Source organism: Triticum urartu, chromosome 2A (genome assembly GCF_056163025.1).
Source record: "Triticum urartu cultivar PI428250 chromosome 2A, HENAU_Tu73, whole genome shotgun sequence".
In the NCBI taxonomy this organism is placed as follows: Eukaryota; Viridiplantae; Streptophyta; class Magnoliopsida; order Poales; family Poaceae; genus Triticum; species Triticum urartu.
In genome coordinates, this window is record NC_141874.1 from 728,084,699 (window position 1) to 728,156,787 (window position 72,089).

General features: G+C 45.4%; 2 protein-coding genes, 2 long non-coding RNA genes and 2 pseudogenes across 5 annotated transcripts; 2 read left to right on the plus strand and 4 right to left on the minus strand.

Moving 5' to 3' along the window:
* Positions 1–4,338: 4,338 nt before the first annotated feature.
* Positions 4,339–8,160, minus strand: LOC147987262 (uncharacterized). Its single transcript, XM_087542333.1, has 15 exons — positions 7,393–8,160; positions 7,161–7,304; positions 6,861–7,076; positions 6,561–6,807; positions 6,314–6,496; positions 6,152–6,244; positions 5,935–6,066; positions 5,711–5,860; positions 5,475–5,628; positions 5,387–5,392; positions 5,197–5,323; positions 5,017–5,115; positions 4,721–4,941; positions 4,534–4,609; positions 4,339–4,446 (listed from the first exon to the last, which is right to left on the minus strand). Exons 1-15 carry the CDS (start codon positions 8,158–8,160, stop codon positions 4,339–4,341), a joined length of 2,724 nt encoding a protein of 907 aa, XP_087398459.1.
* A 390-nt stretch (positions 8,161–8,550) lies between these two features.
* Positions 8,551–9,286, minus strand: LOC147987263 (uncharacterized). The gene is made up of 3 exons (XR_015615278.1): positions 9,148–9,286; positions 9,001–9,066; positions 8,551–8,910 (listed from the first exon to the last, which is right to left on the minus strand). It is a non-coding gene; the product is annotated as an uncharacterized LOC147987263 (long non-coding RNA).
* Positions 9,287–10,624: 1,338 nt separating this feature from the next.
* Positions 10,625–13,363, minus strand: LOC125534371 (protein FAR1-RELATED SEQUENCE 5-like). Its single transcript, XM_048697623.2, has 5 exons — positions 13,296–13,363; positions 12,509–13,199; positions 11,948–12,405; positions 11,516–11,803; positions 10,625–11,421 (listed from the first exon to the last, which is right to left on the minus strand). The coding sequence occupies exons 1-5, from the start codon at positions 13,320–13,322 to the stop codon at positions 10,765–10,767; spliced, it is 2,121 nt and encodes a 706-aa protein (XP_048553580.2). The 5' UTR covers positions 13,323–13,363; the 3' UTR covers positions 10,625–10,764.
* Positions 13,364–46,468: 33,105 nt separating this feature from the next.
* On the plus strand, positions 46,469–46,607 carry LOC125541906 (small nucleolar RNA Z247; annotated as a pseudogene).
* On the plus strand, positions 46,544–51,557 carry LOC147987264 (uncharacterized; annotated as a pseudogene).
* Positions 51,558–53,984: 2,427 nt separating this feature from the next.
* LOC147987265 (uncharacterized) lies at positions 53,985–54,711 on the minus strand. Of its 2 annotated transcripts, none has more exons than XR_015615280.1 (2): positions 54,490–54,711; positions 53,985–54,385 (listed from the first exon to the last, which is right to left on the minus strand). It is a non-coding gene; the product is annotated as an uncharacterized LOC147987265 (long non-coding RNA). The 2 variants fall into 2 exon arrangements; XR_015615279.1 differs by having other exon boundaries at positions 53,985–54,394.
* Between the last annotated feature and the right edge of the window lie 17,378 nt (positions 54,712–72,089).

Genomic DNA, 72,089 nt, shown 5'->3' on the forward strand with positions numbered 1-72,089 from the left:
GATGTTGAGTACATTTACTTGATGAATCACGAGTCTGAATTATTGAAAGGTTCAAGTAATTTCAGTGTGAAGTTGAAAGATCGTCGTGACAAGAGGATAAAAGATCTATGATATGATCATAGAGATGAATATCTGAATTACGAGTTTGGCACAAAATTAAGACATTGTGGAAATCGTTTCACAACTAATACAGCCTGGAACACCATAGTGTGATGGTGTGTCCGAACATCATAACTGCACCCTATTGGATATGATGCATACCATGATGTCTCTTATCGAATTACCACGATAGTTTATGGGTTAGGCATTAGAGACAACCGCATTCACTTTAAATAGGGCACCACGTAATTCCGATGAGATGACACCGTATGAACTATGGTTTAGAGAAACCTAAGCTGTCATTTCTTAAAAGTTTGGGGCTGCGACGCTTATGTGGAAAAGTTTCAGGCTGATAAGCTCGAACCCAAAGCGGATAAATGCATCTTCATAGGACACCCAAAACAGTTGGGTATACCTCCTGTCTCAGATCCGAAAGCAATAAGGGATTGTTTCTAGAATCGGGTCCTTTCTCGAGGAAAAGTTTCTCTCGAAAGAATTGAGTGGGAGGATGGTGGAGACTTGATGAGGTTATTGAACCGTCTCTTCAACTAGTGTATAGCAGGGCACAAAGAGTTGTTCCTGTGGCACCTACACCAATTGAAGTGGAAGCTTATGATGGTGATCATGAAACTTCAGATCAAGTCACTATCAAACCTCGCAGGATGACAAGGATGCGTACTACTTTAGAGTGGTACATAATCCTGTCTTAGAAGTCATGTTGCTAGACAACAATGAACCTACGAGCTATGGAGAAGCGATGGTGGGCCTGGATTCCGATAAATGGCTCGAGGCCATAAAATCCGAGAGAGGATCCATGTATGAAAACAAAGTGTAGACTTTGGCAGAACGGCTCGATGGTCGTAAGGCTATTGAGTACAGATGGATTTTAAAAGGAAGACGGACAATGATGGTAAATATCACCATTAAGAAAGCTGGACTTGTCGTTTTCCGACAAGTTCAAGGAGTTGACTACGATGAGACTTTCTCACTCGTAGCGATGCTAAGAGTCTGTTGGAATTATATTAGCGATTACTGCATTATTTATGAAATCTTGCAGATAGGATGTCAAAACATTGTTTCCTCGACGATTTTCTTGAGGAAAGGTTGTTTGTGATACAACCGGAAGGTTTTGTCAATCCCGAAAGATGCTAATAAGTATGCAAAGCTCCAGCAATCCTTCTGAGGACTGGAGTAAGCATCTCGGAGTTGGAATGTACGCTTTGATGAGATGATCAAATATTTTGGGTTTATATAAAGTTTGTGAGAAACTTGTATTTCCAAAGAAGTGAGTGGGAGCACTATAGAATTTCTGATGAGTATATGTTGTTGACACATTGTTGATCAGAAATGATGTAGAATTTCTGGAAAGCATATAGGGTTATTGGGAAAGTGTTTTTCAATGGAAAGCCTGGATTAAGCTACTTGAACATTGAGCATCAAGATCTATAAGGATAGATCAAAACGCATAATGGTACTTTCAAATGAGCACATACCTTGACATGATCTTGAAGGTGTTCAAGATGGATCAGTCAAAGAAGGAGTTCTTGCCTGAGTTATAAGGTATGAAGTTAAGACTTAAAGCTCGACCACAGCAGAATAGAGAGAATAGACGAAGGTCGTCCCCTATGCTTAAGACGTAGGCTCTACAATATGCTATGCTGTGTACCGCACCTAAAGTGTGCCTTGCCATGAGTCAGTCAAGGGGTACAAGAGTGATCCATGAATGGATCACAGGACAGCGGTCAAAGTTATCCTTAGTAACTAGTGGACTAAGGAAGTTTCTCGGTTATGGAGGTGGTAAAAAGAGTTCGTCATAAAGGGTTACGTCGATGCAAGCTTAACACCTATCCGGATAGCTCTAAGTAGAGATACCGGATACGTATAATGGAGCAACAATTTAGAATAAGCTCCAAGTAGAACAGTTATTTGGATTAGCTCCAAATAGAACGTGGTAGCTGCATCTAGGAGATGACATAAAGATTTGTAAAGCACACACGGATCTGAAAGGTTCAGACCCGTTGACTAAAACCTCTCTCACAAGCAACATGATCAAACCCAGAACTCATTGAGTGTTAATCACATAGTGATGTGAACTAGATTATTGACTCTAGTAAACTCTTTGGATGTTGGTTACATGGCGATGTGACCTGTGAGTGTTAATCACATGGCGATGTGAACTAGATTATTGACTCTAGTGCAAGTGGGAGACTGTTGGAAATATGCCCTAGAGGCAATAATAAATTAGTTATTATTATATTTCCTTGTTCATGATAATCGTTTATTATCCATGCTATAATTGTATTGATAGGAAACTCAGATACATGTGTGGATACATAGACAACACCATGTCCCTAGTAAGCCTCTAGTTGACTAGCTCGTTGATCAATAGATGGTTACGGTTTCCTAACCATGGACATTGAATGTCGTTGATAACGGGATCACATCATTAGGAGAATGATGTGATGGACAAGACCCAATCCTAAGTCTAGCACAAAGATCGTGTAGTTCGTATGCTAAAGCTTTTCTAATGTCAAGTATCATTTCCTTAGACCATGAGATTGTGCAACTCCCGGATACCGTAGGAATGCTTTGGGTGTATCAAACGTCACAACGTAACTGGGTGACTATAAAGGTGCACTACAGGTATCTCCGAAAGTGTCTGTTGGGTTGGCACGAATCGAGACTAGGATTTGTCACTCCGTGTAAGCGGAGAGGTATCTCTGGGCCCACTCGGTAGGACATCATCATATGCGCAATGTGACCAAGGAGTTGATCACGGGATGATGTGTTACGGAACGAGTAAAGAGACTTGCCGGTAACGAGATTGAACTAGGTATTGGATACCGACGATCGAATCTCGGGCAAGTAACATACCGATAGACAAAGGGAATTGTATACGGGATTGATTAAGTCCTTGACATCGTGGTTCATCCGATGAGATCATCGTGGAACATGTGGGAGCCAACATGGGTATCCAGATCCCGCTGTTGGTTATTGACCGGAGAGTCGTCTCGGTCATGTCTGCATGTCTCCCGAACCCGTAGGGTCTACACACTTAAGGTTCGGTGACGCTAGGGTTGTAGAGATATTAGTATGCGGTAACCCGAAAGTTGTTCGGAGTCCCGGATGAGATCCCGGACGTTACGAGGAGTTCCAGAATGGTCCGGAGGTAAAGAATTATATATAGGAAGTGCTATTTCGGCCATCGAGATAAGTTTCGGGGTCACCGGTATTGTACCGGGACCACCGGAAGGGTCCCGGGGGTCCACCGGGTGGGGCCACCTGCCCCGGGGGGCCACATGGGCTGTAGGGGGTGTGCCTTGGCCTATATGGGCCAAGGGAACCAGCCCCAAGAGGCCCATGCGCCAAGAGAAGAGAAAAAAGGGGAGAGTCCTAAAGGGGGAAGGCACCTCCGAGGTGCCTTGGGGAGGATGGACTCCTCCCCCCCCCTTGGCCGCACCCTTCCTTGGAGGAAGGGGCAAGGGCTGCGCCTCCCCCTCTCCCTTGGCCCTATATATAGTGGGGAAAAGGAGGAGCAAACAAATCTAAGGCCTGGCGCCTCCCTCTCCCTCCCGTGACACATCTTCCTCCTCCCGCAGCGCTTAGCGAAGCCCTGTTGGAATCCCGCTACTTCCACCACGCCGTCGTGCTGTTGGATCTCCATCAACCTCTCCCTCCTCCTTGCTGGATCAAGGCGTGGGAGACGTCTCCGCTCCGTACGTGTGTTGAACGCGGAGGTGCCGTCCGTTCGGCACTAGGATCATCGGTGATTTGAATCACGACGAGTACGACTCCATCAACCCCGTTCTCTTGAACGCTTCCGCGCGCGATCTACAAGGTTATGTAGATCCACTCCTCCCTCGTTGCTAGATGACTCCATAGATTGATCTTGGTGACACATAGGAAAATTTTGAATTTCTGCTACGTTCCCCAACAAACAGCACCCTCCACCATGGCCTCTTCTTATAGAGCACGCATGCAGCAACAGCTAGTTCAAAATTCAAAAGGAAAAGAGACATTGAGCAAAAGGAGCCATCACATCAAACACACGATGGATGGTAGTACATTAATAGCATACATCAGCTCACAAGTAGCAGCTATGTTGAAACTAAACAAGCACCATCAGTCATAATGTTTTGACCAAAAGACAGCCACTTTGCTTGTCCACGGCATCGCAAAATGATTCGCCCCTACGATAACAACGTCCTAAACCGACCACACACCTCTACTGCGCCCAATCTAATCTTCATCAGTGAGCTGCTCCATGATCCCTGGGTGTGGTGCAGTGTTCCCCTTTGCCGCCATCGTCTCGTACAGCATCCTCTTCCTCCTAGTCGCCAGACCAACCTATTGCAAATACAACAACAGCTAGTCATTTTCTGCTGGATATAGAGAATTTTTTGACTTCCTGAGAATTAATAGAAGCTCTCTTACCTCTGGCACGTCGTGCTCCAGACGAGTCCCATTGAAGTTATCTGCATAGTAAGCTATGTAGCCAGGAGACTCACCACTGCAATCACAAGCATATACATCAGATAAAGATTATTGGTCTGCAAACATACTATCGCACAATGAACAATCAACGCACCTGCCACATGCAACATGCATGTTTCTGTTGTACCTCACTGTCCACCCAGACAGGTTCATCTGCCATCCATCATCCAACAAGGCACCCCCATGCTTCATGCCATTAAGCATAAGCAAGATTGTCTTCCCGTGCTTAGCTCTATATGCATTTGAACTCATATGTGTGAGAACTGGGTCCAGCACGTTCAGTCTCTTCATAAGCATGTCAAACACGTACAAGCACCAGTCTCTCATCATTGACACATGCATCATTATCTGCATGAGCATGGGAAAGTTCAGTTTTGGGCAACAACAGTCATAGCGCTTTGACAACACATTTAGGAAACGTACCAGGCGACATAATTTCAACTGAAAGCCAATGCTTCCCGTAGAAAGAAAGCTCCGCAACAAGGCAGCCCCCTCCGGGTCCATGATGTTCTCAAAGTGCAACTACACCAAAGAAACAAGTTTTGTCAGCATCGGATACATCAGAACTGCTTATACGAAGTTTAGTGTTTCATATTCACTTACAGGCACGTCAGGAGATGCAAACCCCCTCCATACTGGTAATCCAACCATGTCCACCATCTTGATCTCTCTCTCATTGAAGCCACGTACCCAAGCCTCCATCCCATTGTAGTGCATCTCCCCTGTCAGACTGTATTAGTACTTGATCTTGTTGTCATCCAGTTTCAAAGGTGTTGGTCGCGAGCTGTCATACCAAACACTAACAAGACAAACAACAAATCGTTAGTTAATTGGAAGCAAACACTAAAACATTTCCAGCAACTTTATGCATTTAGTCTCACCTTGCAAGAGTATCCCTGCAGGTGAGGTACTCGACTCCGTCGTAAAATCCAAGGCAAACATGATCGGGATAGTGGACCTGCTTCAGCTCAAGCTCGAAAGGCGAGTAACCATAGTCTAGTTCTGGGGCGAGGTATGCATTTGGATGAACTATAGCTGCACATAAGAAGAAATTACCATGTCAATATGTCTAACGCGGCCCAGGAAAGCTCATGTGTGATCACCAAATGAATCATACCTAGCGGATTAGGAATATCAGAAGGGCTTTCCTCAACTCCAGGCAGAATTAGCCTTTTGTTGCGTATCGGCGTGTACTTGGCAATTGATGTGGCATGCGTCCCATCATCAGCAGCACCAGCTTGTGCAATAGCCGCTTGCATCACATAATCTGCATTCAAACAAAACGACAAGTTAGATACCACAAATGTTTTTGAATCGTTTGTAGTTCATTCAGGTGTATACCTTCAGTCATCACATAGTACATAGACGTGTCAACTAGCCCACTTGGGGTCTCAGGCCCGGACAGATTGTGTGCAGAGGAAGGAGCAAGGACCTCATGCATGGTCTTCTGACGAGTGGCCCTGGGAGCTATGTCTGATACACATGCAAAATGAAAATGAATCAGAACTTACAAGGTAATTATAAGAATGCCACAACGGGAGCATGGTCGTGATCATACCATCTGTTGCTCTCCCCTTCCCCTTGCGGTCAAAAACCACCATCGGTTTGATCTCTTCCTTACTGTCATCGCGTGTTCCCCCTGGTGCAGCAGCTACTTTGAACAGAAAATTAGTAAGTCGGTCATCTAGGTTATGGTAGCGCGTCGCTCATGTGTAATTACCTGTTGTTGTCACAAGGACATCCGATGGAATTACTCCAGTCATATTGTTGTCGCCATTATTCCCCGCAACTTGAGCTGCATTAGCACTATCAACGTTCTGGTTTTGCACAACCACAGCCATCAGCTCATGAGCTGCTTTCCTAGAACTTGCAGCAAGGTCTTCTGCAACTGCAAATGACAAAACTGCAATCAGTGTCAAACAAGATAGCACATAAACATAGACGCAGGAGAAGAAAAACATCAATACCTGTAGATTTTGGGTTACTTGGCGCGTCAGGCATGTTACAAGGAAACATAGCCGCCACTGAAGAATGCCTTTTCACGTGCGCCAGGAAGAAATCCAAAGTCTGCTCCAGATCTTTCTGCCTGTTTTCTGCGGCCTTCTTCTTGATATCCTCCAGGACACTGTCCCTGATAGTGTCAACCACCTTCACAAATTCAGCCTCGCGTATCTGGTACTGGTAATCCATTGCAGCTTTGAAAGAAGCAAGGATCTTGATGTTCATAACAACAGATCAAAAAAATGGAGTTAGCAATAGCAACTGACCAAGACAGAGGACAACAAACGATTTTTAAAAACTGTGCAAGCAGCTTTCCATCCATGTACCTCATCAGACAAGCCACTTGTCGCAGCGGGAGTGCTTGGGGCATGCGGTGCAGCACCAGCTGATCCACCAGCCGCACTGCTCTCACCACCGATCTTTGTAGCACTGCCAGACCAACCAATGATATTTGCCGACGGAGAACGGGGAACATCTCCTAACTGAATCCGACAGAGAGACACATGGAGTTAATTGGCAATGCATGCAGACAGTCTCGAGAAATATAAACAAGTACACATTTTTACCTCTAGGCCGCACTCTATGCCATGAGCAGCTGCATGCTTCCGGATTTGCTCCTTTAGCTTTACATCAGAGTAATCAGCAAGCCTCGGGATGGATAACAGTAGCCTGCCTTGGCGACCATGCTCGTGGTAATCCAGCCAGATTATCTAGCATTTTTTGCCACGTGAAAAAAACAGAACGCATAATATAGTAGGCACGACTGCATTTGAGCTAGATTAGTGGGATCGAACTAACCTGTGGGATGATGAGGCACCCACTTAGGTTAACCAAAGTAGGATCAAAGCTGAGATCATGCCTTAGCTTCCGTGCTGCTTCCCTCAGCCCCTCAACAACGTAATCGCAGAAATCAAACTCCGCTATATTCTCTGGATCGGCCACAACAGGGAGTAGCTCATTTGCAATCTTTGCTGTGGCACCAGTAGGCACAAGGAAAGTCGAGCTGGCTAACAGTGTCACAGCCACCTTCATGGCTGTTCGCTCCTCACCCTCTATGGCACCCCTACTAGCACCCTGAACTATTTTCTTGACTTTGTAAACAGGGATGTTGTTCGACCTTGGCATTCCAGTGCCAAGTAGCCCATGCACATGGCCAAGCAAGCCCTCACGATCTGCAAGGCAATGCCCACCGGCGATGTCTATCTTCCTACCACCCGGCTCAAGACTGATACATCTAGCAACCTCCCTAATGTTGATCTCTATGAAAACCCCATCACCCATGTCCATCATCATGTTATCTGGGTTTATTCTAGAGATCAAAGACATGGAAAAGATCCTATTCGTGTTGCCTAACACCCTGATCTTGCACAACTGCTCCATGCCTACATCTTTGAAAACACTTCTGACCTCGGGGTTCCATTCACCAGCAAGGGATTGCAAGGCCATGGAGGTGAAGCTGGTACGTACTGTCGGAGGACGCCTGCTCGCCGCCGCCGAGGAAGAACCAGTTGCCGGCATTGCCGCAGCTGCCGGAGACGCGCCCTTTGGTGGTCTCCCCCGCGCCATGCCCCCCACCAGCCGGCCTGCTAGATCTGATTCATCCAAAGCAAAGGAGGGGACGAGGTAGTCAGCATGGCAAACTGAACAAAAGGAAACTTACTAGTAGGAATGGAGTTGGACAGAGAGCAAAGAGATGCAAAGAGATTACCTTCTTCTTCAGCAGCCTTCAATGGTGGTGCGTGTGTGGCGGTGCTCCCAACGGAGAGAGGTGGCGGGGTGGGGTGGAATGGATACTCAGTTGGTCCAGGACGGGGTATATATACAAATGCTCCATCCATTCGGCATGCGTCCTAACGGAGCAGCGTTAGGTGAACCCGATTAGCACAGGACTACCAGCGTGCCCTTCTGCATGGCAGCACTTAGGCACATCAGCCACACAACGCATGCATTGGGCCACACAAGTCAGGCCAGTCTTTAATCATTTTTTTGCAACGTCAGCAAATCATTGTCATTCTAATCCATAAGCTTACACTGACGAACTAAGATAATTCAACTCACGTGCACTCTCTACATAGCATACTAATTTTCAAACACACGCCACACCATAACTCCCATGGACGAGGTAAACTAAATCTTCAGGCGCTTGCTTGGTGGGCTGTCGACGTCATCATCATCAGCAGCTCGATCAACATTGCCTGTACCCGATTCATTATCACCATCCGCGAGCTCATTAGCACCAGCAGGAGCATTGTAGTCCAATGGATCAAACTCCCCTGTCTCCTCAACCGCGTTATGTATCTGAGGAAGCACGACAGCCTAACAAAACAAGCAAATCAAGTAAGCACAACAAATCATCGAGGAAATTCAAAGGTGTAATAATGCAGGAAATTAGAAGTAGTTCATTACATTTTCAGCCACTTCCACCATCTCAATCACAGCACGATCAACTGGCCCTTGCCCAAACACGCTGGCCTGTAGACACGCAAATCATCACTAGTGAGAAGAGAAAACAAAATGAAGTTGAGTTTCTAACTTTTCAATCCATAATCTAACCTCGTCTGCTGCGGTGCAAAGAGAGGCCGATGCATGAGACACGATGTCGTTGCCCACACCATGCACGGCGCCACCCTGCTGCACGTTGGAAAATCACAAAAAACTAGGTCAAGCAAATAGCCCAACTTTCCAACATAAGCAAGTATTAGTGGGAATAGTACTAACAATCAGCGAGCTGGGCGCCAGAGTTGTGCCATCCGAGGTAGTTACCACGGAGTGGATGGGTGCACTATTGGTGGGCGCCATCAAATCCTTGCAAGCATGAATTCCGTGGAATCCCGCCACCTCTATATATAGCGTATCCAAATTTTCATGTTCCCTCCAACTCCATCCATTCAAATTTTGAATCCCAAGCACTCCAAAGCTACGGGCTGGTGAAATTTTGAATCTTAGCAAGCCAGGCCGATTGAGCGACTCCATAGGCTCATACAAGAGGGGGAAATCACGGGTGAAGCTTGGTAAAGTTGACAATAACAGTACATACGCATTTACTCGCCCATGTGTTCTCCATCTTTGTCTGTGAAACACATCTTGTCATGCCCAGTACACCCCCATCCCACGCCAAGCACGCCATCATCGCGATTATAAAGTTTTTGGGCAGCGAACCTACACTGTGACATGTCCATGTCCTAGAACACATGGGCGACCTCGCTAGCACAGTGCTTTGCCGCAGTAGGAGACAACCGCACCGCTCGCTGCACGTCTTTGTCCAGTGTTCCTTTTCGTTGTGTCAACCATCAGCACAACAGGGTTTTTTACACACGCCTAACCACGTTTTCTTGACAAACAGGTTGACCAACAAATATCAACCATGAAAAACTAGCTGTTCTGACATCCGGGCACTGATCGCACACACGATACAACTTGACAAAGGTTTTCTAAAACATTTTTTTGCAAGACCATACAATTAGCATGAAGATGAAACAAACTCCCCAGCGCATGTAGATAAAACAAACACCCCAGCCGTATTTGCAGTCAAACCAAATCTACTTTATCATAAATGCAATCCTTTTTACCCGGGAGTGGACAACACACATAACTCCGCCGCTGTGCCCAAGGGTTGGCCTTACGGTGGGTAGGTGCAAGCACATCTGCGCCTGCTCGTCAGTCTGTTCCAAAGACCTCACCGGCCATGCCTCATGAAAATTCACGAGACGTGCCCAGTGCTGCGAGTTGTCTAATCAAAATGCTGGGCATGCATCAGCACACGATCACATCAGTTCTCCCACGCCTCTGACTAGTCGAGCACGCACGGGGTGCCATCGACACATCGCATGTGTCGCATAGCAATGAAAAAAAAGGTTTCATTCCCAACAATGGGAAACGATCCTACCCAGAGATCTCTGCCTCCCCCAAGGCCCATTTTTCCGATCAGACCGCGGCCCAATTGCCCGGCAACTGGGCATTTGGAATGCTTCGCAAATTATTTCCGAGTTTCCCACCCGAAATCAGTCCACAAATATGGCAGTAACATGAGTGAAAATTACCAAAGTCATATAAAAAGATTTAAGCATAACCCAGTCGCACGCTTGAACTCATTGTAAGCCTGGATATCAACAATACATTTCTACCCAAGCTACAAATACAAACACAAACCAAATTTGCTGACGACATAAACTACAGGAAATTAGGCACAAAGGGTTCTGCCCGCTTTCCGCAAGAGTTTCGACGATTTCCGAGCACTCCACATTTCCCACACTTAGGCATCTTCCTTGGAGCTTTCAGAATATCTCCCCTTTCCGGACATGTCGTGCTCTTGTGCCCCTTCACCCGGCATATCGCACAAAACCTTGACCTCTTCATTTTATCTTCATACGGAGCCTTGTCTCTGCTAGTGGTTGGCCTCCCCGGCTGGCCCATCTCTTTTGCAGGAGCAATCCAAGAACAGTTTGACAATGCATCCCCGTCAACAATATTAATACATGCATCAGCATTTTTGTCACCATGGGTACCATCTTTGGCTCTCTGCTCCAAAGCCTCACGCTCTTCGAGTCCCATACCATCCTTGTCATGGCTTAGGGGGAGAAGAGTTGTGTAAACCTCCTTCATCATGGCCATGAAAACATCATAGCACTTCACATTACTATCGCCCAGCCTAACACATTCAAGCTCCTTCATGTACATGGTGTTGTGCCTGTAAGTATCAAAACCATGCGGCCCTCTGTCCTTCTGGTATCGAACAAGGTGCTCCGGCAATATATCGCGGGCATCCCTAGTCCAGCGTTTTAGTATGTGCTTATCTGGGATCTTGCTCAATTTGAGCTCAATCATAACCTGCCACCACAGCAAATGAGACCTCAGACTAGCACAACTTTGTTTGCATGGCAGATGACGTTGTGTAGCATCATACGAAGATGTTTTTACTTACCTTCAACGAATGACAGCAAACCATTCCAGAGTGCTCGAAAATCCCACATTCGCAATTAAAGAAACTCTGATCATCATCGACTTCAACCTTGAACTGTACTTTGCTCCATTTCTCTCTTGCCAGAGCATCAACGTGAGTAAGAATGTATATCTTTTTCGGGACAACAACATCCAGTTCATAGGCCCCTGCCTTGTACAAAGCATCTCCAAATTGCTCAAACATTGCCCTTGTGTATATCTTGCTAGCATGCCTCTCAATTGGAAGATTTACTCGCAACAAAACCCCACTCTGAAACATATCAAAACACAAAAAATGAACAGATCAGGCATCGGTGTACACTTCGTCTAATACATCTACCAATCAAGAACATGTCTATGGAGACTGGTTTACTAACTAGTAAAGCAACCGGCCGACTCTTTTCTCAGAACATACCAGTGCGGTTCGTTTCTCCTGGAAGCTCTCTTCAGACTCTCTGTCAAACTGGAGCTTCTCGTACTGTTTGAGGAACAGATGCATTGGACAACCCGGAGGGACATAACTTTTAAGCATGTGATTGGCACTTTCACTCCGTTGAGTACTAGTCATCTTTGCGCAAAAAACACCTCTGAAATACGGCTTTGCCCACTTATGCCGCACCTCATAAATTTGAGTAAGGTACGGGTGCTTTCTCAGTGAATATTTATCAAGCATTGCAGACCATCCATCCTCGAACTCTTGCTCCGTGACCATGTGATGAACCAGCTTATGAAATTCACTTTTGAAATCAGTTTTCTTGCTCCACAAAACCCCCATTGATTCCTTTGCTTTCTTCAGCACATGCCATTTACACCACCTATGCGTTGTATTGGGCATCTCTGTTTCTATAGCCAATTCCATTGACCGCGCCTGGTCTGCAACCAGCAAAGTAAATTAGATCCATTAGGAGCTTACATCATGGAAAGTATTGGTTCAAGAAAAATGAGAGATTCACATCTACCCCTAATCTAGCCGTACCTGTTAATATTGTTTGCGGGTGTTTACCCCCGACCATCCTGATGAATTCACGGAAAACCCACTTGAATGTGTCCTCCTTCTCATCCCTCAGCATGACACCTCCGAAAATTATGCTCTGGAAGTGATTGTTCACTCCTACAAACAGACCGAATGGCATGTCATATAGGTTGGTCCTGTATGTGGTATCAAATGTAACAACATCTCCGAAACACCTATACTGGTCCACACTACGCCCGTTAACCCACATAAGTGTCTTAATCCTGCTCTCATCATCAACCTGGACAGTATAGTTGAATTCTGGATCGTTTGCCTTCATCTCCGCAAGTATGTCCATTGTTTTCCGGGCATCTGAATCAGACTGCTCCTTGTTCAACTTGCAACACAGCGTCTTCAGTGACCGTTTTGTAAATGGCACATTATCAATTGTTCCAAAAAAACTACCAACTATACTAAAAACCTTTCCAAGACTGACATTGTTCTCTCTAAGCTGCCTAACAAGATCCTTAGTATACCGGTCAATGAGCCTGTGCGACGGCCAATGCATCTTCTCACCACAAGTGCTTGACAAAGAGTGGTTGTGTGCCGCCCGGTGCTCTGAAATATACCATCCATTGTCGTCCGACCGAAGCAGCCTGATCCGGGCAGCACAACCGCACAGTGTTGATCTTGTATTCTCCCTCTCCGGTTTACCCTGCCGATGCACATAACATGATTTGTCAGCCTATAACATATTCTTGCAGACTTTTTCTCCCCAAACAGTGATGCACAAAAAGAAAAACAAACGCACCGCACATCCACAGACTATCTCCTGCATGCACTTCACCCGCTCCACATTTAGCCTACTTTTCGAATACCTTATACCAAATCCAAGCTCCCACGAATATAAATTGTAGAATTAATAGGCTTCATCCAATGAATCAAAAGAGGTCCCGACAGCTGGGTTGACAACATTGCCATCTCTTTTCAATATGAAAGCCCTCATGGACAATTCAAGGGCACTTTTCCGGTTCGGGTTGAGCTTGCGCTCAGCGGGGGCCTTTCTGATCCTTACCCTGTTATTTTTGAGAGAAAAATTAAATAATTCGCATAGAAAAGAAAATCAATTCCTCTTCCTCAATGCACCAGATTACACGAAACTGTCAATTATTGCCCCCCTGATTTCCAATTTTATACAAAGGCAAACCCGACAAAGCAGGACTGCAGATAAAAAACAAGATATGCAAACAAAATCTTTTCCTAGTATCGCACTCCAACACCTCTCGACTTTTTAGTTAAACTAGCTACAAACAGGACAGGATATGCAATTTCAAAGAACAAGAAGACTGTGCAACAGCCCGCACGCAGATAATCCCAGTAATTTCAGAAACCTAATGTAATCAGTCAGACACACAGTGCGGATTTAGTACAGACCTGTACTAAATAACTACATAACATATAGCTAGATGCTAATGAAATCGTTTTTGCATATATGACCAGCACACAAAAGAAATCAGTTCTACGCGCGATTACCTGCGTGTCCATCCGCTCGTAGCCTCCGAACAAACTTGCAAGAGCGGGTCCTCGCCAAGAAATCCGGCATCTCCGCCACCGCTACGGAGGTCCCCTGCACGACGAATGTCAGCCTCGGCGACGCTGATAGAAGCCTGGGACTCTATAGGCCGGGCAGCACCAGTATTGCCCGCATGCCCGCGGCTAATCCTGAGCGGAAAAAATCAAATCAAGGAATTTCAGGGACAAACGGCAACCAGATCTAATCCTAACTTCATCTTTTGCATGAGACAAAAACTAGTAGCTCTGCTAAGTGGCATCTGAATTACCTCTGTTCGGAATCGCCCTCCGTTTCCATGGACAGGTCCATGGAGCAGGCTCCAAGGTCTCGATCCAGAGGAGGAAGACGAACTGGAGAAAGGAGCAGCAGGAGGCGTATGGGCCTGTGCCCTGACGGCCAGTGCTTTGAGAAAGGGATAGCTGGCCACGCGATGTGGGCCAACATGCCCTGCGCCTCGACTCGAGACTAGTCACGTGATCTTTGCAACTGTACCAAACCCAGCTGCACCGTGTACCAGCCCACGCACTCCGCGAGTCCAGCTCCACAGCAACGAAACATTTGTTCCACACCGATACGCCTATGAACCTAATACCTATTACTAGGGAACGGACAGGGGGGAGACAGCGAAGTGATGTTTGCCAATCCCCAGGAACGGTTGGACGGCCATGATTAAGTCCACACGAGCCGCCGTCCACCGAAAAGTCGCTTGCTTATTTGCATCCTTATACATATCTCCAAAGGACATGAAGTGTTATGATATATAGTATCATCACATACATCTGTGAATGCGTACAGACCCAAATATAGATTGACATATGTAAAGAGACTTTATCTCTCACCGATCCTCTATATGCTTGCTATCGGCTCGATACAAAGGTTAAACCTCCATAAAAACAAAAATACCATTCGATTTGTGTGTAGTGATACATAGACTGTTGAATATGCTCGAAACGGCAATAAAAAACAAGACATTTCCATTTCCCCTCTAATTTGTTTCCAGACTCATCTTTACACCTAATAAAAAATAGTGGTCAACTTTGCCTTCTTTCATCTGGTGCCCTTATGAAAACACTCCCCCGTGTTGTTTCCGTTCAGTCAAAGGAATTTGACCATCTACAGGACATTTTCTGGACAATTTTGCGCTTGTGTGCATATGCCATTGACATGTGAGACATTTTTGACAAAGGGAATATATTAATATCAAGGAGATACCAATTACAACCAGCCTCTACAATAACGAAATGTCGTAAAGACATCACAGATGTACACAGCCAAAAGACAAAAAAAATAAAAAATAAATAAATGAAAAATCCTGCTATAGTGATCAAGTCCTTGTAGCTGCAGCACGAACCACAGCCAAGACAACACCAAAAGTCCAAATTCTTCAAAAGCGACACCTCCAAGAAGAAAACAGTGCACAAGCGCCGTCATCGCTTGATCATAGATCTTAGGTTTTCACCCTGAAGAAAATCCGCACTCTCAAAACAATGCCTTCAACAAGAACACTGCCAGACACAACCAATTAAGGCCAGACCTTGGGTTTTCACCTTGAAAATTAAGACTTTGTACTTCGTCTGTGTTGCCGCCCCCACTTGCTGATGCCACTGCTACAAGTCATGAATCCCCAAGCGAAGTCATCATCGCCTCAAAGTCTCGATCCACCATTATTAGGCCTCGAATCTCAGCCACCATGACATTCTCCGACACTGTCTTCACCATAAAATTCGAAATACCGACATGTCCTATAATGTCAACAGACAACGAAGCTTTGCATCACACCCTCCTGAAGCCACACGGGCTGAAATTGGGGCATACACGACCAAATCCATTTTGACCAGTAATCTACAAGCATCAAGCATCCAATGAAGATCTCTGACGAAGTATTCCGAAACTCGTCAATGGTCAGATCAAAGAGGGTCGACATCTCACAGAACACCATTTTGGAGCAAGAAGAACCCTATGAGCAGCAGATGGCAGCCACGGCAACCCATCCGGATCCACAACCTCCACCCTGCCCAGATCTAGGCAGAAGCGAAGCACCTCGGGCAACCAACCCTCAACCCACTGCTAGGCTAAGTGGCCGCCGACCCCCTGGCTGCAACCACCACCACCGTTTTGAAATCCCTGTCCCGATCCAGATCCGGGCCAGGACGGGTCACCGGTGCGGACGCACCCCCAGGAGATGGGGCATGGCACCCGCCCTTCATGCATCGACGGCCACTCCGGGGCGTCAGCACCACGAGGACGTAAGTGGGGAGTTCCACCGGCGGCGAGCAACGCATGTTGCATGGCGGAGAGAGATGGGGAGGAGAGGAGGCTGTGGGGCGCCCCGCCGCCGCCTACCCACGCCACGACTTTGCCCGACGGGGCTAACATGCAGCGGCGAGGTGGGGAAGGTGGGAGCAGGCGGCGGCGATTTGGGGCTCCGCCCGTGTCGCTCTGACGGGACGACGCGGGGGCTGTTCCGAGTCTCCGGCTAGGCCAACCGGTTTGTATGGACCTCGACATGTGAGACCTAACCTTGGGAAAAAGGAAAAAAGCTCTCACTATTTCACCTTGAGGGAGTCCTGGATTAGGGGGTCTCCGAACAGCCGGACTATATCCTTTGGCCGGACTATTGGGCTATGCAGATACAAGATTGAAGACTTCGTCCAGTGTCCGGATGGGACTCTCCTTGGCGTGGAAGGCAAGCTAGGCAATACAGATATGAAGGTCTCCTCCCTTGTAACCGACTATGTGTAACCCTAGCCCCCTCTGGTGTCTATATAAACCGGAGGATTTAGTTCGTAGGACAATAGACAATCATACCATAGGCTAGCTTCTAGGGTTTAGCCTCTACGATCTCGTGGTAGATCAACTCTTGTAATACTCGTATCATCAAGAACAATCCAGCAGGACGTAGGGTATTACCTCCATCAAGAGGGCCCGAACCTGGGTAAACATCGTGTCCCTTGCTTCCTGTTACCATCCGCCTTAGACGCACAGTTCGGGACCCCCTACCAGAGATCCGCTGGTTTTGACACTGACATTGGTGCTTTTATTGAGAGTTCCACTGTGTCGTCACCATAAGGCTTGATGGCTCCTTCGATCATCGATAGCGATGCGGTCCAGGGTGAGGTTTTCCTCCCCGGACAGATATTTGTATTCGGCGGCTTCGCACTGCGGGCCAATTCGCTTGGCCATCTGGAGCAGATCGAGAGCTACGCCCCTGGCCATCAGGTCAGATTCGGAAACTTAAACTACACTGCCGACATCTGCGGAGACTTGATCTTCGACGGATTCGAGCCCATGTCAGGTGCGCCGCACAGTCACGACGAACACGACGTAACTCTGCCGTCGGACAGTGTTTGGGAGATCGCATTTACAACTACTCCGGCCTTCAATCCGGAGCAAATTGCGCCATCCAAGGACAGAGGGATAGAACCCGCCATGGAGGCCACACTCTCAGTGGCGATAGAGCCGGATACTGACTTCACCCCTTACGAGAGCCGTGTCGCCGAACCACTGGATTCACCTCCGGCCATGGACTCCGAGCCGCTTACATCCGTGCCCGTCGAATCCGACTGGGCGCCGATCATGGAGTTCACCTTCGCGGATATCTTTCAGCACTCGCCCTTCGGCGATGTGCTAAATTCATTGAGGTCCCTCTCCCTGTCAGGAGAATCTTGGCCGAACTATGTTTGGCTAGAATGGGATGCGGACGACGAAGAAATTCGCTACCCACCCACCACCCACTTAGTAGCCACTGTCGACGATTTAACCGACATGCTCGACTTCGACTCCGAAGACATCAATGGTATGGACGACGATGCAAGAGATGAGCAGGAACCACCGCCCACAGGGCGCTGGACCGCTACATCATCCTACGACATATATATGGTGGACACCCCTAAAGAAGGCAATGGCGACGAGACAGCGGAGGATGACCCCTCCAAGAAGCAACCCAAGCGCCGACGTCAGCGGCTCCGCTCTAAGTCCCGCCACAGCAAAAGTAGTGATACCGGCACAGGAGATAATAACACTCCGGATAGTGCCGAAGGCAATCACAATCCCCTCCAGCCCGATGTAGAGCCGGAGGATGAACAAGCCAGCCCTCTAGAGCAGGCAGCAGATGGAGAACCGGAGGAGGACAATTACATGCCTCTCTCCGAAGACGAGGCGAGCCTCAGCGACGAAGAATTTATCATGCCTGAGGACCCCGTCGAACAGGAGCGCTTCAAGCGCCGGCTTATGGCCACAACAAATAGCCTGAAGAAAAAGCAACAACAGCTTCAAGCTGATCAAGACTTGCTATCAGACAGATGGACTGAAGTCCTTGCGGCTGAGGAATACGAACTCGAGCGCCCCCTCCAAGAGTTACCCAAAAAGCAGGTTGCTACCTCACCTTGAGGAGCAAGCATTGAAGCCTCATGAACCAGTGCATGATGCGGATGAATGGCCACTGCGTGGCCGAGCCAAAGAGGCGTTTCAGCCTGAAGTTCAGCCTGCACCCCGGCGCCACTCAATCCAAAATACCAAGGCTCGGGGCAACACACGGGACCTGCGAGATGTATTGGACAGTAAGGCAAAACTTGCAAGGTTAATATACGGGTCACGGGCACGCGCCCCAACATGGGACGATGATCGTCGCGCCCGATACGCCAAAAGCAAATCCGACCGGGCCGAATACAACAGACAAGACTCATATGAACTGCGTCGGGATATAGCCCGGCACAGAGGCGCCACACACCCCCTATGCTTCACTGATGAAGTTATGGATCACGAATTCCCGGAGGGTTTCAAACCTGTAAATATCGAATCATATGATGGTACAACAGATCCCGCCGTATGGATTGAGGATTTCCTCCTTCACATCCACATGGCTCACGGTGATGATCTACACGCCATCAAGTACCTCCCACTAAAACTCAAAGGACCAGCTCGGCATTGGCTGAATAGCTTGCCAGCAGACTCCGTCGGCAGTTGGGAGGATCTGGAAGACGCATTCCTTGACAACTTCCAGGGCACTTATGTGCGACCACCGGATGCCAATGACTTGAGCCATATAACCCAGCAGCCAGGGGAATCGGCCAGACAATTCTGGACTCGGTTCCTGACTAAGAAAAACCAAATTGTCGACTGTCCGAACGCAGAGGCCCTCGCGGCATTCAAGCACAACATCCGTGACGAGTGGCTTGCCCGCCACCTTGGCCAGGAGAAGCCGAAGTCTATGGCAGCCCTCACGACACTCATGACCCGCTTTTGTGCGGGCGAGGATAGCTGGCTCGCTCACAACAATAATACATCGAGGAATCCGGGTGCTTCGGATACCAAAGATTCCAACGGCAGACAACGTCGTAACAAACCAAAGCGCCACAATAACGACGATAACACCGAGGATACGACAGTCAATGCCGGATTCAGAGGCTCTAGATCCGGTCAGCAGAAAAAGCCATTTAAAAGAAGTACTCCGGCTCCGTCCAGTTTGGATCGCATACTAGATCACTTGTGTCAAATCCACGGCACCCCCGACAAGCCAGCCAATCACACCAACAGAGAATGCTGGGTGTTCAAGCAGACCGACAAGTTAAATGCCGAAAACAAGGACAAGGGGCTGCATAGTGATGACGAGGAGGAACCCCGGCTGCCGAACACGGGAGGACAAAAGGGGTTCCCCCCACAAGTGAAGACGGTGAACATGATATACACAACCCACATTCCCAAGAGGGAGCGGAAGCGTGCACTAAGAGACGTCTATGTGATGGAGCCCGTCGCTCCAAAGTTCAACCCATGGTCTGCTTGCCCGATCACCTTTGATCGCAGGGATCATCCCACTAGTATCCGTCATGGCGGATCCGCCGCACTGGTCCTAGACCCCATCATCGACGGATTTCATCTCACTCGAGTCCTTATGGACGGCGGCAGCATCCTGAACCTGCTCTATCAGGATACAGTGCGAAAAATGGGTATCGATCCCTTGAGGATCAAACCCACCAAAACCACCTTTAAGGGCGTCATCCCAGGTGTAGAGGCCCATTGCATGGGCTCAATCACACTGGAAGTAGTCTTCGGATCACCGGACAACTTCCGAAGCGAGGAGTTAATCTTCGACATCGTCCCGTTTCACAGTGGCTATCATGCACTGCTCGGACGAACTGCATTTGCAAAATTTAATGCAGTACCGCATTACGCATACCTCAAGCTCAAGATGCCAGGACCTCAGGGGGTCATAACAGTGAATGGAAACACAGAACGCTCGCTCCGCACGGAAGAGCACACTGCGGCCCTCGCAGCAGAATCACAAAGTAGCCTTTCAAGGAAAACCACTAATTCGGCGATACAACCCCTGAACACCTTCAAGCGTGTCCGGAGTAAACTGCAATAGGATTGCCTGGCACATTCAGAGCTCGCCTAGCAATTCGGCCCCGTCCCAATCCCAGTCAAGCGACAAAATCCGTGCCGCGTGTACATAATTACGCACTGAAAATACCATGGACATAGGCAGGGGCACGATCAGGGCACGTCACGCAATGCGGCTTAACCGCCCTCGGGGCTGTATATCTTTATCATTTCTTTTCTCTTTCAGGGTCTAACTCTCTGGAAACCCTTTCCGGCAGTATGATTTCCGGACACATTACGGGAAGGAACAACCAAGGCGGCAAGAAGCTAAGATGTACACGGGAACCCTCAGGTGGTCTCTAATAATAATACCCGCTTTCTATACGCAGCTTGCCCTTGGATAGGACATTTCGAATAGTCCTACTTTCTGCTAATTGCACTACCTGTACCAGTACGTTTTGACGTATTATTTAAATAACAATGCATAGAATTAGTCTATTATTGTGTTATTCATTCTCTTTTTTTCTTCCTTTATGTCCATTTACGACAATCCGCACCCGTCAATTCGGGTACTGTCAGTACGCCAGGGGCTTTCGTTTACCCCATAATACAGCGCGAGAAGTCCGAACACTTTCGACAGTGCGGCACTCCGAACTTATATCATCATATGCATCAGCTCCGAATCATGTCTTGGGTCAATAGTTGGGTTTGCCCGGCTCCCATGCTTTGGTACCTTACATTCCGCTATATCGGCTAAGGTAGCAGTGGGAGAACTACTGCGATTGTGTCCCGGTTCTTCCGGACGAGCACCTCAGTAGAGAAAGCCGAAAGCTGATTGTCATGATAAGGCAAGAGACTGGTCGCTTTTCGAGAGGTCTCAAGTCCTTAAAGACTTTTCCGCTTCGGGCGAGGAGTCGGCCTTGTCCGGCTTAGGCGTGTATAGTGCCCCAAATTCGGCCTTCCGAATACCAAGGGCTTCGCCAAAATTTAAAATTATAGACTTCTATGGCTAAGTGAGAGTGATAAAGCATTATAGTCCGATTGCCTGGTTCGTTGCGCTGAACACCTCCCTTGAAGGACCCAAAATTGGGGGTAAAGAGTGCTCAGGTTTATCCCGAACACCCCAGTACTAGTTACATGGGGGCAGAATCCAACGACCGGCCAACTCTCAAATTTTATAAACGGCCGCACAGAAGGTAATATTTTAAATTAAAAAAGCGTCGCATGGCGCAAATGAACTCGTTTCATATTACAGGATCACATGAGTATGTTCATTCAAAAATTACATCCTTGGAACACTCATCCGCCACAAGGTGGGAACCCTTCAGGACACTCTCATAGTACATCTCGGGGCAGCGATGCTCCTTGCCCTCTGGCGACCCCTCCTTCACCAGCTTCACGGCGTCCAGCTTCGCCCAGTGCACCTTCGCCCGGGCAAAAGCCCTGCGCGCACCCTCGATGCAGATGGACCGCTTTATGACTTCAAGCCATGGGCAGGCGTCGACGAGCCGCCTTACCAGACCGAAGTAGCTGCCGGACAGGGGCTCGCCAGGCCACATCCAGACTATAAGGCCCCTCATGACTTGTTCGGCCGCCTTGTGAAGCTCGACCAACTGCTTCAGCTGGTCGCTCAAGGGCACGGGGTGTTCGGTCCCAGTATAATGAGACCAGAACAACTTCTCCGTCGAGCTCCCCTCCTCAGCTCGGTAAAACTCCGTGGCATCCAGCACACTGCGGGGAAGATCTGCAAACGCTCCTGGAGAGCTCCGAACTCGGGTAAGAAAAAGGAAAGTCTCCTTCAGGTTCTTGCTTTGCGTAATGAATGCCTTACCCGCTGCTATCTTCTTCACCACATCAATCTCCTGGAGGGCCTTGGCGCTCCGGACGCTTTCAAGCGCCTGCGGGAGCTCGGACTCTCGCGTCTTAGAGTCAAGCTCCAAGGACTCGTGCTTTTTGGTGAGAGCCTCGAGCTCTTGTTGCACCTCGCCTACTCGGCCTTCTTGCTTCTCCCGTTCAATGCGCTCCTTGGCCGCTTTGTCTTCGGCCTCGGACGGCGCCTTCCTCAGGGTTGCCACTTCGGTCGTGGCCCCTGGCAAATCCATGATGATCCTATTACTTTACACCCAAATTTCTTTTTAAATATATAGACAAGGGTATTGCTTACCTTTGCTCTCCTTGAGCTGCCTCTTGGTAAGGCCGAGCTCATCCTCGGACCGCTCCAGGTCCTGCTTCAGCACATAGACCTCCGTAGTACGTGCGGCAGCGGCCAGCAATGAAGCCTGCACATACACATAGACATTTTTCTGATTAGACTCCTGAGTTTCATTTGATCCTCTATCCGACCTTTCTTTCTGAACACCGAAGAGAGCATCAGGGGCTAGTATCCATGCGGGCATCTTTTCCTATATCTTCATTGCTTACCTCAAAGCCTGTTAGGAGGCTGGCACAAGCTTCAGTCAGTCCGTTTTTGGCGGACTGAACTTTCTCGATCACCGCACTCATGATAGTACGGTGCTCTTCATCGATGGAAGCGTCGTGAAGCGCTTCCAGCAAGTTGTCCGGTGCCTCTGGATAGATAGAGGACACCGGCACGGGCGGCTTGCCCCCCTTAACGGGGGGTCGCCCGCCGGAGTTCGGAACCACTGAAGATTCCGGTGCAGTGTTCGGCTGGGGGCCGAACCTGGAGCCCATGGGAGTCCGGATCCCTTTGCGCCCAGGGTCCAGAAGGTCGCTTTGAGGCGCTCCCAGGACTGCCTCCCCTTGTCCCGGTGTCTGTTGAGACAAGACCTCGACGTTGTCCGCAGGGCAAGGAGTGGAGGCGGTCAGAAGAGAACCGTTGTTCATATCCGATGAGTCCAACGAACCGCTCGACGAAGTTACATCGAGATGAGCTCGGGACGGACTGCATAATCATGTTTGGCATGAGAAGAAGCAGTGCAGTAAAACATACCACGAATTACTATGGTGTCCGGATACTTACGACTTCGCCAGGGGCTTGACCCTGGGTAGCCACTCGTCGTCGCTGTAGGCGACCGTCGTGGAGTAGTCCGGAGGGAGGGTCTTGCCCTTCTTGGACCCTTCGGCCTCCCCGGTTGGGTCGGCCTTCCTTTTCTTGTCTCCCCCGGCTGGGGGGGATAGAACTTTCCTCTTCCTCCTCCTCGTCTTCGTGGGAGGAGTGCGCGTCGGAGTCATCGGACGATGAGTCCGATACAACCTTGCGCCGGAGACCCTTTCGGGTCCCCGCGGCCTTCTTTTTGGTCTTCCTCACCGGCACCTCGTAAGGTGCCGGAGTCAGCATCTCTGTTAGGAGAGCGCCTGCAGGACCTTCGGGCAGGAGGGCTGGGCAATCAAGCTGCTCCGCTGTTTTCATCCAGTCCTGTTTATGACATAGAAGTTTAGATCCTGCATATGACTAAACCGGGGCAAATAAATACCCTGAGAGATATAAAAACTTACCAGATTGGCGCGACGCTTTGCGCTGAGTCCGCGGTCCTCGGTGAGGGAAGGAGGTACCTCGGCGCCCTTGAACAGCACCCTCCAGACGTCCTCGTGCATCGTGTCATAGAGCTCTCGCAGCGTCTGGTGCTTGTCCGAGTCGAACTCCCACAAATCGAATGCCCGTCGTTGACACGGGAGGATCCGGCGGAAGAGCATGACCTGGACCACGTTGACGAGCTTGATTTTCTTACTCGTCATGTTTCGGATGCAGGTCTGGAGTCCGGTCAACTCTACCGAAGAACCCCAAGACAGGCCCTTCTCTTTCCAGGAGGTGAGCCGCATGGGGATTCCGGATCGAAATTTGGGGGCCGCCACCCAGTTGCAGTCGCGCGGCTCGGTGATGTAGAACCACCCCGATTGCCACCCCTTTATGGTATCCACATAGGTGCCCTCGAGCTAGGTGACGTTAGGCATCTTGCCCATCATGGCGCCTCCGCACTCTGCTTGCTGGCGACCCACCACCTTCGGTTTAACATTGAAGGTTTTCAGCCATATGCCGAAGTGGGGCCTGATGCGGAGGAAGGCCTCGCACACGACGATAAACGCCAAGATGTTGAGGATGAAATTGGGGGCCAAATCATGAAAATCCAGCCCGTAGTAAAACATGAGCCCACGGACAAATGGGTGGAGGGGAAATCCCAGTCCGCGGACGAGATGGGTAAGAAAAACTACCCTCTCATGGGGTTCGGGCGTAGGGACGACCCGTCCTGCGTCTGGCAGCCGGTGCGCGATATCCGCGGCCAGATATCCGGCTTCCCGTAACTTTTTGATGTTCTCCTCCGTGACGGAGGAGACCATCCACTTGCCTCCTACTCCGGACATGCTTGGAGTGGTTTGAGAAGAAGAACGCGAGCTTGGGCGCTAGAGCTCGAGTGCGGGAATGGGTAAGCAAGGAGGAAGAAGGCGTGGGTGAAAAGAGTAAATCCTTGTCCCTTTATAAGGGCGAATAGGCGATGCGTCTCCCCACTTGCCTGGTAAAACCGCTTATTCCCCAGACGCCGTAATTGATGGCACGGTTGGGTTACCCACGCCCGTATTGATGAGAATCCCGTAATAAGGGGGACACAATCTCTGCTTTGACAAGACGTGTCGAGAAAACCGCCCCATGTTATGTGTGGTGCTGGTTGAGAAAAACGGTTCGAATAATGACCGAGCCATGACATGACGTCGTGCTGTCAGAACGCGTTAGCAGATTAGATTTGTGCGAATATTATTCTCTCTGCGGTAGTATGTGGAACTTGTTTTGCAGAGCCAGACACTATTCTGGTGTTCAAAATCTTCTATGGAGTATTCGGAGGAGGAACCCGCCTTGCAATGCCGAATACAATACCACGCGCCAGACTCATCATCATTGAAGCCTGGTTTAGGGGCTACTGAGGGAGTCCTGGATTAGGGGGTCTCCGGACAGCTGGACTATATCCTTTGGCCGGACTATTGGACTATGAAGATACAAGATTGAAGACTTCGTCCCGTGTTCAGATGGGACTCTCCTTGGCATGGAAGGAAAGCTAGGCAATACGGATATGAAGATATCTTCCCTTGTAACCGACTCTGTGTAACCCTAGCCCCCTCTGGTGTCTATATAAACCGGAGGGTTTAGTCTGTAGGACAACAGACAATCATACCATAGGCTAGCTTCTAGGGTTTAGCCTCTACGATCTCGTGGTAGATCAACTCTTGTAATACTCGTATCATCAAGAACAATCTAGCAGGACGTAGGGTATTACCTCCATCAAGAGGGCCCGAACCTAGGTAAACATCGTGTCCCCTGCTTCCTGTTACCATCCGCCTTAGACGCACAGTTCGGGACCCCCTACCCGAGATCCGCCGGTTTTGACACCACCACACCTCCTCTCTCTCTCATTACATGTGGGGCCTAAACACAAATTTAAAAAGGCCATGGAAAAAACTTATTCTCTCGCCTACCTCACAGTCTCTCTCTCACCTCCGACAACACCACGTCAAGCCCAATCCCTGTGTTGCTGCTAGCTCGGCACGCCCGACTCTCTCTCTCTCTCTCCGATATCCCTTCGTCCTCCCTCTTTCTCTCTCGCTAGAGAATGCAGAAGCCCCCGGTCATGCTGTCGCCGAAAACGCATGGCCAACGATAGCTCCGAGCCTTGAAATGATGTCTGGGCCTTTCTTGATTGGGCTGGCTTGCTAAAGACTATTAAATTGCTCCCCCCATACTCCAGTATGGGTGAACCTTTCTGAGGCACATCTTCACTTGTCCATTATCACCAGAATGGATGGCAAGCTTCAACCATGTGATATCTTCGTGATGCTCCACTTGAACTTGCACAACTCAACCTTGATGACGATCACCACTTGTCATCTTCCATGGGTTATATAAGATTTTTCTTTTGATGCAAGCCCATGGAAAAATACCTATCCACACAGAGAAACACCAACCAATGAAACATGGGTTAGTTCACAAAGCGTAATGGACAATGCTTAACATACCATGAGATCACTTGATCCAACTTGGTACATCTTCTATGCTTTGTGTGTTGATCAACTTGAATCCACTCTTTGTACTTTGACTTGATGAATCTTGTATCTTATCTTCTATATTCATTAAGATGATGTCTTGAAGGTAAACACGAATGTTCACACAATCTTGTTCTTCAGGACATGCCTGCAATAGGCTCAACACCTCATAAGACCAACTTTGCATAACTCTTTGAATAGCACCATGGTCAACCCATAATCTCCCTCTCCTAACATCGAAACCAACATATGGTCTTCAAGTAGTGCTTATGGACAAACCCTTCAAGTACAACTCAAGGCAATCATTAGTCCACATGGATTGTCATCAATTACCGAAACCAAACATGGGGGCACCATGCTCTTTCAATAAGTAACATAATTGGCTCGTCCTTAGCATTACTAAGGATTGGTCCCCTTGCAACACTCTTTTACTTTTTATTGTTAATCACGTTTCATTGCTCCATTACAATCACCAAACAGAACACCATTACAACTTTAAGCATTTACAATGAATTCTTGATACTTTGCACCTACCAATTCATTTGGCTCCTCGTGGGCACGATACTCTTACTTATTGAAAACATCTAAACTTGACCCCCTAAACTAGTGGGACATAATCCTAAAAAATTAACTTAAGGGAAAGATTAATCATGCATTGAGTAGATTCCTCAATTAAGTAGAAGGACTTGAAAAATAGTTGTGTTGCTAAGTATCAGGCACTAATATGAGTGGCACATTAGAAAGTTTAGTAACCATGGTCAACCATGACACATGAAAAGAAGGGCATTTACCTCCCTTTCTGGAGTGTGGTCGCGGCTTGGCTGGAAACTATGGATGAGTTGTTAGGGATGACACAAACTTCTACATGTTAGAATTTTTATAAGACCGATAGAGGAGCCTTAGGTGAGAGGAATCACTTTAAGGCTTTGAGATGTTGGTGACAAGAAAAAGTTTATGTTATGGACAATTCCATTCGATTGTGTAGACGAGTCTTGCTCAAACCTTTGGAGGAACCTTAGGCCATAGGGATCACCTAAAGCTTTAGTAAACACATTGAGAGGCAATATCTCTTTCTTCAAATAAGGGGGGAGAGGTCCAAGTGACACATGGGGTAGCTTTAGCCGTGTAAGATTGATGAGTGTTTTGAATTAAGGTTTGTAGTGTGTGTGTGTGTGTGTGTGTTGTGTTCACGATCTATGTATTTGGGGCACACATTGCATCTTCAAAACAATATTGACTATTCTCATTTTAGGTAACGACTAAATACCATACTACCATTAAGTGGAATTGGGTATACCAGATGTTTTGTGAGAGCCCATGATTCAAATTGTTGTTGTATATTGGTAGTTGTGTGCTTGTACGGAATTATTGCTTCTTTGGATGTTTGTTTGTATTATCATTAATGAACAAACACGGTGCATTAAGAATAGATCAGTTTACACTAACTTGAAGGAGACATGTGTCCACATGCGGATGCGTATTTTATGTTGGTAGCTGTGGGTACATGCTATATAGTAATGTTGCGGTCGCATATCCATGCGTGGGTGCATATTCACGTGTGGTTGCGTACTCGCACACACTTTTGTTCTCACATGCACATGTGCATTTTCAACTTACCATTGTCCCACATGAATATTACATTGGTTGTTATCATTTGTGGCTAGTCACGTCTAAGTTGTGGTATTGACTTATTCTAGATTTTAGTTGTTTCACAAGCATACCTCATGGCTTTATTGGAAATTAGAAGTTTTGAATGTGTTACTTAAGCGTAACATAATTGTGAAACATAATGTATTCCTCTTGTTCATCAATAGAGAAAGCAAAAATGACATATTGTTCCTCAATAAAAAACATTAACTACTCAATCAACAAGAAGAACTCCAAACATTATAGAGATTTTGTCATATTGGAATAAACTTCATGACATAATGCCCTAAACATGAAATGTGTATTATTGCCTCCAAGAAGCTTAATAAAGAAGTACAATCGACAATGACACCTAATAGTACAATCGACAATCAATAATGACACCTAATAGAAATATAATATCCCTTGATGTAATTCAAATGAAAGCACCAACCGACATCTAAAGTAGTCCTCCAAATTATGCATCAATATCATCATCATTCCCACCGGAAAATTCTGGTGGTGCATTATTGACCCACTCATCACATTCCATGTTATATTGCTCTAGATCACTAATATTATAGTCCAAGTAAGAATCCATCCCTAGAACTTCATGCGCCTGGTCCAAAGGAGCATTAACCAAGTTATCATAGCCGAATGATTCATGGATGAAAGTGTCATTACCACCGGAGTAGAACAACTGTGGGGATTTGTCCATAGTGTTCTCAACAATTGAGTTAGGGCTCATGTTGTTCTGCAATGGCCTTGTCGGACTTGCATAGTCTTGAAGTTGTGGTTGAAGTGGTGGAGGTAAATCCTTTGCATGGTCAACAACTGATTGTAGGACGGAGGTAAACTGGGGAGCTAAAGGTGGTGATGTAGACTGCATGGTAAAAAGGTGGTTCTATTTTGTGTTAAGGACTTGCATAGTTCTAAAGGTGTGGCTAAAGAGGTGGATGGAAATCTTATACGTGACCAGGAACTGCTTGTCGGAGGGACGCCAAATCGGGTGCTAAAGGTGATGGTGCGGACTAGAACATATGTGGTAAATGCATAGGAAAATGTGGTTCCGTAGTGCGTTGTGGTGTTAATGGTACTAGAATTGGAGGCATCACCTGAGGTGGAAGATTGTGGGATGAAGATGGTTTTTGTGAAGTCTGATGAATCTGTGGGTGATCTTGTGAAGGACCACTTGGTAGCAACCAGTTTTGCCGCACGTTTGGATCACCAGTTGTTGGTTCATGGCCATGTTGTAGTGGAGGCAGACGTCGTCTAATTTCCTCCTTGACTCGCAAGAGGGCATTGAAGAGGTTGGTTAGGTCTTCAAGACTAAGATCTTCTCCCTTGGAGAAGATATTATTTGCTGGCAACCCTGGGTTCTGAGCTTGGATCTTCTTGATGTGTTGCAGCGAGAGGTTTGCTCTCGTATCTAGCTTTGCATTCTCCATGTCCAACCTAGTCACCTCTCTCTGCAGCAATACAATCCTATCTTTCGCTTGTTCATCGACAAGCGGTTCGATAAGTGGATCTCCTGACAGGAAAGAATCAACAATGGGTTCCACTAACGGCATCCCAAAACCATGCATCTTTCCCGATTCCTTCTCTAGGATGACAGCAACCCTCACGCCCGTGAGAGCGGAGAGGTTACTGGCACTTTTGAACAAATTAGCATGCTGCTTGGTGAACGTGTCATTGCGTTTTTTGTCGTTTTCAATGCGACAGACCCCCAAGAGGACCTCCTGCCTCAGCATACTCAAATGGATAACTGAAGGACTTACAACTACAGCTGGCAAGCTACAAGTATCTACCAAAAGATATCTTTCCGGTTGTTGTTGGCTATCATCAGTTTACTTGGAGATACGAGGAGGTGAACCCCCCTTATATAGAAGGAAAATAAAAACACAAACACCATCTCCAGAAACATGAAGCTTGTCTATGTTCTATACAATTCACGGTTTACATCAGAAGTTAGTGTACATCCTTATCCACGCATTCAAATTAATTAGGATCCAAAGTTACATTCCTTTCTATTTAAGTATATCCAAACCGTCAAGTCTTTAATCAGCAATCAATGTATAATTAACAAATGCCTAACTTATGCCTACCATTAATTGTTGGCCAAATATATCATACACGTGTACATTATCCAAATATATCGTACGCGTGCATCATTATGTCAGTTCATCCACATCCAGCAATCTTTTTCTAAATGCATGTCATAGTTGCTATCCAATTCTTTTTGTTATTAAGTGCAACCACATCCATAGTATGAGTTAGAATTCGGTGCGCTTAATCGTAGCCATCCAATCTTATATGTCTGATTTGACAATTGAGTTACTACTTGAAAACTATGTCTTAATAGGTAAGAATACATTTAGTCTCATAGACAAGTCAAACAATTACTGATTAGAACATCTCTTTTCAATATGTAGTATTGCCGACATACCTATGATCTCATGGTTATTAGTAGACTTGTTTCTCTCACTCTCTATGTGAAATTTTAATTTAGAAATTTCAAATTAAACATTTTAATTATTGTGTAAATTGCATGATATTTGGTAGAACAAAATTAAACATGTCATGTGTTCCGACAATCTTAAGAGTGTTATTTCTTCCTAACATGATCATGGCTTCTAAATACTTTGGCATCTAAGAAAGGGTATATATTGTAGAAGGAATAGAGGGGGGATTGATGGAAACGATGTTTATTGCTTGAGCCTCCTGGTCATATATACAGGAGTACATGACCATCTTGGATTACAATACAACCTAGAACAAATCCTAGTCTATCCTATGTTTCCTAAATAATCATCATACTCAACATTCCCTCGTGGTCACAACAGTATCGACATAGAGGGTGAGTCTGAAGAAGAATCTGAAGGTAATCCGAAAATACATATCGCACAATGCGTGTACCTCATGTGCTCTGCTGGCTTTCTCGTGAACTTCGTGTCCATAAACCCCTGTATTACCCCATGTGTTTGGAATTTTTGGCAAGAACATTAGACGAGTAATGCTACACATACATATATTTACGGGGGTTTACAAGCAGGTGGATTTTGATTGGAGATTAAGGGGGAGGAGGGGCCCTCCCCCGTGAAAATCAGAAGGAGATTAGTTAGAAAAAAAAGAATTCTAGTCAGCGTATAATTACGTGTAACTTTTTATACGTTTAGCATTACACCCTCCAGGTTCCAGTACGGTTCGAGGTAGTAAACTACTAGCACGAAATGCCACCGGCGTCGCTGCAACACGTGATCGTCCAGGACTGGTGCGAGGTTCTGCCACCGCCACTGCAGCCTCGCGTGCTCCCGCTCACGTCTTCAACCTCGTCTTCTGGGGCTTCCCTCGCATGCAACACGTCCTCTTCTACCACGTCACCAACCATGACGTCCCGCGCTTCCTCTGCCGCGAGCTGCCACTCTTGAAGGCGTCCCTCGCTGCCGCACTGCACCACTTCTACCCGCCGGCCGGGAGGTTGCCGTGCGAGTTGCCGGCCAAGCCCGAGGTCGCGTGCTTAGATGGTGACTCTATTCGTCTCAAGGTGGCTGTCGGCGCCGACGACTGACTTGCGCGACCTTGCGGGACACCACCCACACTCTGTTAAGGACGACATTCGAGGAGACCACAAAGGGAGGAGGTTGAGCAAGGACCCCGGGCAACCGACGAGGAGCTCCTGCGAGAACGCCGAAAACATGGCTCCGAACGGGGTGAGGAAGAGAGATCGTGCGACGTTTTTGTTTTGTTTTGATAATGGCTTCGTTGGGAACTGAACGAGCCACTTGTTTTGAACTAAAAGTTACAGAGGGACTAAACTACACCTAGCTCGAGTTGGCTGGTGGATAAAGAGCATAATTTGTTTGTTGCCAAAAATTGACATGCCAATGTTTGGCATTATACCAAATATTGACTACTAATTGGTTGGTTACCGAGTTGCGTTGCCTATCTCACATAAAATTACCAATATTTGGCAAGTCTTGATATTGCCAACATTTGACTAGCCAAATATTGGCTGCAAACCAATTATGCTCAAACACCTCTAATCATAGCCATTGATTTGCTTTAATTTTCATGCAAAAAAACTTCCCGAAAAGCATAGGAGCCGTCACAGTGCCGTTCTACCCCGTTGCCAGGTCATACGCATACACACACAGTACACGAACTGTTATCACCTGGTATCTTCGACCGTATTTCCATCAGCACTAAATGCAACACCCACGCCTCGCTGTTCCATTGGTCCACCAAGCGGGAGCGTGCGAGCTCGTTCGCTATATTGCCACTCTCATCAAAGGCGATATTGTAGAACAAGTTTTCTTAGTCGCGCACATGTGTTTTTTTTGCGGATGATGCACACATGTGTTAAATTCATAGATTGTAATGGTGTTATTGTTGCCGCCTATGTTTTATACTTAATTTGTTGATGACTTTGGTAGTTGCCTAGCATCAACTTCTATAAAAAATGGTTTTATGCATCGCAATGATGTAGAAGCCGGAGATTTCAATCTCCTTTTCAAGGAATAAAACATAAATGATAGCCTGGTCACAGGCTCATCAGATGCAATCATCTTTTCAATTACTTTTCTTGTCTTCACGGGCATTCATGTCTTCCCTCTCACCATGCATTTAAATAGAAAAACAATTCGTAGAAAGTAAGCTTGGAGAAAAAACAAACACTTGATCGGTAGAAATTAACAAGCAAATTTATCAAGTTACAAGAACAACACAAATAAACCCTGATCAGGAAGTTAATTAACATAGCAAGACACGATAGAACATTGTAGCAAACTGAAACATTACTAGGACACACACACACACATACACACCAGCAGGCCGCACACCATTTTGAGGCTATGACCTATCAGACACCACACGGATGTCTCTGCCGTACGTAGAGGCTGGCTCTACATACCATCCAGGTTAATTGACTCGTCCGGGGGTTGCTCTAGGTGATTCCTTATGTTGGTGACCACTTTGGGGCATGGCGAAGCTTGCAGACAAGGCCACCAGCGACGCGGTACAGCGAGCTCCGCGTCCTTGACGGCGCACCCATGCTCCGTTTCACCACGCGGGCATGAACACTAGGTGTCCGTTGAAATGCCTAAGAGAGAAAGAGGATGAGGAAGAAGATATATGCGGACATGTGGGACCCACATGTGATAACGGTTAACTTAACTGTCAAAATAAACAGAGTTGACTTTGCCGCCACGTCAGCCCTGACACATGGGTCCCGCATGTCATATACTGGTTTAAAATCATAAAAGCGGCCATCAACTCGAGTTGGTAGTTTTAGTCAGAAAATTTCAAAATTTTGATAGTTTTCGGTCACTTTTAAAATTGTGTTAGTTCTGTGGGACGCATGCATGTAATGTGGTAGTTTTTTGTAAAACACTCTAGTCGTGTGTTTTAAATTCATAGATTGTGATGGTTATATCATTGTCACCTATGTTTTACACTCCACATGTTGATGACTTTGGTCGTTGCCTAGCATGAACTTCAATAAAAATGGCTTTGTCCATCTCAATGATGTAGATGCCCAATATTTTAATCTCCATTTCAAGGAACAAAACATAAAACATAGCCTCACCACAGGCTCATTAGATGCAATCATATTTTCAATTACTTTTCTTGTCTTCACGAGCATTCATGTCTTTCAATTCACCATGCAATTTAATAGAAAAATATTTTGCAGAAAGTAAGCTTGGAGAAAACAAACACTTGATCAGTAGAAAATTAACAAGCATGCTCATGAAGTTACTGCTTTATTAGCCTTACAACTTACAAGCGCACGAGACAACACCCATAAAACTCGATCAGGTAGAGTTAATTAACATAGCAAGACAGGATAACAAGAACATTGTAACAAACTGAAACATCAGCAGGCCGCACAACATCTTGAGGCCATGTGACACCACACGGCCGTTATGTATGGCTTTACCGTACGTAGAGGCTAGCAACCTCTACTACATACCATCCATGTTGACCTGCCCGCCTGACCCTCCTGATACAACCGGGTGATTTCTGGACCTGATCTCGACAACTTCCTCTGTCCGAAAAACCTCCGTAGTTGCCAACTTGCTGTGCTTCTGTAGGTCTGCATAGGTAGACACACACGTAGTGAATCATTAGCAACTAGTGCAATACTTCAGCTGTGGCGTTTTCAGAGCGTTTACGTACCCTTGTCGTCCTCGGCGCGGGCGCTGTAGCCGGTGACGCGCTGGACGAGGTCGTAGAACACATCCAGGAGCTGGGACGCGAAGCTGGCCATGGGATCGGAGCTGGTGCTGCCGTGCTGGGTAATACAAGCTGCTGTGTTACCGCCACTAGCTTAGCTAATCGAACAGTCTAGCTGCTTGCTGCCTTGCTCTTCTTGGCCAGCTGCTGACTGCTTGCTTTGAGCTGTGAGTGGCGGCTGTTGAGTGAGTCATGTTGCCCTCGCCGGGGGACGGTATTTATACACGGCGCGGCGCCACCAACCGACCACGCGCACCGGCGTTCTTCATATACAAGGCCCACGCGCGTGCGGGCGCTAGGACGTAGTGCCACACTCGTACTGAGAGCGCGACAGGTCAGTACGTACTCCACTACCAGCGTTATTGGATGGAGGGAGTCGTAATTTCTCGATCGGCATGCATGTGAATCATGCATATGTCCATAGTCCACCCGCGTCTTCTGGTCGATCACATTCGCAGATGGATGGACCGTCTTCTTTTTAGTGCAACTTGCTCCAAAGAGACGCCACCAGCTACAGGAAAATGCACCGGGCATGGAGAGTTGTCGATTGTCCACTATTAACAGCAAGACCGATGCAAGGCGACTATTGAACGACCAAATTGCACCATCAACTTGCTTGATGATCTGATATAATATGCATCGTCAGCTTGGGGTTCGTAATTTGCCGTGGCTCTGTTTTGCGCATGCACGACGAGAGCATCCTATCTCCCAAAATCGTCGGGTTGTCCCCTACCCGTATGCCACCCGGAACAGCAGCCAAGAACGTTCACATTCCACATGGTGTGACACGTTTGCATGCCTGGTGGGGCATGCCGGCATGGGGGTGCCTACTGGGATGGGTCAGCGTAGCCCACACTATGATGATGCGTGATCACGACGCATGATCATATTCGCGTGCTTTGTCGTTATGATCGGAGCTCTCGATGGTACACATACGGAAAGCCTCTCCGGTCTAGATTTACATAATGAAGTGGTTCGCAAATGGTGAAAATCAGAGGAGCTTACGACGAAAATCAAGGGGATCGTTCTTTCTGTTTTTTTCTTCACATTTTTGTTTCTGTTTTTCTCCATTTTTTAAAATGTTATCAAAAATATATTTTGAAAATATTTTAATTTTACTAATTTTTGAAAGACTGTTTGATGTGTACCTACAAAATTGTTAATTGTGCATTCTAGAAAAATGTTCATTGTATATTTAAAATATATATCGTGTGTTACAAAATGTTTATCATGTGTATAGTGTGTTATAAAAAAAGTTTCATGTTATTAAGAAAAAAGTGCTACATATTTATAAAAATGTCCTTGTAATTTTCTTGTGTATTTGCCAAAAATTCTAATGTATAATTTTAATGTTATTGAAAAGGTGTTCACTAGTTTTTGTTATTCTGTAACTTTTACATGTGTGTGGAGAAAACTCAACCATTATTCAAAAATCTTCATGTATTTATAAAAAAATGTTCAAGTAGTATTTTTCAAGGTTTTTAAAAAGAGTTCAATATGTATTTTTTATTTAATTGACAAAAAATAAAAATATATGGAAAAATACAACCGCAATGAAATCATAGAGGAGGAACCCCCCCCCCCCACCCCAATTATTAATAAACTACAATGTCTTTAGCGGCGCGCTTGGGCAGGCAATAGTCTATTGCTCGGTACGAGGGACATATAGCATTTCCTATTGGTGATTTTTGGATTATCATTTGGGTCTCAATAAATAGTCTCGAATAAGGGTTGAATTATCTAACGGATTGCTTGGAAAGCACAATCAAATAATAACATTTAAAGTCTGGAACTATACATATTTGTTTTAATTATTTTAGGGTTTTTATAAATGAAGCCAAAACATACTTATATTTTATATATCTTTTGGTATTTAGAAATTAGCAAACAGGTAGTTGTATAGTACTACATTTGTCCCTAATATAAGTTTTAGCTTGCAAAACGATCTTATATTATGGGACGGAGGGAGTACTATTTTAAGGCATAACCGTATGTATTTAATCATCCAAAATTTGTTCTAAATTAATATCCAAATTTTCTTTAGACGAGCCCCCCCCCCCCCCCCCCTACCTAACTGATTCTAATGGGAGAAATCGGTCAGCGGTTTTTGCATAATGCGGTGGATGTATTATTGAGCCTCGAGGGCGAGTGTATATTGAGTACAAGACCTGGAGGGTAAGACGTCGCCTCCCCACCTCCTAGAGATAAGATGGAAACAATTCCTATCTAATCTCGGACTATCTCTAACTACCAAATGTATCTCTAACACAATTACTACACTGGTTTAGGAAAAGATCATAGTTTTATATACTTTCAGGTGTCTGGTTTCATAAATTGTGGTATGTCCAGTCCCAAGTAAGAGTATTGAAAAAACTCTCCACCTTAAACTCACAAGTTTTTAGAAATCAAAGAACCAAACTAGTGAGGAATCACAACAAATCTTACATTGCTTGACTGTTATGAAAGAAATTAGAAATGGTTGATAGAATCTCCATCTACGACAATTTAACTAATATCTTAGAATTCTCCCTCACTCGTAACTTCCCAAATTGAGATTGTTCCACAATGCCCGAAGTTGTTAGAGAGCCAACGACGATCTCATGTGGATATAAATAAAATCTCCAATAATTTTGTGACATCCAATTTCACAAGATGCTTTGTCCTCGCACCATAGACAAGATTGTTAATATCTTAACACACACCTCATTTTTTAACTAATAGAGAAACACAATATTTCTCCTGCTCTCCTTGTCTTATTCTCGACTTCCAGAGATACTTGTGGAAGAGACTAAACTCACCACGTTTTCAGTTACCTAGCACTCACCGATGAGTGCTATTTATGGAAGAAATGATGATGGTCTTGACTAAAATTGGACGGAACTACCCTTTTAGAAAATGGCTAGCCCCACCCTAGTTTTGTAATGGTCCCACCATTATTCGTAATTTCATGTAATTTTAGTCTTGTAATTCCTCGTAACTCTACTTTCTCCACCGTTTGATCGCAGTGGATGGACGGCCCGTAGAATCACCAATCACTGTAACAGTTGCATAAGAAAAATGAAACTAACTTCTTTTAGTAATTTCGTTCGTCCTTCATGTTGAAATAATCATGATGCATTAAAGAAAATGAGTACATTTAGACTTCACAATTTGTTTTAGAAAAATTTCTAACATACTATTTCTTCTCCATAAATTTTTGTACTTGAGTGGGTGCATGGTGTTTGCACATAACAATCTGAATATGGGAGGTTTAACATTTATTTCGATGTTGTTATTGCAGAAAAGGAATCACAATATTGAATCGACCATTGCTGACGATTTTGATAACCGGCATTTAAAATCAGCAACATTTTCTGAATAGAGTGTTTTGGAATCGGATAAAAAATGAGTATCCATTGCTATCATTTCCATCACCAATCATCTGAACATTATGTTGGGCTTCTGTTCTGAATTGAGTATTTTGGAGTCAGATCATTAGATAAAAAGTGATCTATTTTCATCATCTCCACCATCAACCATCTTAATGTTATATTCGGTTTCTGAATTAAAGAATGAAGAAAAAATAATCCTTTGGAGGGTTTTCTCCTGTTGCAACGCACGGACATGTTCGATTTATGTCATTACATAAATGATAGCCTCACAACAGGATCATTAGATGCAATCATCTTTTCAATTACTTTTCTTGTCTTCACGAGCATTCATGTCTTTCCTTTCACCATGCATTTAAATAGAAAACCATTTCGTAGAAAGTAAGCTTGGAGAGAAAACAAACACTTGATCGGTAGAAATTAACAAGCAAGTTCATCAAGTTACAAGCACACGAGAACAACACACATAAACCCCGATCAGGAAGTTAATTAACATAGCAAGACACGATAGAACATTGTAACAAACTGAAACATTCCGCACCCCATTTCGAGGCTATGATCTATCAGAAACCACACGGATGTCTCTGCCGTAAGTAGAGGCTGGCTCTACATGCCATCCAGGTTAATTAACCTGGCCCTCTGAGCCTCCTGAGACAACCGGGAGATTCCTGGACCTGATCTCGACAACTTCCTCCGTCCGGAAAGCCTCCGTAGTTGCCAACTTGTTATGCTTCTGTAGATCTGCATGCGCAAGAAGCCACACACGTCGCGAATCATTAGCAATTATAGATAGAAATAGGTACAACTTCAGCAATGCCGTTGTCATAGGAGTGTCGCGCGTGTGTGTTTACGTACCTTTGTCGTCTTGGGCGCGGGCGCTGTAGCCGGTGACGCGCTCGACGAGGTCGTAGAACACGTCCAGGAGCTGGGCGGCGTAGCTGGCCATGGGAGTTGGTGCTGTTAAATCCAAGCTGCCGAGCTAGCTGCTTGATGCTATTGCTTTCAGCTCAGCTGTGATTGGTGACACTGGCGTGAGTGAGGCTATTGCTTTCAGCTCAACTGTGAGTGGTGACACTGGTGAGTGAGTCATGTTGGCATCGCCGGGGACGGTATTTATACACGGCGCGGCGCCACCAACCGACCAGGCACACCAGGTAGCTAGGACGTCGTACCATACTCAGAGCGCGACAGTTGAGTGCTACTACCGCACTACCCGCATGCATGTGAATCATGCGTGTGGATCGAGGGAATCGGAATTTCTCGATCGGCATGCATGTGAATCATGCGTAGTTCAGCACTCCACTACTACACGGTCTTCTTCTGGTCGATCACATTCCCAAATGGATGGGCGCCCTCTTCTTATTGCAACTTGCTCCAAAGAGATGCCACGGCTACTGGAAAATGCACCGGGCTACAGAGAGTTGTTGATTGTCCACTATTAACAGCAAGACTGCGGCAAGCATACTAATATCAAGGCGACTGTTGAAACGACCAAATTGCACCATCAACTTGCTTGATGATATGATACACTCCCTCGGTTACTAAATATAAGTCTTTCAATAAATTTTAACATGGACTACATACAAAGCAAAATGAGTAATCTACACTCTAAACTATGTCTATATACATCCGTATGTAATTCATATTGAAATCTCTGAAAAAACTTATATTTAGGAACTGGAGGGAGCAATATGCACAGATGTCAGCGTAGCGACTTGCATCATCAGCTTGGGTTGTCTGTGACTCTCTTTTGTGCATGCATGCTTATAGTGCCCGATCTCCCAAATCGTAGGGAGGGTCATTACATGAGTATATGAGCTCACGCGGAACAGCAGCCAGGAATGTTCACATTCCACATGTGTGAGTGTGTGACACGTTTGCATGCGTGGTGGTGCATGGGGGTGCCTACTGGGATGGATCAGCGTGGCCAACCCACACTCTGATGATGTGTGATCATGACGCCTTATCATATTCGCGTGCTTTCTCGTTATGATTGGAGCCCTTGATGATACACGCGTACGGAAATTTATTCACAGACTAGATTTACATAATAAAGTGGTTGATTCAAGGTGAAAATCAAAGGCGCTGAGCTTACGATGAAAACCAACGGGGCATTAAATTCCTTCCGATTTTTTCTCATTTTTTCTTTTTCTCATTTTTTGAAACGTTGTGAAAAAAAATATTTGGAAAATATTTTTGTTTTACCAATTTTATAAAAACTGTTTGCCATGTACCTAAAAAAATTCAAGAAAAATGCTCATCATATGTTTTGTGAGTGTTCACCATGTGTTACAAAATGCTTATCATGTATAAATAAATGTTCAATATGTGTTTAAAAAGTACCGAGTTATTAAGAAAATAGTGTTACATATTTATAGAAGTATTTATGTAATTTTCAAGTGTACTTGCACAAATTTCAACATGTAATCTAGAAAAATGACCATGTTCTTAAAAACAGTGTTCACTTAATTCTATTTTTTTGTAATTCGAGCATGTGTATGGAAAATTTCAACTACTCCCTCCTTCCCATAATATAAGAGCGTGTTTTACACTATACTAGTGTCAAAACGCTCTTATATGATGGGATGGAGGGAATATTATTTTAAAATGTTCATGTGTTTATAAAAATGTTTGAGTAAGTTTTCAATGTGTTTAAAAAAATCTCATATATAATTTGATTTTTGAAAAGATTGGAACAAATAAAAAAAGGAAATGTAAAAAAGAAATACAAAAGAAACAAATGACAAAAGGATAAAAATAATATTAAACTAGACAAAAACCAACTCGTGGAAAACTGAGAAAAACAACAATGGAAAACCATGAATTACCGCCAGGAAATCACAAAGGGAAATGCCCGGTCTCCTTCCAATTGGGCCGACTCAAATAAAACCACAGTGTTTTCAGCGGTGCGCTTAGACGGGCAATACCTATTGCTTGGTATGAAAGACATATAGCATTTCCATTTGGTGATTTCGGATTCTCCTTTGGGTCTCCACAAATGGTTTAGAATAAGGGGTTGAATTATCTAACTTTGCTAGAAAATGCACAATACGATATTTTGCACAATTAAAGTGTGAAACTATACATAATTATTTTGCCTACTTTACATTTTCACAAATGAACCCAAAACATACTTATATTTTCCTATATTTTTTATTCAAAATTAACAATTAGGTAGTTGTATACTTTTAAAGCATCAAATTGCACACTAAAGAAGTGTTTTTGGATTTCTTCCCAGTCATTTGTATACAATGAGTGTTTTTGCTTTGCAGCTGCACTTTATTCTACACCATTGTAATATTCAATATTTATATTACTTGTACTTCTGTGTTCTCAAAAGAAAAACTTGGTCCGTCACACTTCAAATAAACAGTAGATGCACACTTTAAAAATGTGCAACGTGCTTACCTATTTTGCAGGGAGTTCAACATGTTTACTTGGATGTACAATTTTTTTTGTTTGTACTATTAAATATGTTTTGATAATTTTCTTGGTCTTAAAACTTTATTTCGTGCAATTTGTTTATGAGTGTCATGTTTTTGTAATGTGGAAATGATTTTTTTGTGTACCCAACGTTTTTATATATTTTTTGCTTGCATTTTTTATTGTTGTTCTACTAAAACTATGTTTTTTAATGCACCATTGAATTTCTTATGTTACAAAAAAGTTGTTTTTTCATGTTTCTTGCCAGTGGTGTATACATTATCCAACCGTATGCAATGTTAAAATAATCAAGTAGACTTGTGAGCAGATGAACTCTAGCACCATGGACCAAAACAAATATCTATTTTAGTGAACGAAAAAGAAGTGCATGTGTTCTAGCAAGTTGTGTCCTTTGGTCAATACATTCTTTGTTTCATTGGGGGCTGAAATTGTTTGATATCTCACAACAAGATAGCAGCCATTTAGGGCATCTCCCACATCTGCCCTATTTAGGGCAAAATAGCTGGAGTAAAATTTGGGACATGAAAAAAGTAATTTTTAGGGTGCGACAAAATGAGCATCTCAAATAGCAGCCCTAAAACAAGGAACTACATGTCCATCAACTCCCCTAAAATAGGGCATCCACACCACATATTTCTTCTCTACAATTGCATACAAAACACAAACTACATGTAGAATTTAAACTTTGCAAGATCACCACACGCACAATCAACAACATATAAAATTGAACTTCAAATCCACATATCAAATTCAAATCCAATCCACAAGTATAGTGCCTGACCAACACAAACAAAAGTGCATATAGCATAGAAGTACATAGCAGATAGCCTCTCAACTATTTTTTAATAATAGCTTCTCAACTTTCATCGCTTCCATTGCCATCATCGACCTCATAGCCACCATTGGCCTCTTTGTCTTCATGGCCATGCATGGTACCATTCATGCCTCCTCCCAAGACAACACCCATAGCTCCAACATAGCCAACTCCCATGGCACCCATCGCACCACCCATGCCACCTCCAGATCACTCATCAAACCTCTCATTCCACCTCCCGTGGCACCCATGAATATTCCCATGCCTCCACTCATGCCGAAACCCATGAATCCTCACATGCCGCCACTCATGACACCCATAGCGGCACCCAAGGAACACATGCCGCCACCCATGGCACCCATGCATCCTCCTATCATGTTCATCAACTTCATCACCAACACATCACCGTGACAAAGCCTAACATATGTTTTTTTGCTTCGCATCAAGACCACTTGTGTCCATTAACATAAGATTTTTATCTTTCTCCTCAGCTGCCTTCCTCTCCTAAACCGCCACCTTCCGCTCCTCGGCCACAACCTTCTGTACCTCGGCCACCGCTAGCCTTTCCTTGGCCGCCACCTTCCATAGCTCGGTCGTCGTCCTCTCCTCTGTTTCCTTCATCTTCATAATCCTTCTTTCATTCGCATACACTTTTCTTGCATTGACTATGGCTTCAAATGATTCCCTCATATAATTGTGTCCGGCCTTCATTCGCTTTTCAATAGGGCTTTCCCGTACGAGCAACCGAGTTGGGAGTGGGGATCATTTTTCTTCCTCGCCACTTGATGCGTCGTCATCATCATCATGATCAACAATTGTGCCATCTCCAACCGAGCTCTTGGTGTTCTTTCTATTCGGAATTTCGCACAACTCCCGGTTCTTCCACTTCTCCTCATGTTCAAGCTCCTTCCAACAAGGATGCAAAGTGAATGATTTCCCTTTCTTCTTCTTCACATTCTTCCTTGTCCCCGGAACAAACTTTGAGCAAGCCACATCCACATACCACAACTATAAAAAAAGAAGTTAGGTACCTATACACACTTAAAGAGCTAGCATGATCCACATACCACAATTGACAAAACAATTGATGAAGTTCAACAAATAGTCACCTTATCATCATGGTTGCATCCACTTGGGTCCATGCGTTTGATATTTTTCAAGAATTTTGACAATCCATGGAGTGGGCCATCGGTAGAGTAGAGAAGCGATCGGTCAGTCATAGCCACTAGTGTTGTGTGCATCAAAGAACTCTTCGATCCGCATCCAATACGTGCTCATTGGTGACTAACATACACATCAAGACCAATTTTCTTCCAAGCCAAACATAGCAACGTGTCTTCATTGTTTTGGTAGTTTGCCATTCTTCCCTAGGTGGTGCCTCAATAAAACCCACCTCCACCATGTCAAGATCATCATATTGTGTTTCATATTCTTGAGAGACAAAATCTTGATTTGCAACATTTGTATATTGCAAAAAAAGTGTCATCATCCAGACTGCATGCACACAAAATTGAATATAGGCACACATCACCTTGCAATTGCATTTAACGTGAAAAAAGAACAATACAAAACACAATGATTTTTTAGCTTTGCGACATTTTGTCGAACATGTTGTGGACGCGCATGGTGGTTATGACGGATGACAGTGGTGGGACGAAAGTGGGAAGGGGAGGCACCGCAGCAGCAGTAGCCGCCAACACAATAGTATCAGCCCACATCCTTCGTCTTCTTCGACCGCGACACAGCCGACGCTAGGTCACGCGGCAGCCTCTTCATGCCACCGCCTCATGGCTTCATCATGGTGACATTGTACTTCCAAGGCAGAGGTGGCACATCCCCTGCAGCTGTGGCGGCGGTACGTGGGGCTGCAAAACAGCCATGGCGAGCACGGACAACCATGATGGCGGCGGCAACGGCCGGACGAGGAACTAAGGAGTAGCCGACGAGGAGCGCGAGAGCGGTGGAGAGAATGGCGGGGTAGGCATCGGCGTTGGAGGAGCCGGTAATGGTCGTGCTGTGGTTAGTGGTGGTGGCAGGCCGTGGGGAGGTGTGGCGACGGTCGTGCACGAAAATGTTTGGGTGGTGGTTGGGGCTGCGCGCGTGGCTGTTTTCGTTTTGTGGCAATAACGAGATGCTGCCATATATTTGCAACACAAGTGGTTGTATTTTTGGGCTGCCCAAAATTTTTTGAAGCAAAATTTGCAATAGGGTAGTTGTTGGAACAATGTTTTTGGGTAAAAATGCCCTATTATTGGACAACTGTTGGAGATGCTCTTACCAGGGCATGACATAAACCATGTATAACTTTTGATCAGCGTGTGAATTTTTTATCAAAGTAATGACTGCTTCATGGAATATACATGTCGCAATAAAATTATTAAGCTTGATACTTCAGCTACGAAGCATGAAAATAAATCTTGTTGAGTACTGAAAGCACACCCAATCACAAAACGGGACACACACACACACAGTTCACACAATCAGAACACCAGCAATCAATGCATCTGTTTCAACTTTCAGAACAAGGGAAGCCACATGCATCAATCTGGAGAGAAGCAATAACCTCCGGACATTTTTTTGTTTGCGAGAAATAATCTCGGGACTTTAGCAGATAGTAATTGACAAGTAGCACCAACGTTGTCTAATTGACTTCCGCCTCCGATCCTCCTGACACATCGGGGCCTCTCGATCGAATCTCGATGTGCTGCAAGAGTAGTGAGCAGTACCGTAAGTCCGTAAGTTTTCTAGCTACAACATTGTAAGTAAGCATTGTACAGTAGAAAACAATTTTATTTTCCTAGTAAAATGTAAACATACCTCCTGCACGGCCGGTGCCAGCGCACCGACGCGGCCACGGCCAATGATGCGGTCGACGAGGCCGAAAAAACTATCCTTGAGCTGGGCGGCGAAGTTGGTCATGATGGTGGAGGTGAAGCTCACTAGAATCTGAATTACGTAGGTAGCTTACTACTCCCTCCATCCCATAATGTAAGACATTTTTTAATACTAGTTTGATGTTAAAAAAACATCTTACATTGTGGTATGGGACGGAGGGAACACTTGATTTTGGTGGTGTGTGAGCGGTGTGAGTTCTGAGAGCGTTACGGAGGTCCCATTTATACACGACGACGGACATCAAACGTATTTGCTTGAGTATTGCAGCTCCATCAATCATCATGCTTCAGGCATGCATGCAGGGGAGGCCGCATGCCTTACGTGCAGGGATATTCAGATCCATGGAGTTATCACGCAAATCTTGTGCAGAGTTGTTAAGCGCTAACCCGCCGTTGTATAGTTGTGTCCATTATGTGATATGATCACTAGTCCTACTAGATGCAAATGTCATGGCTGACATGATTCAGTGGGGCCGGTTGGGGCATCATATACTCCATATATGTCCCGGGAACTTTTCATCAGATCTCGAACCAGGGCAACGAATCCCCCTGAGCAATTAGGAATGCTCGTTTGTAGGATAACCTACCCGCGTCTGTGATATGCATGTGCAATCCTGACCAGCACAATCCTCTACAACCACAGATCGATTCAGGAGGATGTCGGCCAGGAACATCCTAGCCGTTGGTCACACTGTAGCGTGCCAGGTATCAACCTATCGAACTTTATTATGCCCCATTTGGACATTAGAGTTTTTAGTTAGTACACTGGCTTTTGAAAAGATCATAGTTTTATATACTTTGGGGTGTCTAATTTCATAAATTGTGGTATGTCCAGCACCGCACAATAAGAGTATTGAAAAATCTCACCGCCTTAAACTCACAAGTTTTAAGAAATCGTTCGTACCTCCCGTGAGAGGCTACATTTGTTTATATTAATATAAGGACCAAACTGGTCAGGGATCACTGTTAAATGATAGGCTTGTAGAAATTGTATAGGCTAGTATTTTGTGACATGTTATCACGTATTGTGTATACGTACATTTAATCTTGGGCGGCAGGTTGTTAGCTAGGATAGGTTTATCTTTGTATAGCTTGGAGTAGAGGCCAAGCCTAGTAACAACCTGCGCACCTCATCTTGTAATCTGGTATCTCTATATAACATGTACGCATCCCTGCCAAACAGCATACACTTTCACAATTCTCTTTCTTTCATGGTAATTAGAGGAATCCTCGAGCTCATCCATGGCGACGTCTTCAAGTTCTTTCCTCTCCTTGCCATTCGCTCACGCTGCCACAGAGAAGCTTACCAAGGGCAACCAAGCCCTGTGGCGAACGACCGTGCTCTCCGCCATCCGGGGAGCCCAGATGGCGAAGTACCTCGACGTTGAACAGCCGCCACCACCCATGCAGATCGATGTGGCCTCCGCCGACGGCAAGACCACGGCGAAAGCGCCGAACCCTGACTTTCAAACCTGGTATGCGCAAGACCAACAAGTCTTCTCCTATCTCCTGACGACTCTTCCTCGTGAGATAGCCATCCAGGTTGCATCCTGTGACACCTCGGCGGAGCTCTGGAACACGGTCGAAGGGATGCTTACATCTCGCACTCGATCGCCGACCACCAACGTTCGCATCGCCCTCGCCAACCTGCAGAAGGGCAACCTTTCCATCACCGACTACGTCGGGAAGGCCAGAACCCTCTGCGACGAGCTGATCGCCGCAAGGAAGAGTGTGGACGAGGAAGACATTATCTCCCACATCCTGGCCGGACTCGATGAAGATTTCGATCCGGTGGTTTCTGCTATGTGCTCTAGGGTGGGGCCGGTCACTGTAGCTGAGCTTTTCTCGCAGCTTCTCAGCTTCGAGACGAGGCTGAATCTTCGTGGCGGTGGGTCGCAGTCCTCCGCCAACAGTGCCACCCGAGGCCGCAAGCAAGGCGGCGGAGGTGGTGACCGCGACCGCAGACAAGCTGGCAATGGCGGTGACCGTGGCGGCCGTGGCTATTCCAAGCCAGGAGGCCGTGGCGGCGGTGGTCACGGCGGCAACAATGGAGGCGGCAGTGGAGGCAACTACAACAACCATGCCTCTGCTCCTCGGGTGCAATGTCGGATCTGCGGGAAGATGGGCCATCCGGCATGGAAGTGCTGGAAAAGGTATGACGAGTCCTACTAAGGTATGGAGGAGAAATCGGCCGATCTTGCAGCCCCGCAGTATGGCGTAGACACCAACTGGTACCTTCACAGTGGTGCTACTGATCATATCACGGGCGACCTGGAGAAGCTAATCGTGCGTGATCGCTACAACGGCAATGAACAGATACATACTGCAAGCGGATCAGGTATGGATATTAAATATATTGGTCATTCAGCAATTCATACCCTAGATCATGATCTCTACTTAAACAATATTCTTCATGTACCCGAAGCCAGTAAAAGTCTTATCTCTGCTAGTCATCTTGCCATTGACAATAATTCCTTTGTTGAAATTCATCCTTATTCTTTCTCTGTTAAGGATCAGTGAACGAGGAAGGTACTACTTCAAAGCAAGGGTAGGAGAGGTCTCTACCCGATTAGGCACACGAGCACCGACGTCAAGAAGCAAGCACTAAGTGCTACTAAGTGATATCTGGATAGGTGGCACCGACGTCTAGGGCATCCTTCTTCTGTTATTGTTAGCAAAGTCATTATTCAAAATAATCTGCCGCGTGCCAGTTATTTCAATAAAGAGTCTGTATGTGACGCCTGCCAAAAAGGCAAAAGTCACCAACTTCCTTATCCAAATTCAATAAGTGAATCAAAGTTTCCTTTAGAGCTTGTGTTCTCTGATGTTTGGGGTCCTGCTGTGGAGACAGTGGGAAGAAAGCAATATTATGTGAGTTTCATAGATGATTTTAGTAAATTTACATAGATCTATCTTATCAAACACAAGTCCGAGGTGTTTCAAAAGTTACATGATTTTTAGAAGCTTGTAGAGCGACAATTTGATAGCAAAATTCTTGCTCTCCAAACAGATTGGGGAGGGGAGTATGTTAAACTCAACTCCTTCTTTACCAAAATAGGTATATCTCACCATGTCTCCTGTCCTCATGCGCACCAACAGAATGGTTCAGCTGAGAGGAAACATCATCATATCGTTGAAGTAGGTTTGTCTCTTCTTGCTCAAGCTTCTATGCCCCTGAAGTTTTGGCTTCTATGCCCCTGAAGTTTTGGGATGAAGCTTTCATTGTCGCAACCTACTTGATAGATCGGATTCCTGGTAAAGTAATCAACTTTGAAACACCTCTCGAGTGTCTTTTCCATGAAAAACCCAACTACTCTATCTTAAGAATCTTTGGGTGTGCCTGCTCGCCCAACCTCCGACCTTACAACAATCACAAGCTTCAATTTCGCTCCAAGCAGTGTGCTTTTCTTGGGTACAGCAACCTTCACAAAGGCTTCAAGTGCCTTGATATTTCCACCGGACGTGTTTATATTTCAAGGGATGTTGTGTTTGATGAAAACGTGTTTCCTTTCTCTACACTCCATCCTAATGCCGGTGCTCGTCTTCGTGCTGAGATCCTTTTGCTTTCTCCAGAGCATCTAATTAATTAAACCATACATTGAAACTATGTAAAACATTTCAATGCGAAAACAAATGCGATCATAATCGCAACCAAGGAAACAATTGATCCAACGGTATAATGATACCAAGCCTCGATATGAATGGCATATTTTCTAATCTTTCTAATCTTCAAGCGCATTGCATCCATCTTGATCTTGTGATCATCGACGACATCCGCAACATGCAACTCCAATATTATCTTCTCCTCCTCAATTTTTTTCCTTCAACAAATTGTTTTCTTCTTTAACTAAATTTAACCTCTCGACAATAGGGTCGGTTGGCATTTCCGATTCACATACATCCTACATAAATAAAATCTATGTCACGTTGGTCGGCATAATTTTCATAAACAATAAATGAACCAATAGTTATAAAGATAATATATATACCACATCCAAATCATAGACATGACAAGGGCCGACGGGGGCGGATACCAAAACCATCGCACTATATAAGATGCAATAATAAAAGTAAGAAAATAACACAAGTATCTATGTAAACATACAAGTAAGAATATTTTTCCTTTCAGAAAGAAGATAAGAACAAGAGGCTCACCACGGTGGTGCCGGCAATGAGCTCGACGCGGGTGATCGACGATGGTGAAGGCGGGGACGGGGCGTGACGGACCGCTAAACCTAGACAAATATTATGGAAAATGGAGCTTGGAGGTCGAGCTTGGAGAGGAGAAAGCTTAAGTATTGTGGCTCGGGCATTCCATCGAACAACTTGTGTGCATAGGAGGTGAGCTAGAGCACCACCAAGCCCTCTCCCCCTCGGCCAGAGAAAAACAGAGCACTGGGGTGCTCTGCTCGCGAGCGAGGGGTATATATAGGCACCTCATTGGTCCCGATTGGTGACATGAGCCGGGACTAAAGGGGAGCCTTTGGTCCCGGTTCAAGCCACCAACCGGGACCAATGGTGGTGGGCCAGGAGCGAGGCCCATTGGTCCCGGTTCATCCCACCAACCGGGACCAAAAGGTCCAGATGAACCGGGACCAATGGCCCACGTGGCCCGGCCGGCCCCCTGGGCTCATGAACCGGGACCAATGCCCACATTGGTCCCGGTTCTGGACTGAACCGGGACTAATAGGCTGACCCAGCCTGGACCAAAGCCCTATTTTCTATAGTGGCGGATCCCCAGGCAGGTCCCCTGGCGTCCCCTGATCCCCGGTCGGGCGGGACCGGTGGTGATTGGTCGGGCGGACCTGATCCCCCTCGCCTTTGTCTGGCGCGCGCCACACGTCAGGCTCCCGCACGGGCGGACCCGGCACGCCTTCATCGTCACATGGGGCGGGGGGGTGCATCGCCTGGCCCACGCTCACAGAACCTGAGCCCAGGCAGTGCACCCGCGCGGGATACTAGCCCGGTCAGGAGCACGGTGGCCAAGGGAGATTCGCCCACCTCTGCTCGATCGGATCGGGTACGAGGTGATGGGCTCAGATCTTCTGCGGCTAATAACTCAGTACATGATCATCTGTGGCTCGGATACATGATCGGATACGAGGTGATGGGCTCGGATCTTCTGCAGCTCGGATCTACACGTGCACAAAAAGGTATTTTGAAGCCATCAAAGTTTAAAGATGGGACAGTCAGGTATGAGAAAAATTTCAAGTTTGCAAACTTTGCTTCCACCGGTGAACCTCAAAGTCTATTAGAGGCACTAAGTAATGATAATTGGAAAAAGGCTATGAATATAGAATATGAAGCTCTCATGAAAAATCAGACTTGGCACTTGGTCTCTCCTAAGCAAGGGAGGAATGTAATAGATTGTAAGTGGGTATACAAGATTAAAAAAAGGTCGGATGGCACAATAGACAGATATAAGGCTAGACTAGTGGCTAAAGGCTTTAAGGCTAGACTAGTGGCTAAAGGCTTTAAGCAGCGTTATGGTATTCATTATGAGGACACATTTAGTCCAATTGTTAAAGCTACTACTATTAGACTTGTTCTGTCTATTGCTCTTTCCAGGGGTTGGAGTCTTCATCAATTGGATGTACAGAACGCGTTTCTACATGGCGTTCTCGAGGAAGAGGTTTATATGAGGCAGCCACCTGGATTTGAGGATGGCTTGAAACCACATCATGTATGTAAGTTGGACAAGGCCTTGTATGGTCTAAAGCAGGCCCCCAGAGCCTGGTATTCAAGATTGAGTATGAAACTGCAGCAACTGGGCTTTCGAGCTTCAAAGGGAGATAATTCTTTATTCTTCTTCAAGAAAGGGAAGGTGATCATCTTTATGTTAATTTATGTTGATGATATAATCGTTGCTAGTTCATCACAAGATGCTACCTCAGCTCTGCTAAAGTATTTGAGAAGTGAGTTTGCACTCAAAGACTTGGGAGAGTTACATTATTTCCTAAGCATTGAAGTTAAAAAAATGCATGATGGCATTATGTTAACTCAAGAAAGGTATGCCAGAGACATAATTAAACGGGTAGGCATGAGGGATTGTAAGCCTTCCAATACACCTATGTCTACCACTGATAAGCTGTCATTGCATGAAGGAAAGGTATTGAGCGCCGAAGAGGGAACTAAGTACAGAAGCATAGTTGGTGCACTTCAATACTTAACTTTGACTAGACCTGATATATCATTTGCAGTAAATAAGGTCTGCCAATTTTTGCATGTTCCTACCTCCTTACATTGGACACCTGTAAAAAGGATACTAAGGTATATTCAAGGAAGTAGTGGAATAGGACTTAAGCTATGTAGGTCTCCATCAACTGGAATAAGTGCATTCTCTGATGCAGATTGAGCTGGGTGTCCAGATGATAGGAGATCCACTGGAGGTTTTGCTATTTTTCTTGGGTCTAATCTTATATCTTGGAATGCTTGGAAACAAGCCACAGTTTCACGTTCTAGTACTGAAGCAGAATATAAGTCTCTGGCAAATGCAACTGTTGAGGTAATGTGGATTGAAACTCTACTTAATGAACTAGGGATTGGAAGATCACATGTGTCACAACCGTGGTGTGACAACTTGGGTGCAACATATCTCTCTGCAAATCCTGTATTTCATGCCAGAACAAAGCATATAGAAATTGATTATCACTTTGTTCGTGAAAGAGTAGCACAGAAGCTATTAGAAATACAGTTCATTCCAACAGGAGATCAAGTTGCTGATGGTTTCACTAAGCCTCTACAAGTTCGACAGTTTCAAGCCTTCAAGAACAATCTAAACCTTGATGAGTTAAGATTGAGGGAGGATGTTAAATGATAGGCTTGTAGAAATTGTATATGCTAGTATTTTGTGACATGTTGTCACGTATTGTGTATACGTACATGTAATCTTGGGCGGCAGGTTGTTAGCTAGGATAGTTTTATCTTTGTATAGCTTGGAGTAGAGGCCAAGTCTAGTAACAACCTGCGCGCCTCATCTTGTAATCTGGTATCTCTATATAACATGTACGCGTCCCTGCCGAACAGCATACGCTTCCACAATTCTCTTTCTTTCAATCACAACAGATCGTGCATTCCTTGACTGCTATGGAAGAAATAAGAAATGGTTGATACAATCCCCTTATACGACAATTTAACTAAGATCTTAAAATTCTCCCTCACTCATAACTTGTCCAAATTGAGATTGTTCCAGAATGCCCGAAGTTGTCAGAGAGCCGAAGGCGATCTCCTGTGGGCATAAATCAAATCTCCAATAATTTTGTGACATACAATTTCACAAGATTCTTGGTCCTCACGCGAATGAAAAGATTGTTAATATTAACACACATCTCCTTTTCTTAACTAATGTGAAAACACAATATTTCTCCTTCTCTCCTTGTCTTATTCTCAACTTCTAGAGATACTTCGTGGAAGAGAATAAACTCAACACATTTTCAGTTAACTCAGCACTTGCCGGTGAGTGATATTAAATGGAAGAAATGATTATTCAACTTTAAGAAAAATGAAACTATATTTTTTAGTAAGTTCGTTTGTCCTTCATGTGGAAATAATCATGATGAATAAAAGAAAATGAGTACATTTAGAGTTCATCATGTGTCTTAGAAGAATTTCTAACATATTATTTCTTCTGCATAAATCTTTATACTTGAGTGGGTGCACGGTGTTTGCGCACTGCAATCTGAATATGGGAGGTTTAACTTTTATTTGGATATTGTTATTGTAGAAAAGGAATCTCAATATTGAATCGACCATTGCTGAGGATTTTGACAGCCAATATTTAAAATCAGCAACATTTTCTGAATAGTGTTTTGGAACCGGATAAAAAATGAGTATCCATTGCCATCATTTCCATCACCAATCATCTCAACATTATCTTGGCTTTCTGAATATTCTAAATCGAGTGTTTTGGAGTCAGATAATCAGATAAAAAGTGATCTATTGCCATCACCTCTAGCATCAACAATCTTAACGTTATCTTCGGTTTCTTAATTGATGAATGAGGAAAAAAAAGTTCATTGGAGGTTTTTCTTCCATTGCAACACACGAGCATGTTTGCTAGTAGTATATAATAGATTGGACATCATGTCATTATGTGTAAGATGTTGGATTTTCTGAGTTGCAATAAAATTTGTTCATTTGTTAATAAAGTAGCTCCAACTAAACTAAAGGAAAAGTTTCTGGAACATATAATTGTCCCTCTCTTAGGGCATGTCCAATGCCAGGGTGCTTGCACAGACGCTTAAGGAAATAAAAAAAAGGGATAATCTTGTAGCAGCCGCTGTTAGCATTGTGTCCTTCAATGCTAATGACAGGATGGAGGCGCTTATACAGCAGAGTCCGTGTCTTACCGCAGAAGAAAAAAGGGCTAGCGCCCGACGCAAGAGGTTGCATTGATGCTAGCATGAATCCTGGGTTTGACCAGGAATAGGAAAAACGGCTGGGATTTTGGGCGTAACGGCCGGGGTTTTGTGCCTAGCGCCTGGGCTAAGCGCCCTCATTGTAGATGCTCTTAAAATGCCTGCAAAAATACGTAAACCCTCTTATGTTTGGGCATGCCTTTAAGTCAAAATTCAAAATATTTAGGTTGAGAACTTGTAAATTATATGTAGATTATTTTCTACAACTACATACTAGATATGCTATAGTTGTGCTTTTTAGGGGTTTTCTGCCATGTTCCCTTAAAAAATGGTCACTCCTATGTACAGTTTGTCACCATCTTTTCTTTCTACTTGAAAAGATAGTCCTCCTCCCGGTTTCTCAAGAAAAAAATGGTATCCGTAAAAATCAGTTGTCAAAGGTAAATTTTGAAGACTGTGTCTATATCCAAAACGACATGTATTTCTGATATGGAGGTAATTCCTCTTATAAAGGTTAGAACCGGGTGAAGGCCAACCAATCTTATCCACACGTAATAATCAAAACCAATGGCACAGGATGAAATTTACAACCTTGCCAAATGACAAAACAGAATAATAAAGGCAGGTCTAATCAACATTTTATGATGGCTTATCAACGAGAATTGAAAAGTAAAGTTTACAATTGTATTAATTTTCTAATATTATCAAAACGTGCGATGGTCGGAAAAAATATATTTTGAGCCAATCGTCTTTGCTTTTTATTTGGTCTTCTAGAGCATATCCATGTTTTTCATACTGGCTTCACCGTGTTGGTAAACGGAAAAAATATCTTAAGACAGTAGCTTCTACAAAACAAATATTTGATCATTAGAAAATTAACAAGCCTGTCGATCAAGTTACTGCTTTATTGGCCTTACAAGTTACAAGCACACAACAGAACAGCACCCATAAAACTCGATCAGGAAGTTAAGATAGCAAGACACGGTAATAAGGAATCAACAAACTGAAACATTACTGGGACATACACGAGCTTATTATCTGAAGTTTCGAAGCACACCAGCAAGTACACTATCTTGAGCACACTGATCTCGAGTCTATGAGAAGCCACACGGCCGTTATGTATGTCTCTGACGTACGTAGAGCCTAGCTAGCCCTACATACCATGCATATTAATTGACCTGGGCGCCTGACCCTCCTGGTACTTCCGGGTGATTTCGGGACCTGATCTCGACAACTTCCTCTGTCCGGAAAGCCTCCCTAGTTGCCAACATGCTGTGCTTCTGTAGATCTGCATGCGCTAGAAGACACACACACATAGCGAATCATTAGCAACTGTACAATACTTCAGCAATGCCGTTGTCATAGGAGTGTCGCGCGTGTGTGTTTACGTACCTTTGTCGTCTTGGGCGCGGGCGCTGTAGCCGGTGACGCGCTGGACGAGGTCGTAGAACACGTCCAGGAGCTGGGCGGCGAAGCTGGCCATGGGATCGGAGCTGGTGCTGGGCAATTCAAGCTGCTGTGCTACCACCACTAGCTTAGCTACTCGGACAATGCTAGCTGCTTACTGCTCGACTGCTTACTGCTTTTGCTTTCAGCTGAGCTGTGAGCGGTGACACTGGTGAGTGAGTCCTATCGCCGTAGCCGGGGAACGATATTTATACACGGCGCGGCGCCACCAACCGACCACGCGCACCGGCGTTCTTCACACAAGGCCCACGCGCGTGCGAGCACTAGGACGTAGTGACTCGTACTCAGAGCGCGACAGTTCAGCACGTACTCCACTAGCCGCTTTATGGGATCGAGGGAATCGGAATTTCTCGATCGGCATGCATGTGAATCATGCATAGTTCAGCACTCCACTTCTACACGGTCTTCTTTTTATTGCAACTTGTTACAAAGAGACAGCTCCAGAGAGCTGTTGATTGTCCACTATTAACAGCGAGACCGCGGGAAGGCGTACTATAATCAAGGAGGCTATCGAGCAACCAAAATGCACCATCAACTTGCTTGATGGTTTGATAGTGTAATAAGCACAGATGTCAGTGTAGCGAATTGCATCGTCAGCTTGGGAATCAGAATTTCTCGATCGGCATGCATGTGAATCATGCATCGTTCAGCACTCCACTACGACTACACGGTCTTCTTCTGGTCGATCGCATTCCCAAGTGGATGGACCGCCCTCTTTTTATTGCAACTTGCTCCAATGAGACGCCACCAGCTACTGTTTTTTTTTCCGAAAAGGATGATGACCCCCGGCTTCTGCATCTGAAAGATGCATACGGTCATTTTATTGATTATTCTTGAGAACCTTACAAAGTATAACAACAATAGGCATGAATCCGCCATCTTGACAGCATCTGCCGTTACTCCTATCCAAATGATAAAGAGGTGCAAGCTGGACCACATACTCATACCTCTCACTTAAGCCTAACATCTAAAACCGAAGGCTCCGACCGAGCCATCTGCCGGGTCCGGGGCTCAAACCGGTCTGACACACTCACATGTGTCATCGCCGCCATCTTCCACTGGTCCATCTTCAGAGCAGATTGAGGTGACAACCTTGGCAGGTCCTCCGTCATCGACGCCTCCACGACGCCAAACGACGACCTCCACCTATGCGAGCCTTGGCAGGTCCTCCGCCATTGACGCCACCACGACGCCAACCGACGACCTCCACCTACGCGACTCCATCTCCAAGCAACGGGCATAAATCCATGCTAGGAAAGGGCCGCACCACCGCTGTCGCCCACCACCAACAAGCGCCACCCAACCCCAAGGTTCCAAAAGCGACGCCTTCAAGAAGGGAACGACGTCGTGAGCACCGCCGCCGCCCAACAGAGTTAGGGCTTTCGCCCGGGAAACCTAGGGGAAGGTGAAGTGAGGAGATTAGTCCATACCGATGCCTCCAAGGAGGAAAACGGCGCCCTGAGGCGTCGCCGTCGGCGCGGCCGGTCATGGCCGGCCAGGGATTTCGCCCGAACTAGATCTTCGCCACCAGCAACACCTCCTGTACAGAACCGGCGACCAAGAGGAAGCGCGGCCCGACCTTGCTGGCCCGCACACCGAACAAGGAAGGAAGGGACGCGCCAGATCGCGCACACCGACCGCCGCATAATCCGCTGCCGGCCGCCAACGACCACCGGATCCGGCTGTCCGCGCGGCCGGGACACCGGATCCATCACCCGCACGGCTGTTAGCCGGCCGTGCCTTGTCAATGGAGCCGCCGCTCCAGATCCGGAGTTCCCCATACATGAGCAGGGCAACCGAGGCCCTGCCGCCACAATCCTGACGCCCCGGGCTTGCCCGATGGCTGTCTCAGACGGCGGCGAGGGATGAAGGAGGGGAAGGGGTGAGGAGGAGTGACGGCTAGGGTTGGGAGGAGGAGTGGCGGCTAGGGTTGGGAGCAAACCACCAGCTACTGGTAAATGCACCGGGCCGGGCTACAGAGAGCGGTTGATTGTCCACTATTAACAGCGAGACCGCGGCAAGGCATCCTATAATCAAGGCGACCATCGAACAACCAAATTGCATCATCAACTTGCTTCATGATCTGAGTAGAATATAATAAGCACAGATGTCAGTGTAGCGAATTGCATCGTTGGGGTTCGTAATTTGCTATTCCTCCGTTTTATGCATGCATGCCGAGAGCGCCCGATCTACCAAATCTTAGGATCGTCACATGACATGAGTATACGCCAGGCACCGCATCCAGGAACGTTCACATCCACATGTGTGACACGTTTCCATGCGTGGTGGGGCATCCGGCACGGGGTGCGTAGTACTCCCTCCATTTCAAAATATAATGTGCTCACGCTTTCCGAAATCAAACTTTGACCATAAATTTAATGAATGAGACAGACTGCGGCGGGAGAAAAAGTTACATAATTAAAAACTTCTTTCGAATACGAATTCACTGATATAACTTTTGCCTCCGCCGCAATCGGTCTTGATAGTTAAATTTACGGTCAAAGTTGAAGCACGTGGATAGTGAAAGCACTACATTATGGAATGGAGGGAGTAGGGCTGGGTCAGCGTAGCCATCCCATACTATGATGATGCCTGGTCATGATGATACTATACGTGTGCTTTGTCATTATGATCGAAACACTTCATGGTACTCCATCCGTTTTTTTAGTCTACATTTTTTTCGAAGTTAAATTATATAAAGTTTGATCAACTTTACAAAAACAGGCACCGACATCTATAATATTAAAGTTATAAATGAAAATTAAATTCATGACACTTTTAATGATATTAATTTTGTATTGTTGATGTTGATATTTTTTCTATAAAGTTGGCCAAACTTTATGAAATTTAACTTCAGACTCTTATATGTAGAGTAAAAGGGACAGAAGGAAGTACCACGCCGCAGAGTACTAAACATAGATAAAATTTAGTTGTTCAGTGAAAAATTAAGTAAGGGAAGCACATCAATGAAGTAACAGATAACTGAATGTGCATATGAGGCCCAAACAAAGTTTTCCACAGCCGCGGGCAGGGCAGGGTTGTCCCTAGCATTACGAAGGTCGCAGTGCGAATTAGCCACAATGAACCTAACAAGTACAATAGAGCATAAACATCAAAATTATAATTATTATTTTTGCGCGGGGGATCAAAATTATAATTTAATTAGCAAATAAAGTATTTTTTAAGAACAACCACTACAACAATACCCCACCTGTAGCAACGCATTTTTCCGTATCTATAAGTCCATATATGCGTTGTAACTGTCTTTACCAACCGTTTGGGATGCGTAGCCTTATCCAGTGTTGCTAGCGCATAATGCAACGCTTATACCGCCGTTAGTAAAAGGGGCCGTTGCAAGAGTACAACACATAAAGCCAACCTTTACAACAGTTTTATATGTTGGTGCTTAATGTACACGAATCCAAATCTCATTTCTGGCAACTAGGAATTTTCAACGCTTCATGTTTTGTTACATATATAATGTAAATTATATAACAATTAAATTAATGCTCAACATAACAGTGATAATTATGTATATGAAGTGTGGAAAAAAATAAAAGAATATACTCATTAGAGAAAGAAATCATATATTGGATAAAGCTGTTGGATTACAATGGTTGATATTACAAGGGAAACATCATCGAAATGTGATGCATAACCTAAATATTTTCTTGACAGCGAAACTTAAATAAAAAGCATCCTTCAACATCCCTACAACTTAACTAAACTTAACCGGGGAACACCATCAGACAGACACATCATCCCTACAACTTAACTAAAACTGATAGCATCCATCATCATCATCATGGAACGGAACATCATTATCATCATGAAACGGAACATCATCATCATTGCAATATACTTGCCACGCACCATTATAATCATCCATATATCTTTTGAATCTACAAAGAAAATAACAAAATGAACTGTTAATACACAATGCATTGACATGATGAATGTAGTGATAGAGGCAGCACGATGTTAGGCACGTATGTACAAAGGTTGAAGGCTATGCAATCTTTTTTTTTTCTGCATTATCGAGAGTATTGCAGCTTTTGCGACTCCATACCGAATCTTCAGTTTTCACAAGTGCCATATCGACATGCACTACCAAGAATTCATTTGTAATTTTAGCATCATCAAGTTTAAATTTAGGATCACAACTTATAACTATAGCAAGAGCTACGTCCCTATTATGATTGTGAAAAGATACCGGCATGAGTGTTAGTTGTCATTGATGACTAATCACGACGCCACAATATACGACACAGCCTGCAGAAAAACATGGCTTAATAAAATTATATGGAGAGTAGCCTAAGTGCTGATGTGCATTCAAGGGCAATTGTGAGTGACAGTACCACTTCTTTTCTCTTCTCCATTTAGTTAGCAAACTGAACTAAAAAGGTTTTAGTGATCTGAAACCAAAACATTTAGCTCTAGTTGGTTTCAGTCATCCAACAGGAAACAAACAAACCTAAAGGTGCCCACCACGCTTTGGAACAAAACTACAGCCTCAAATCCACTGAAACGAATTTACATAGTTATCACCAGCCTAGAGATCCATTGCTAATTCTGTACACCTACAGTCAAACTGTTTTGTGTGAACCAACAGAATTATTTATTGCTAAATAAATCCACTGACCTACAGTCCCAAATGCTATAAATTGGCATGGACAGCAGCATAGAACCTAGCACGGCTCAATGGTCGTGGACACATTGAGCAGTACCACGGTAGGGAGAGGGAGAGAGTATACCTTCCATGGCATCGTCCATGACTTGCTCCACGAACTCGACTTGCTCCATGGAGTCGCCGTACATCGAGTTGGTGCGTGTAGCTTCAAAACCAAGGGAAAAAGGTTACAGGTGTCTCATGCATCTCTAGAACAGTGCAAAAGAAGTAAACTTCATCAAGATCAATCCGTACATAATAAAAGAAGAGCAACCTATCCTGTTCTATATGTACTAGTTACTACCTTGGCAACTTTACATCTGGCTAAATGAATTTATCCCTGAGTTAGCTAGACTAGTCATTAAGCCGTGCTTCTGCATAGGCTAGACAGTTTTAGTTTACCATATATAAGTGGAACATATTTATGTGATAAAAAAATATTAGAACCATAAATTTTAAAAGAAGCATACTTTTGACTAACTGAGAAATATTACATGTGATATTGTGTTGGCTTCCATGTGGCTAAAGAATTTAATTTTAGTGAAGGCATTTGTACATACTATTTATCATTCCTATAAATAAAGTTTCCAAATTATAATTTGTATGAAAAAGTCAGGAACCTAAGGCTAGAAAATATATAGAGGATATTGGTGAATGTTCTGATTTCCTTTAATTACATAGCAGGAGTCTAAATCTTGTGTGCTCCTAATATTAGCTATCTGGAAACCCCAAATGCATCCCATGCTTTAGTGATTTCAGTTAAGAAAAGGAAACCACAGTTTCTAGTTAACAAACAAAACTAAAGCTGATGTACATGAATATCTGTCTTGTATATATACAAGGCGTCATTAAGAAATGTTTTCTGAAATAAACACGTACATCATTCAAATCTTCTACATAATATACACATCAAATGATCATGTTAAGCCACCTATAAACATCAAAGTGAAATGCTTGCTGGAGGCAGAAGCAGCGGCGAAGCCAGCCTCGGGGATCTGTGGGGTCAGTGGTAATTTTGTTGATTATTTTTTTCACAATGAACAGTAATTGTACAGTGTTTTACGGCTGTTTTTCACAAAAGTTGTGGGGTCAGCTGACCCCACAGCTTACACATAGCTTCGCCACTGGGCAGAAGTGCAGCACTACTGTTTGGAACTTTGATTATGTGGTGCTGCTGGAGGTGATCAGAGCTGCAGACCACCCCAACTGGATGCTTTCCTTTCACTCCCTGCAACACAATCGAGTCAAGAGGAGTACTCATCAATACACGCGTACAAAACATATTTTTTTTAGATAAAAAAATAGTGATCAAGTCAATTGCATAGTTCTTTCTTCTGTTATGACCTTAAAGGGTGGAGAATAGAAAACGAATCGCCACACGGCCAGTTCCATCACTCAACAGCCTTGGCGCCAAAGACGCTTGCGGCCGCCTAATCGCTTCAAACTACCATCGCTACACCTCCGCCGCCACATGGACTATCGTTAGATTTATTTAGTAATTAGCCTAAAAGAACATATTTTGGATTTTTGCATTGTAAAATCCTTAATAGTACGTAGAATATTATAGATTGCAAAAGAAAAGGATTGGGGCCTTGGGGAATACTGTAATTAGACTCCGACCTGATTCCTAACCATATACTTGGTGTTTTCTGTACAAATTACCTCAACCACACTGGTTGCTGCTCCAAGACGACGTAGATGGGCTTCAGAATAGCTTACTAGAAAGACAATCGCTCCGTACAATGTTGTTGCCCTAGAAAGAATATGCAACTCGGGGTTAATTTGAAGCCACTACTGGTCCTGATGTGCTACGAACCAGAGCAGAGGGGAGGAGTGGACCAACTCACCCGAGGCCAGAGGAGCAGGAGGAAGCTCCATGGCTGCTTTGTCCCGAGCAGCTGCAAGGATGTCCACCGGCGGTTCCTCCCTGCACGTGTACAGAAGAAGAGAAGAGCAGGTTAGAGAAAGGGGGAGAGAGAGAGGATGAAGCCAGGGGAGGGGATGCACTCACCGAACGGGAGGTGGACGACGGCCACCGGAGCCGACGCCTGAAACCCTAATAGCCATGGGCGGAGCGTCGCGGGCGGGCTTTGGTGACCGCGAGCGCCGTATCTAACCGGATGGGAGGGAGCCGCGGTGCGAGGGCGCCTCAGGCTATGCTTCACGGTGGCGGGGTTCGCCGAACGTCGCCTGAGTCAACCGCCGCAGGTGGCGCAGAAGGAGCCGCGTGAAGAGAGGGAGATGGGACGCGAGAGGGATGAGTGGGTGGGGATTGGGCGGATCCGGCAGCCACTGGAGCGGCGAGGTGGGAGGAGCGGAAGGGGAGGGCCGGCGGCGAGGTGGGTCGGAGGAGGGATACGAGGCGATGGATGGCGGCGATTTGGGAGAGATGAGGGGAATCCAGGACTCTGTTTCTCGTGCGTCTCTCTCTCTCCTTTTCTCTGTTTTTTTCATATATGTACCATGAAAGGGTCATGGGCTGTAACTTTACAACGCATATGCTCCAACCCTTATATACGTATCTATTATGAATTTTGCAACATATAGTCAAACTGTTGTAGAGTTTTTGTTGCTTTATAAGGGGTATCCTTGTACTGAACGCTAACACCCACACGTGTGATGGGAGCCAAACCCGCGCACACGCCCTATAACACATAGGCTGCGCCACGTCACCGCATGCACGCATGTGGAAATCTTTTTGGATTTTCAATTTTTAAAATGGTTTATCTCTTAAATAAAAAATTCGATTGAAGATCCGTTTTCACCATTAAATCTCTCGCGATGAGATCTTGGAAACTAGATCTCATATCAAATATTTCGACGAATTTTTTTTTGTTAAAAGTTGCCATGTCTATTGCATATGAATTGCCATGATATTTACACTGAAGTTGCCATGATATGTTTTAGCTATTTTCTTTTATATTTAAAATTAAATTTTAACATATTATAAAACGGGGAATTAAGAAACTAGACTTGCCATGAACAATAAACTAAAATTGCCATGATACCTGCACTTAAAATTGCCATGGTTCATACAAAAATTAATTTTTATGGTCAAAGTACTGAAATTGCCATCATAAAAAAACTAAAATTACCATGCTCTACAAACTAAAATTGCCACATTGCAACTTTAGTTTAAGCACTATAGCAATTACAGTGTAAACATCATGACAACTTTTGGGCAAAAAAAATAATTCATCGAAACATATAAACATGGAGTTTAGTTTTGAAGATCTCGTTGAGATGGATTTAATGATGAAAACAGATTTTTAATTCGATTTTATAATTAGGACATAAAACATTTTTAAGCCGAAACCAAAAAGATCCTTGCTGTTGTCATCTGTTCATACGTGGCAAAATGAGTGGTGATGAAGGCGTGTAGGCGATGTGCAGGATGCCACACGTGTGGGCGTTAGTTTTTTGTTTTTTAATATAGTACAGACGCATGCGCTTATATGTACGCGCATACACTCATCCCTATAAACACACATGCACACTCTATCCCTATTAGTATTTTTGAGAGACTAAGCCGGCATATCATTTTGAGATTGACGCGCGTAGGTGGCTCCTCCCGGGATGCCGTTCCAACCTCAGTGCCGACGCTAGGGAGCTTGTCCAGGTATCACCATGTGTTCGCCTTCTTCTACCTCTTTTGTCTCTACCCATCTGTTTGTTTGTTCGTTTTTCTTTTGGGCGGCATGGTGGTAAGTGGATCAGGAACAAGACAGAAATAAACACAGCCGTTGATAGAAAATTTTCCGTGGTGATTGAGCAACTAGTCTTTTTTAGAATAGAAAAGAGAGGAAGAGAGAGATCAAAGTGAGTGGAAAGGGGGAGAAAATGAAGCAACCGTCCGTGGATGAAACGGCTCGCCTTGAAGGAAGGAAGATGAATCTCATCGTTTCAAGTCCAAGGTTGGTTTGTTTCTTTGGCCCTGTGTTTCTCTCTTTCTTTCTTTCTTTCTTTCTTTCTTAAATAAGATGAGATGAGAAAACAGCAACAATAGGAAAAAAAGGCAGACTAGAGCAGAGCAAGAAAATAAAAACAGAGAAACCCAAGCTAGGAGCCTTTGATTTGCCTTGCCTCATGTACGCGCACGATTCCTTTAAAGAAGTTCTTTTTTTGGATTTTTTTTAGTGATCACTTGTACCTAGTTATTCACATTTGCTTTAGCCGAGTGCTATCCCTTGTAGTTATTGTATTTTTGTTGGAGAAATCAATATTTTTCTCCTTGCATTTCGAAAAATGTGGAAACATTGTATTTGTAATATTCCATTTTTATTTGTTGTTTTACCTATACTTCTTGGTGTTCAAATGAAAAACTTGGTCTGCTACACTTTTTTTCCCTGAGTTTCTACCAATTTCTTGCATTTTTTTCTTACTTTTCGTATTGCCGGTCTACTAGAACTTTGCTGATCTACTAGAACTTTGTTCGTTGTGGTTGCCCATACGAACGGCAACTGCCGCTGCGACCGACTATTCCATATCGATCGGGGAAGAGGTTAAATTGCAGGAGCAGACCATGTCCATGACCGGCAACCCCGGCGGTGCTGAGTGGCCTGACCGCATCGGCGCCACACATCTCCCACTACCTCATCAACACCATCCCTTGTGATGCCCAACCAGAGCTCCCTGCCTGGATCTGCATCTAGCATGCCCTGCCCACCCACCCAACGATATGCGTGTGCTATTGTTGATAATACCACAAACATTTCCAACCCATGTGCCTGTGTATTATCGGACGAAAAGAACACGTTTCACATGTGAAACGCGTGTGTGATAGAAATACCTAGCGCACACACTTATAAAATGGACACATTGGCGATACTAGAGGCACCACACACATTTTGTAGTTTTTTACTATGTGGGATATTGTACCTATCGCAAACAAATCGGTAGATTAAATGTTTGTGATATCCATCTTTTGCACATGAGTATCTCTAAATAATTGTTTGGGATGCCTGGCGGATTGCAAACATAATGTGAAGTTGTACGTGTGGGATAGTCCACGACTTCGCATACGATACTTTAGAAAATCGTCACCAACCGCTCGACCTATCCTAGATGATTTATCTGGGTCATGTGTGATGGACCCCCTTATCGCCCACACATGCAAAACCACGGTTTATAACTTGTCTAAAAAATGGGGTAAAAACCGTTTGTATAAGAGTTCATGTACCAGTGTTTCTTTGTACTATTGGTAATTACTGTAGATATAAATAATCTAAAATTAATTTTATTTCACCATCAATTTATTGTATGTAATTACTATAAATGTACTAGATCCGTAATTTGCAAATTAATTTAAGTCATTTTAGGCTTAGAGATATGTATTGAAAGAAGTCAAGTTAAGTTATTGTAACTTCTCTAACTTTTCTTCTGTATGTTAGAGGATCTAGTTGCCTCGTGGGTGTGTTAGCGAGTTACTCTAGAATCATGTTGTCTTTACATTCCTTTCGTTCCCTAATTTATGTTTTCATTGCTCAAGAAATAAAATTATTTTCCATGCGTTCCCGGCAAGCAAGCTAGATAATCCTGCTATGATATGATAATTATTTTTGTTAAGATAATAAATGCATGCTTGAATGCCAATGATTGCTTTGCTTGGCATATAATTGTAAGATACATGTACTCAATCATAAATAACTATTGAGTAAATACAATTTGATAAAGTGCACACCGGGGGATGGCAGCTAATGCCCTCTTTCTACCCCATAACAGTATTAATGTTATGTTCTGCATATCATATTTTTTTGTTCGTTTGACCACCCAAACGGACAAAAGGCCAATAGCCCAAAAGAAATACCAATTGTATTGAACGAGAACAAATGCACGTGCTAAACTATTATGTCCTTTGTTTAATACATTCTTTACTTTTTTTATAAAGGACATTTTCACTCAATCGACTTGATATTACCAAACTAAGTGAATGCCCGGCATCTGCATAGCACGATGCACACAAACATGTCCAATAGAACAGGACCAAAATGATAATACTATTTTATACCAAAAATTTAAAAAGGGTGTCCGAAGAGGGGTAAGGTCCTATACGAAGAACACACCGTCATCTATATACTCCAGCCCGGTATACACCATCATAGAAATGTCTCAGTCCTCCGGCTTATGCATGATAACCGAGCATGGAGCCATCATGTACATACATCAATAACCTGCACAAGAGGTGAAACACATTTTTCTAATTAGAAACCACATAGTTCCTGGTAAGCCACATAACCCAACATAAGGCTGCTTCTCCCACAAGAATGTGTTGTACCCTGCAACCAGTTGTTGAACATATTACACACACTGCAACCAGGGGGAGGGGGCACACTACACGAGCAAAATTACACAAAAAAAGGTGTTTAATAGACTCAGCGTGTTGCCAAAGGACACATGTCAAGTTACCTTGCCAATTGTTGTGTGCCAGCTTATCCATAGTCAAGATTAGACCTTTGTTTAAAAGCCAAAGGAATATCTTCACTCGAAGAGGTAGTTTGAGATTCAATTTTTTATTATTATCAACAAGAACATTGATGTGGGCAGTCGCCTCATATAAGGACTTGACTGAAAACCTACCATTCTGATGCAAGTTTCCTCACAATCCGTCTGGTTCGTTTGACAATTGAGTGTGCTTTAAACATGCCCTAATAGGACAGAGAAAGAAATATCAGTGTTTGCTTGACCCAAGACCTATGCGATTGTGAAAATTTTATGCCTAGCAATCCGATACAAGCTCGGGTATTGCACCATAAGTGAAGTGGCATCAAGCAAATTATCCTCCCAGAACCTTAACTCGAAAGCCGCCCCTAACCAAAAAAGTGCCAAATTGGAAAAAGCTAAAAACCTATCCCTGGCCTTCATCATGTCATACCAAAAATGTGAATCACGGGTTTTTTGTTGGAGTTGAGAAATGGCTTTGGTACCCACATACTTGTGACAGACGTTTTCCTGCTACACTCCATTCTTAGATAGTAGTTTATATACCCATTTACTGAGAAGGGCAATGTTTTTATTCTCTAGATCTTGAATCCCAAGATCCCCCCCCCCCCCCCCCACCCGCCCCTTCACTTTTAGGACCACACAACACATTTCACGTAGCTACCTGACATTTTTTCGATTCATTATCACACTGCCAGAAAAGTCTGGATCTAAAGTAGTCCAATCTTTGGAGAATCCCTTTCGGTAGGTGGAAGAAGGACAACATGTATAAAACCATATTTTTTTAGGAGGGAATTGATCAAGACCAACCGACCCCGATAAGACAAGAGTTTGGCTTTCAACCTGCCAGTCGTTTCTCAAGTGTCTCTACCACATATTTTCACTGAACGACAGTTAGATGACGATAGTAAATTGGAATACCCAGGGATAGAATAGGGAACTGTCTAAGCTGGCAACCAAAAATCTCAGCATACTCAAATGCCAAAAGTGTGGCCTCACCGAAGCAGAAAAGTTTTACTCCCATGGAAATTAATTTGAAGAAATGAAAGCTCCTCAAAAGCACATAAAAAGAGCTAGAGGTTTCTAGCTTTATCTAGGTCATGATCCCCAAAAAAAGTATGGTGTCATTTGCATACTATACAATAGACCAGCCATCTTCTTTTTTCGAAAAGGATGATTACCCTGAGTGATGCAGACAGACATCTTTATTACATTATTCAACAAGGTCTTACTAAATAAAATCAAAAATTAATCCAATGCCACCTTTCTGGCGAAAAATGTCGCCCTACCTACAAAATTGCGGCTAGCCGGGAGTACCAACCAGTCTACCAAACTCTCAGCATGCACCGCATACGCATGCTGTAGAATCCGTCGTCGCCTTCTTCAGCAGTCCCATCTTCAAGAGCAATCAATGCACTGATATTGTCAGACCCTTCTGCCGTCGATGCAATCATGTCGCTGGACAAGCCATCTTCTACTAAGTGATTATTTACAACGCTAATCTGACTGGCCACTTTCGCCCAATCAACAAGAATAACTAACATGTCTGCCACAATTTTTTCTTCACTTCATTGGGGTGAATTTGTTTCATTTCTCATGAAAAATGGTAGCCGTTTACCATGACATGACAAACATACACGTATAGCTTTTGAACATGTAAAATTTTGACCAAATTACTGCTTCATCAAATAACAATGTTACAATGAAATTATCAAACTCAATTTGTCATGTCATGGCATGAACAAAAAATCTTCTTGAACACTTGAAAACACAGCACGCACATACACACTTCACACATTCAAAATCACCAGCAAACAAAGCCTTTGTTTCAACTTTCAGAACAAGGGAAGCCACATGAATGTGAGCGAGTAGCACTTGCGGTCGTCTAATTGACTCCCGCCTCCGATCCTCCTGACACACCGGGGCCTCTCGGTCGAATCTCGACATGCTGCAAGAGTAATGAGCAGCACGGTGAGTTCTCTAGCTACACAACTGTAACTCTGCAAGTCTTGTGCAGTAGAAAACGCCGTCGAATTGTCTTTTCCGTGTAAAATGTGAACATACCTCCTGCACGGCCGGCGCCGGCGCCGACTTGGGGGCCTCCTCCCTGACCCCGGAGCGGCCACAGCCGGCGACGCGGTCGACGAGGCCGAAAAACCTATCCCTGAGCTGGGCGGCGAAGTTGGCCATGGTGGTGGAGGTGGAGCTAGCTGAAGTGAAGAGAGTGCACTGCACGCTGCCTCTCTCGAATCTGAATCACACGCAGGTAGCTCTAGTGCTTGATTTTGGTGGTGGAAGAGTGGTGTGAGTTCTGGGAGCGATGCGGAGGTCTCATTTATACACGACGCGGGGCACCAAACCCGTCAGCTTAGTGTTGCACTTGCACCCCCATCTATCATCATGGTTCATGCATCTGGGTAGGCCCGCAGCCCGTACGTCCAGCCGTCCAGGGATATTCAGATCAACGCAGCATCGTTTACCACGCAGATCTTGTGCAGAGTTGTTGAGTGCCAACATGCCGTCGTGTTAGCTGTGTCCATTGCTTGATATGATCACCTACTAGACTAGTGCTAGCTGCAATTTGCATGGATGACATGATTCGCCGGGCCGGGCCGGGCATCATGCCATCATATTATCCGATGTCGTGGGCACTTTAATTTCCACCTATTCTCTCGAGATCCCGAACCAGGGCCACCGTGATACATTCTTCGTTGTTCGCTTATAGTACCTCTGCGAGCAATGAGCATAGTACAGAGTATAGACCAAACAATACAAATACGACTACGAATAATAATGGCAAGACATATAAGCAGATAAATAAGAAGCAATCTCTCAGGACCTAGCACAAGAAGTGTGCACGCGATGAGCTATTACAACTTGACAAGCCATATTTATGGGTCCTCAATACAATGGACGATATGCGAACTGAGCCTACCTCAGATCGATTGTTAAGTTTTTTGTGGTGGAATCAGCCTACTAGGATTCAATTTCTAGACTTGACACGATCCTGTCTGTTGAATATGTGTATATGTGCGTAGGTCTGGGTTTTGAATGCTGCACCTGTAGTGTCTCTCTCCTCTTGTATCTCCGTCCCAAAATTTTTGGCTCAGATTTATCTAGATACGGATGTATCTAACACTAAAACGTAACTAGATACATCCGTATTTAGACAAATCTAAGACAAAAATTTTAGGACGGAGGGAATACTTATATTTTGAAAGACAAGACACCGGTCGCACCCCTTGTACCTATATATATGTGCCTAATGCACGGTCAATCAATTATCGATGCACAAAATCATTCTCTACATGGTATCTATCGCAAGTCGAGCCTCCTGCTTCCGCCAACCCTAGCCGCCGCCGCCGCCACCGCCCCACGCCGCCACCGCCACCACCTCCCCACGCGCGCCTCCCCTCCCCGCTCGTCCTCTCCTCCCCGCCGCGCCGCGCCGCGCTGCCCTCCCGCCTCGCCGTGCCTCTCCCACCGCCGCGCCGCCCTTCCACCGCCGCCCCCCTTCCCCAAACCCTCGCCGCCATGTCGTCCAACGCCTCCTCCATCTCCAACCCCTTCGCCGTGGACCCTGCTGAAATCCGCGACATCAACATCCAAGCACACGTCCCCGTCGTCCCCAATGCCTCCAACTCCACGTACTTCGCGTGGAAGACCTACTTCTCGTTGCTCTTCCGCGAGAACAACCTCGTGGATCATGTTGACGGCACCGTTGACTCCCGTGCCATGATGGACGACCCCGAGTGGACCGTGATCGACGCCACGATCATGCGGTGGTTCTTCACCATCATCTCCAAGGACCGGTTTCACACGGTCGTGAGCGCCGGTGACGACGCCCGTGCCATGTGGGTTAAGCTGAACGACCTCTTCACCGACAACAAGCTTCAGCGCCACGTTTTTTTGCAGTAGGAATTTTTTGACTGTCACCAGGATGAACAGTCCATTGATGACTACTGCCGCCGCCTGAAGACATTGGCGGATGAGCTCCGCGACATTGGGGCCAAGCTTGATGACGACCTTCTCCTCAGCATGCTCACCGCCAGCCTCAACGAGGACTTCGGCAACGTCGGCTCCAACCTCACCTTGATGCCGGAGCCCTCCTTCCCCAAGTTCGTGGGGTACTTGCGGTTGGAGGAGCGCCGGATGAAGGGGATCAAGAAGCGTGTGCAGCATCACGCCCTCGCCGCCGGCACCTCCCGTGGCGCCCCACCACCGGCCGCCCCACCCGCGTTGCGCCATCAGCCGCCGCCCCCCGCGCCTCCGGGGTACTTCCCCCTGCCGCCTGCGCCTCCTTTCCCTCCCGCTGCCCCCCAGCAGCCAGGTGGCGGGCGCCGCGGCAACCGCCGCGAGGGCGGCCGCAAGCAGCAACAGGCGCCCGGGGGGGGGGGGGCTCGGCAGCAGCGGCAGCAGGCCACCCCTCCGTCGACGTACGGCACCAACCCGTGGATCAACGTCGTCCATGCGTACTCGATGCCGGTCCCTCGGGCTCCCGCTCCGGGCATCCTTGCGCCTCGTCCGGTGAGCCACCAGGCCCTCTTCGCCGCGCAGAACGTCGCTCCCCATAGCGGCTATGGCGCCGCACCCCCGCCCGCGCCCGCCTACGGTGCCGCCACCGCATCGGCCTACAGAGGGTTTTACCCTCCTTAGGTGCCGCTGCCGTGGGACCCATCCCTTCTCGCTGCTCTGCACTCCGCCTTGTCACCGAGTTCCTACGGTGGTGAGGTGACTGGTACATGGACTCGGGCGCCACCGCTCACATGACTGCTCATCCCGGTAACCTCACATCCGCCACTCCTGTTCATACTCCCACTCGCGTCACCGTTGGTAACGGTTCCTCTCTACCCATTACACATGCCGATCATATGGCATTTCCTTGTACTTCTACTCCTGTTAACATGTCTAATGTTCTTGTGTCTCCTGACTTAGTCACTAATCTTGTTTCTGTTCGTCGACATGCTCGTGAGAATCCTATCACTGTTGAATTTGACGATATCAGCTTTTCTGTGAAGGACGCCCGTACGGATGGTACTCCACCGATGTGACAGCCCAGACGAGCTTTACCCGGTGCATCCCTCCGGCGCCACCACCACCCGTCGTCCCGCCGCCCTCGCTGCTAGTGTCGATCTTTGGCACGCCTGCCTCGGTCATCCCAACTCCACCGTTATGCGTCAGATTCTTCAGGGTTTTTCTTTCTCGTGTAATAAGGTTGACGACCACACTTGTGCCGTCTTGGCAAGCACGTCCGTCTTCCCTTTAGCGAGCCTACAAACATTTCCACCTTTCCGTTTTAGTTATTGCATAGTAATGTTTGTATGTCCCTGGTTGCGAGCAACACGGGTTACTTATACTATTTGGTGATATTGGATGATTTTTCTCATTATGTGTGGACATTCCCTCTTCGTCACAAGTCCGACGCTCTTGCCACACTCACAGCCTTTTATTCATATGTCACCGCACAGTTTGGTTGTCCTATTCTTGCCTTGCAAACTAACAACGCCAAGGAGTTTGACAACGTCGCCGTCCGCAATCTTCTTGCGTCCCACGGCACCATCTTTCGACTCACTTGTCCCTACACGTCCCAGCAGAATGGTCGCGCCGAGCGCGTCATTTGCACTCTTAATGACTGTGTCCGCACGTTGCTCTTCCACTCCTACGTGCCTCCTCGGTTCTGGCCGGACGCGGTCGTGACCGCCAGCCTCCTTATTAACATTCGCCCGTGTCGCCCGCGCTGGAACTACACTCCTCACCAGCTCCTCTTCAGTGCGGTTCCATCTTATGATGGTCTTCGCATTTTCGGGTGTCTCTGTTATCCTAGCACCGCGTCTGTGGCGACCCGACCCGAATGGATCAAGCGCTCTGTGCTCAGGTGTCATCCCTGGATCAGTAATGCTGACACCACACAGTACATCGAAGGATTTATAGCAGAGTGGCAATCACACACTTATTACATCGTTGTCTCAAAGAGAACTTATTACAATAAAAATGGCTTAAGGCCATCTAATAACGATAAAAGCAGAAGACTCGGAAGATAAATGGGTCCATCAACTCCAACGGCATCACTGAGTATAGAACCACGACCTAAAAGCACCTTACTCGTCGTCTGAAAAGTCTGCAACATGAGAAGTTGCAGCCCGAAAACGGGTCAGCACATGGAATATGCTGGCAATGTAACACATAGAGAGTAACGGAATGAAACAGCTATACTACATGCATATATGGCTGGTGGAAAGCTCTATGGTTACAGTTTTGTGTAAAGCCAGTTTTTACCTACTGCAAAGGAATAAATTTATTTAACTATCATGGTAGTTGTTAAACATCGAGAATGGTTGACAGCATTCCGATCCCAATTAAGTAATTAAAACCCAACAACATTAATTAGAAGTAACATGATGAGATTCACATGATATTC

Bases quoted from the DNA above. Each gene is read 5' to 3' on its own strand.
- LOC147987262 (XM_087542333.1), bottom strand. From the start codon at position 8,160: ATGGCGCGGGGGAGACCACCAAAGGGCGCGTCTCCGGCAGCTGCGGCA. The intron at 6,067-6,151 runs GTATGATCACGA...CATGTGTATCAG, and splicing joins GAAGGGGAGAGCAACAGATG to ACATAGCTCCCAGGGCCACT. The intron at 5,861-5,934 runs GTATACACCTGA...GTTTGAATGCAG, and splicing joins GTACTATGTGATGACTGAAG to ATTATGTGATGCAAGCGGCT.
- LOC125534371 (XM_048697623.2), bottom strand. From the start codon at position 13,322: ATGCAGGAGATAGTCTGTGGATGTGCG. The intron at 11,804-11,947 runs GTATGTTCTGAG...GATATGTTTCAG, and splicing joins AGGAGAAACGAACCGCACTG to AGTGGGGTTTTGTTGCGAGT. The intron at 11,422-11,515 runs GTAAGTAAAAAC...CTGTGGTGGCAG, and splicing joins TTTGCTGTCATTCGTTGAAG to GTTATGATTGAGCTCAAATT.